Genomic DNA, 57,647 nt, shown 5'->3' on the forward strand with positions numbered 1-57,647 from the left:
CAGTCCCACGACTACTATTTTTCTAATATTAATTTTTAATCTATTTAAATGTTTGGTTAGAATTAATTTAGGGATCACTATAAAATGAACATAATTTTAACAAAATTAAATAAGCATAACATAACATAATGAGTGATTGATATTGCAGTAATTTCTCACTCTTAAGAAAATATATATTCAGCTATATAATGTTAAGACTTTGTTTTATAGGCGCTTATTATATTCTTTGTCCTTTTTCTGGAGGCTGCTTGTCTGTTATTCTTACCAGTAATATTGGAGCAGTGTATTGTGTACAGTAGTTGTAATTCAAATTATCCCCCCCCCCCAATTGATGCAAATAATAGCGATGGCAAGGATATATGCACTAGTATGATGTTATTGACGAAAAGGGGAATTGTAATTTTCTTCTGATTATGAAACCTGTTACATAATCCAGCGAAGCTGTTAGGAATTCATGATTCTTGTCTTTTAATGAAGATTGTTCGTGTTTCGTGTAAAAAAATATCGTGTAACAACGCTCTAAGTGTAATATTACAATGTAATTAGTCTCTAACCTTTATCAATTCTTCTAAGTATTCGGGTTAAGAGGCAGATAACACTTGAGAAAAAATTAGAAGACTGATAAGGGTAGTTCGAGTAACTTGTAAGCACTGCAAATTAATACAGAATTGAGTATTAAGGCTTATTATATTTTAGGAAGTACCTACTGTATTTCAGGGTAAAAAAAACAAAATTAGATTAATATCGTAAGTATACATAGTTTATATAGATATGTATATGCCGATCCTGGCTCATTTTTGGAACCAACATTAAATTAAAGTAAATTACTGTTCAAAAAACGATAAATAATCCAACAACAAATCTGTTAACCACACTTTAAAACAGACTGAAAAATCTATCTAAAATATTGTTTAAAGGACCATAAAAATCAAAACAGTAAATTTGTTAAAACTGAATGAAACATCTGCTTGGAATGTACAATATGCTTGAAAATAGCTGAATAGTGTATCAAATTAAAGATCTGAAAGAATCTATGAAAAATCTGTATAAAATCTGTCATCGCCAAAAATGTACCGATATTGAAAATTCTCGTAAAACCAATGAAATATCTTCTATAGTCAATGAAGAAAAATTTTACTATTAAATCACAAAAATCTACCAATAATCTCGTGTTTATTCTGCAAAGTAGGTTTTTATCTATTGCCTTTTCCAGTGATAATTAAGTGTAAATTATCTATTTTGTTCACCTCTTTGATCTTTCTGGCGTCTAGGACAGTTAAAAATATGTTTGGTAGGTACACTTTGCAGTTTTAACTCCGAAATTATTGTAAGCTCGTATTTGCCTTTTATTTTCTCTAAATTCAAAATGTTTTACTTCTTTTTTATTCTAGTTCGTGATATTTCTTGTATTCTTTATAGTTCATATCTCTTACTTTATCTCTTTTGAAAACTCTATCATTTAGTAGAAAAAGTAGTAAAATTACTTAGAACTAGTGTAATTCGCTCAATGTATCAAAACATTATCCTCTTTCACTATATTTAGGAGGCTGTTTAACTTGCATATACTATCTTTCCATTATCTTTCTAATTGTGTATTTTTTATAAATGAGTATTTTATTGGTTTTACGAGAATTTTCTTTTTTTTTGTTTCTCTTTGTAATAATTTCATCCCGTTCTCGATTTATTTAAGAATATTTTTGAAAGTAAACAAAATATTTATAGATCTATTCAAAATCGTTTTCTTTTATAGAATGAACTGATTCTCAACATTTTTATAAAAGATTTATACGTTGTTTTGTATGTAATTGTATGCGGTTGTGATCAAGATTGTTATTACCTTTTTCATTTATGTCATCAAATTCCTGGTTTTTGTTAATATTTCCATTTTTATAGTATCGACTTAAACGTTTTTATTCATATATTTTTTAAAGATGATCTAAGCTTTTCGAGTTTTTTTTTTTAATTTTTAAATTCTTTAATTTTTTTCTATTTTACAAGTGGGACATTTTTCTTGTGATTTAATCATTTATTAAACTAAAACTTGACAACATAAACGTAAAATTGATAACATAAACGTAAAAATGCGACAAAAAACGTAAGACATGATAACATAAGCTTAAAACATAAAATCATATGTTTTAAAGCAATGCATCAATCTCACGAAGCAGTCTCACGGTCTCACGAAGCAGTCTCACGGTCTCACGAAGCAGTCTCACGGTCTCACGAAGCAGTCTCACGGTCTCACGAAGCAGTCTCACGGTCTCACGAAGTAGTCTCTGGAAGCGGTCTCACGAAGCAGTCTCTGGAATCAGATCTGACATCTCCAATAGATTTGGTAGTGTATCGAAGCAAGCCCATTAGGCGCCATTATGCCCAGTAATCAAAGTTTACATCTAAATAGTAATAAGTTACCCAGTCCGGAATAAAAGTCGAATCTGCTGGGTAGTTTACTACTAGTACAGTAGAAGTTTCAACTTAAGGTCGATACATAAAACACTTTGATTCAATCTAATATCAGACCCAGCGTTCGTACTAAACACATTAAAAATGCGTGTTTTATTTGTCATAGCAAAATTTTGTCATTCCGTTTGTTTTAAGTGAAATCTTATTTAGTTATACTTCACCGTATTTAATAGTTTTTATACCTTCTTTTAGAAAACAAAACAGCTTTTTTAGAGGTTGAAAACATTATTTTTCGAACTTTAGCAGATTTAAAATAGGAAGGAAATAATTTGTCTGCGATAAGCTATAATGTAACTTTTTTCTATTCTAGAGAAATATTTAATTTTCAGTATTTTTGTTCTGAACATAATTTATTAACATCTTTGGATCATAGTTACAAATTTCAAACAATAATAAATAGTATTTCGTAGAGCACAAACACAATTTTTTATAGATTCATGTAAAAAGTATGATTGCTAAACTGAAAGTAATAATACAAATTACGCTTTCCGAAATATATTACTGCTCTATTCACAGAAAAGATAACACAGAGAAATGTTAAAGGTTTAATTTTGCTGGACATATAAAAGTTTCTTTATCGACATCCCCATCTATATAGGTACTTGTATACCAACAGTACCAATCAGTGACAGTAATTTCATAAATATATTATTGTTACATTCACAGGAGTGTCAATGAAAAATATTTCACAACGCAATCAGACACCTCTTCTACAATACTGAGTGTTGTCCAAGGACAGTTATATAACATGGAAAGTAATGATGATTGGGTTAAACCCGGAATTCTTATGTCGAAGGAAAACATCAAATAACTGTGATGTAGTCTACTGCCCGTTGTTTTGCATATTAGAAAATACAAACAAATTTACAAAAAGTTAGTTAAAGCAGCTAACACATACCATTACTGAATAATTCAAAAGAAACAAAAATTCAAAAGTCGCTTGGTACATTATTAACCAAACACAACAATCTTAAAGTACTATTTAAATCGAATTGGAACGTCTGTTACTGAAGTTTAAAGTGGCCAATTTATTTAACACATTTTCTCTCATTTTGTTGTGAGTTAAGAAATCTCCTGCCTGTCCATAATTAAAACGACCCTTCACATCGCCGATGTGGAGGGATCCGTATGGCCGTGGAGGATGTAGCCGGAGTAATATGAAAACTCAATGACAAATTGATGCCAATGGTATGTCTTCCTGTAAAGCTGCTCAATGCCGCTTTTGAAACCACTAATTAAATGAATAAATATCTCTTTTAAAAAGGGGTTCTCTCTCCAATGCTCTACAAAAGAGACCAGCATCTATTCCGCCAGTACTTACCAAGTTTTTGTAACAGGAAAAAAAATATTATTCTATTCAAAAACAGTTCGGGAGCATGTAAGTTACAATTGATGCGGTTATACATTCGGTCGAAGAGACCTTCGAATTTTTGGATAAAGGGAAGAAAGGGCTAGGAGTTGTTCTTGTATTGTCTGTGTAGTTGTGGTGTGGAGGTGTACCGGAGTCGTATCAAGGCAATATCACAGGAAGTTGATATTTCTGAGTTTCTCACGTGTTACTAGAGTGAAGAATCGTGTCTCGATTTTAAAATTAAATATTAAATTTAAGAGTATTAATAGGCTTTAGTTAATATTGGAAGTTGATCTCAATAATGCAACTATGTTAAATAAACAAATATTAGGGGTTTTTTGACAAAGCAGCACAGTCAGCACAACACTAGCACTGTGTAGCACAGCACAAGTGTGAATAATTACCGACTCCCGTTACTGTTCTGGCTGTGCAGTGTGAAAACTCTCATTACACACTCGAGAGCTAATTTTCATTGTGAAAGCACACAGCCCACTTTTTTATGAACATTACAGATGAATTTCTTCTCAGAAAATTTACAATAAATCACACTAATTGATGGCTGATTGAGGTTTGAATGGAATAATATAAACAATGTTAAAAATACCAAACGGTGATTTTTTTTACGCATAATTCACTAGCTAAATACTGAGAGACACGGAAACAATAGCTAAATTAGTGAGAGCCTACGAGACAAAGACTGGCTGGAATATAGCTGAAAATTTTCATTAGTTTCCTAATGGTGATGTAACTGTTATTTTACAATCTGAGTTACATAAATATATATAGTGTATAAATATATGGCGTATGGCAGTTTTATTATTTTTTACATTACAAATTTCTTTAAAACCCATTCATTCTGACCTTTGGGGAAATTCCTCTTTCGATTTATATGTAATATATACTCATGTAATACATACTGGTTCTCGCCTCAAAGCTACTAGCGATACTAGCCCCAGTCTGAGTATTTCGTATCCCCTAAGTAAACTGCACTTCGGCGTGTGCACTTTCATATATCCCGCTATTGTTTTCTCGTTCCGCATTCTTTCCTAATCCCAATTCGCTTCCGCTTCCATCGTTTCGCGTCGCTTTCAACAATTTAACTCAAACTCGATCCTGGCGTAACATAGCCTAGGGAAGATACAAAATAAATAGAAACTAAATTTATGCACCCTATCTTAAGGCAGTAAAATGTTTTCTTTATTTGAATTGGAATGCTGAATTTTATTTTTGTATTTACAAAATGCAAGAACTTAAAATAATGGTCTTAGCAACGAGAAACTCTCGCACAGTTAGTAAAATTCGTGGTCACTTTGTTAACTATACCTATAATTTATTTTTATTGTTATTCTCCCTGTGTACATTCCTCTGTGTTTTTCGATCTCCACTGCCTACTGTAGTACGTCTCAGTGGGCTGAATGTAGGAAGTCGCCGGAGACAAACTCTACCGTTATATGTGTTCTATACACTCTAAGAGTGCAAATGTCGAGTTTATTCAGCAATTTGTACTGGTTGTATAATATTATAGAAACAATGATAAAGAAGATAATCCACGTAAAAAATTTGTATTTGTTATAAAAATATTTATGTCTCTAATAACTATTTAAGCTGAGGAAACCAAATTTAGCGCATAAGTTTGAATAGATAAGATGAATATAAAAATAATAATTGTGTTATTTTCTTTAATATTAATAAAATGGCGTCTGTTGAAAATATTTTAAGTAAAATAACAAAAAAACTCGTATTGTTATAAAACATACAAGGAACCAACTATTTGAACAATTTCATTACAATTCCAACGGTATTTGTTTCAACGAAATCCGTCAATGCATAAGCGAGCTCGACCACTTTAAAGATACTCTTGTAAAAGCCACGAGCAACAAAGAACTGTTACCTCTCAACTACGACATTTTTGTTCCTCCTGGCTTCTACAAGAGTATCTTTAAAGTGGTCGTGCTCGCTTATGCGTTGACGGATTTTGTTGAAATGAGTATCATTGGAATTGTTATAAGAATTGAAAAATAGTTGTTATCTTGTTAAATTTTTCTAACCTAACAGCTGATGCCCACCAAAGAGATAAAGGTTGAAAAGTTTGGTTGAGGGGTTGCACTTTGAAAAGTTAAAGTAACCCCCTTCTTCCCCCGTCCTTGAAACGGAAATGAAAATGTGTTTAACCTCCAAATATACAAAGTATTGCAATAATTGGTGAAGATAGTACATTCATATCTCAATCCGTTAGGAATATATCCTGGCGTATCAGAACTTAATTTACACCTTAAGATGTAAGGGATTATTTACCAATAACTGTTGCTAGGAACGTCGTAGAGTTGTTTTCTTCGTGTCACTGTTTTAATAAAAACATTCTCACGAAACGATCTAACTCTATGGAATTATGAATTGGCTCTTTAACTCATATTCAAAGTGAAACAACAATATGGACTTTGCTAAATCATTGTATTCCAATTAAATCCTTAGATCTTTATCTAGTAAATTTGGCAAAATTTTAAACTGCAATATATTATTTTTATTTGAAAATCTAAATCTTATCAAAATTTGTTGAACGTCAAACGTTATTTACCTTTTGTAATCCTTTTTTGCGTATTGCGCTTTTTTCATTTGTGTGTTTATTTTATGCAGTTTCTTTGTGTACTTGAAAAGTTGTAAATACAACAAAATGTTGTACAAGTAATAATTGTAGTTTTCTTTTATACTAGACTGAATGAATATTAGATCTACTCTATGCTAGAAGCGTGTATACATGCATTTTATCTCGGCTGTTGTCATTTTATCTTGTCATTCGCAAATATGTCTATTTGATAAACGGCCAACTTATATGGTTTATTTTTATTATATGGAAGATATTTTATGAAACGTTCTAAAATGGGCAAGGAATCGTGCAGCCTTGGTAGTTATTAATGTTTTAACAAGGCATATGGGTTAGATTACATTATCAACCCCCCTAACAGTCCTGACAACACATTACACTAGAAATCACGGAAATTGTTATTCTTGTTCTAAAATGGGCAAGGAATCGTGCAGCCTTGGTAGTTATTAATGTTTTAACAAGGCATATGGGTTAGATTAGGTTATCAACCCCCCCCCCCCCCGTAACAGTCCTGACAACACATTACACTAGAAATAACGGAAATTGTTATTCTTGTTCCAAAATGGGCAAGGAATCGTGCAGCCTTGGTAGTTATTAATGTTTTAACAAGGCATATGGGTTAGATTACGTTATCAAGCCACACCCCCCCCCCCCTAACAGTCCTGACAACACATTACCCTAGAAATCACGGATATTAGTTATTCTTGTTCTAAAATGGGCAAGGAATCGTGCAGCCTTGGTAGTTATTAATGTTTTAACAAGGCATATGGGTTAGATTACGTTATCAACCCCCCCCCCCGTAACAGTCCTGACAACACATTACCCTAGAAATCATGGAAATTTGTTATTCTTATTGTAAAATGGCCAAGGAATCGTGCAGCCTTGGTAGTTATTCATGTTTTAACAAGGCATAAAGGTTAGATTACGTTATCAACCACCCTAACAGTCCTGACAACACATTACTCTAGAAATCACGGGAAGTTGTTATTCTTGTTCTAAAATTTGTATATGTTAGGTGATAGATAATATATCGAGGGAGTATTTTCGTTTGTTTCCAATGAGGCATTCCGTAAACTTTTGTGATGGGTTTTGAGGCCCGGTTTGAACTATTATTCGATTATTTAACAGTTCGGAAGCTAGTCCAAAAATTAAAAAGAACTCTTTTAAAAAATTTTTCCATTTATATTTTAGTAGTTAAATGACCTTGAAACAGTTTTGGGAGAGATAACCAAGTTTAACCAGCTTATATAACGGTGTAGGTGAACTGAACAAAAGCTTACTTCAATCACAACGTAATTAGCCGTCGCCACATGGTCTCTTCGATAAGCATTTGACAGTATTGTGACATAGCGAGTTCATTTTCTTGATGTTAATCATTTTCCAACAGTGGCATAATCAACTTCGTGGAAGAGCCCTGTGGCAGTGGTATCATGCAACTAATTACTGATGAAATATTAGTTAACCGGACGTCATGTTACTAGTAAGTTTCTATAACTACTGAGTATAAAGTAGGTTCCTGTTGCTCACATTCTATGATTTATTGTGGTGTGGTTCTAACAAACAGAATTACATTTTGTGAAAAACCAGAATTGGCTGAATATTAAATTTGTTTATTCTAAATAAATTCAAAGAGGATATGTTATTGACAAATTGTTGGACATTATTGAATGACCTTGAAGGCCCGAAATGAATAAACTGTGAATTGTGAAATTGTTCAACGCCAAAGACTTTAAAAATCACGAAGGAAGATAACCTTGATCTTGTATAGCACAATAGGAGGTGGGTATAAATATTTTACTTTCTTGTTGTAGAATTTGGAAAAGCCACATTGGATTGATACCCAGACCAACACTACTACACACATGTGAATAATAACAGGTCTGCTTTAAAAAAAATAAAATAAATAAATAAAAAATGGAGATGCCGACGATCCCCTTTTAAGCCTTATTCTACCCATCTTCGTGGGTCACTGGCCTGTGTGAGGATCGTTTCAAACAAAGGAGGAAAGTCGGTGCAGTACAAGGTCGACGATTCTGATAAAAGGTGCAAGGGTCACATACTGGATTCACTATCTCTAACTCAGATTTAAAGTCCATCATCTTAGTCCGCTCGCCATCGGCACTCCCAATGCTCTCTCTTCTTTAACTTATTTATACTTATTATTTTAGTTTTGTTACGAATGCATTACAAATCATACAAACTGCTCAAAATATCTCAGATTCGATTCATAATAGGAATAAAGTAAATATCTATTATTACCCTGTGCATTGTTGAAAAAATAAAATATATACAAAAATGTTCAAAAAATTGTAACAAGAATAGATAAGTAACTCCAAAATTATAGATATGTGCGCGCGCGCGTGTGTCTATAGAATTATTGTAGTAATTTTGTTACATAACTAATTTAAATTAAATAATTTGATCTTATCTATTTTACATTGCTGATCACCGTATGTGAAGTTCAAATGTGACACTCAGTTACGCAGTTTTAAATGTTAATATATTAAAGTATTTATTTTTAAATATTTCAATAAAAATCAGTTAATAGCAGCATAGTAAATATTGAACCCTTAATTTGATTCACAAGATCAAAAATTACAATAAATGTACCTAGTCTAATTTTAAATGACTAAATTTAATAAATTAATTTTAGTGACAGCTGAGAAACAACTTTTTAGCAAGTCTTGGTGTAAACACTAAGGCCCTTTTACACTAAGCTCTGCACCACACTGAGAGTTTATGCTTTGTAAACATTACAATATTATTAGAAACAAATTGATGCCAACTCTTGGTGTAAACGCTAAGGCTGCTATTCACCAAACTCTCCATCACTCTGTGTGTCTATGCTTTGTAAAGATTTCAATATTATTAGAAACAAATTGTTGCTAACTCTTAGTGTAAACGCTAAGGCTGATATTAACCAAACTCTCCATCACTCTGTGTGTCTATGCTTTGTAAAGATTTCAATATTATTAGAAACAAATTGTTGCTAACTCTTAGTGTAAACGCTAAGGCTGATATTAACCAAACTCTCCATCACTCTGTGTGTCTATGCTTTGTAAAGATTTCAATATTATTAGAAACAAATTGTTGCTAACTCTTAGTGTAAACGCTAAGGCTGATATTAACCAAACTCTCCATCATTCTGTGTGTCTATGCTTTGTAAATATTTCAATATTATTAGAAACAAATTGTTGCCAACTCTTGGTGTAAACGCTAAGGCTGCTTTTTACTAAACTCTGCATCACACTGGTGTCTATGTTTGGTTAAAACTTCAATATTATTAGAAACAACTTGTCGTTCTTGGTGTAAATGGTTTCACCAAACTCTGCCTCACGCTGTGAGTTTATGCTTACACATTAAAATATTATTAGAAACATATTGTTGGCAACTTTAGATGCTGCCATAATATACTGTCAGCAAATGTTTGCGTTAACTCACCTTTTTGGTGCAATGACAGCTTTTTCAAATTGTCAACACTGGAGGAGTTGCAGTAGGATCTGCTTAAATTATTATAGAGAAAACGAGAAGCCTTAGTATAGAAATTACCCTACAGCGGTAACGAGTTTTGATAAATAAAGTGAAAATAAGCTACAATCAGGATAGCTGAAGGACAATGGCAGTTTAAAACATGTTTTTGAAATGTCTAGTAGAGAATTTAAACAATTTCATGGCACCAACCACGGGAGAGATAAGTGAAATACGAAGTGTTACCAACACAGAAAAAAATAATAACACTTTTGACAATATAATATATGTCAAAAACAAATTATCTGTGATATTTTTGACCAGTTACTGACATGTCAATTCAGAATATGTAAACTATGTGTAGCACACACAACATAGAACCTTTTCAGTTTGTATTGCTCCATCTGGGAGCTTGGTATCAAGTATGTTTAACTGTTAACGTACATTCGTTCTGTTGTCAAGTATGACTTGCACGTCTTTATTGCAATGACATTAATGATTTGTTACTTAGTTTGATGCTTGACGTCATTTGTAAGACGTGACGTGATTTGTTGACACTGTAGAGTGAAGACCAACTCAGTTACAAATTTTCGCGTAGCGACTAGTATGTCGCTAGTCGACACTATATTAAACGATGTAGCGATGCGAAATGTTATAAATACTGTAATATTTTCTTAAATCCTGAAATTAACATACATAAATATCACAAATTTGATGTTTTTTTTTTACTCTTTAACTAATACTTGAAGAAAGTGAAATCTGCAACTCTCCAAAGGGTTTATTATAATTTTTTAAATCAATAAATAAATTATACCTTACACTGGTTATGAGCTTCCAAGGATAGCATCAGGATCCAGCGTAGGACCTCAGTGTCTGAAGGACGTCCTTCTCCAATTCTTACATATTAAGGTATAGTGAAAAAAGTGTTAAGTGTAATACTGAAAATATAAACTTTATTGATAAAAATATACTTATAATTTACAACAAAGAATAAAATCGACACTCTAGTAATAATTAACTGGGAAATCATTGGTATATAGTTGCACCACAGGGTCAAGACATGTCTTGGATTTAAAACGAAAATAACCAGCTCTTAAAAATATAAAGAAGAAACAAGTCGGGTCAAGTATTAAAAAGAAGAGCTGATAAAGCACTAGCGTAGCCTAACTTACAATAAAAGTAAAATAACTTAACATGAAATGGATGATATATTGTGACGTGTGGGGATGAGAATATTTTTAGCACCCATTCTTGATGACTTTCAATCTTTTCTTTCGAATTAATTTTCTGAAATGAATTAGATCCATAGATCTGATACGGGGGTGTTTGTACTCTGTTGGTGGAGTCGCTTATTCGACCTTGAACGTAAAGAAGCCATCTACGATGAAGACGATGCCCTGGATGAGAGCCAAAACGGCCTTGGTGAGTCCGAGGTTGGCATGGCTGGTGTTGAACTTCCAGTTAGAGAAGTGGTTGTATGTGAACCAGGCCGAGAGAATGTAGAGGATGGCTCCGGCAACGCAGAAGAACAGGTCCTGCGGAAAAAAAGTTTATTAAGGTCCTGCTTAATAAATTGTTAAAAACTTGGATCATCATAAAATCAGTATTTTGAGTTTAAATTTTGTATTTCACCTTTACTTTGATTTCCATTTGGTTCTTGACCATAATTATTTAAGGTATTGTTTTTGTAAAAGAATTACGAAGTAGAATAATGAAATGAAAGAGGGCAAAAGACTGAAAATTTTATGAGAATAAAATTTGATTGGAAGAAAAATAGAGGTTTAAAAGGGTTCAGATAATGAAATACTGCCTTTGAGAATTGATGGGGGAATGAGAATCATTGAAATCATATGGGGAGAAAGAAGATTATTGTGTTAGTTAAATTGAGAACTTATATAAATAGAGAGAAAATCACGGAAATTGTCCGAGTCCAAAACGTGGATAAAACATTGTGTAAGTAGATTAATTTATATAGATTCAAATAGAGAAGGTTGTGGAAGAGTAAATTTTAAGACCAATAGAAACGAATACTTGAAGGAGAGAAGAGTGTAGAAGAATATTGTGGCTAAAAGGCACGTTTCATAGTAATTGTTGATGGACGTGTAAAGAATCTCATATAATGGAACTTTGATAAATAATGTTGCGTGGCGTAAAGGTAATTTCAAAATCTATCGGAGTTGTTACAAACGCACTTGTACGGATAATATGTAAATGTACTAAAATTAAGAAGTTAGTAGAGGATTAATGTGTAATAGAAAAGGAAAGAATATTTGAAAGACAGCTTAAAAGATGTTAAGATCACAGAGGATTGAAAGAATAAAACAAATCAGAGTATCAGGTATCTAGGTAGTAAAATGTTTTAACTTGAATTTAAGGAGCATTATAACCTTACAAAACGTTCTTAGCTTACCACAGATTTGTTGATGGAGTTGCCGGTCATGAAGCCTAGGAAGGTGCCGACCACGATGACGGCGAAGCCGGCGTACGTTCCAGTAGCTACGAGAGAGCTGAAGGGCACTGGCTCCTCGATGGTCTGGTAATGGATGATGAGAATGGCGATGGCCAGAGCCTGAAAAGAAGAGAATAATCTTACTCAGAATGCCACAAGTTTAATCAAAGCACAAAAAAGATTCCAAACCTTTAGGAAAAACAGTTATAATTCTGCTCATATTTCATCCAGTTCCACTACTACTAGTCGCAATTCTGCCTCAAAAGTATATATTTTCGTAGATAAATCACTTTAAACTCCCAAGTTGCATATTTTGATAGTGAGATAGAACTATGGAACAGTAAAAATCACTTCACTTCTATGACTATAACTTAATTTTGTGATGGAAAATCTTTAAGCCTTGGAGTGGCAATTTGGACTAAGAAAGCGTTAGTACAACAGCAGTCAATCTGGGAAGAGAATTCAAGATGCAAGATTTGTTGGATTCAAGGATTTTACTTTGGTTGTCCTGTATTATATACGATTGAATGTTCTCCAACTTGATGGGGCTAATCACTCATACAAAAGACGAAGAACATTCATATTCACAATTGTACCACACACGCGCCCTGTGCGTGCGGATGTGCGTGTGCTGGAACACATCCGCACGCACTGAGCTCGTATGGAGTGCATGATGTCACCCGTGTGACACCCGGAAATGCAGGTACCAGGTGTGATGGGACTATCGTATTACGTGCTTCCCCTAGTAGGCGTTCTATTTCTGATATCTTAACATTTTAAAAGAAGTTAGTTACCTTTCCAAGAATTAAGTGGATTACACATTTTGAATAGGAAGAGGCAGACCTGTGGCAGTGATGAGAGATCAAATCAAATCGTTTAATTGCAGTCAAACATATGCATGGCATATCAAACGTTAATTATTTAATTTAATTTTTTTATTTATCTCACATCAAATTCAAAGCCACGTTTTTACTTACAGCACTCAAACATTTACACACTATTTATTCCATGGCAATTACACCCAATTTCAGCGCTGGAGTCAGTTTTTTCATCGAATGGTCTCCCATTTAAATGCCAGAAACTCATCAACACTAAAACGCCATGCAGAGTTTGAGACGAGTTTGGGCGTTGAGGCATTTTTAATTGAGTTTGGCAATCCGTTTATAAAATGAACACATGTCTGTGAAGGTAAACCGCCGTTATGGGCATTCCCGAATGGTAGTATCTCTGCCTTTTGTATCATATTCATGAATGTCTCGTCCTCTGGTTAAGGCACATTTAGACACACAAAATAAGGTTGTTCCTACGATGTAGATAGAGACATAGCAAATTCAACAGTTGCAAATTTTTAAACACTGTCCAACAGGACTCTCTAAAGTTCGAATTAGCGATAATGCTGATTGCTTTTTTTTGTAATTTGAAAAGTTTCATAATATTGTTGTTTGCACAGAGTCCCTACAATACGATTCCAAATGGAAGTTAGTGATAAGTTAAGCCGTAGTACTGTAGTATTGCTGGTATTTTGCCCATGATCTTAAGACATAAACTTCTGATTTCCCTAAATAATGTATCTGCGACCATAACAGCAAGACAACTTAGAGCCCAATGAAAAGGTCAAAATATTTTATTTTGACGATTTTATTTGAAAATTGAGGCTATTGAAATGTTTTCTCTAAAGCAGAGTCATGTCATCTGCGTACTGTACAAACTTTCCATGCAGAAGTGACTATTCAATGTCATTGACATACATCTTAAAAATAATTGGACTTAGTATTGATCCCTGGAGGACTCCATAGCTCAGTGCTGTAGATTTTTAAATTTAATTGGCAATTTGGACGACCTGTGGTTTTGAAATGAACTAATCCACAAAGGCCCCGGATACCGTGAGATTCTAATTTATCAAGCATTGTGTTGTGGTTAACAGTCAAATGTTTTAAAAAGGTCAAGGAAACACACATATTATGTGATTATGACCTTAAAAATGCAAGATGTCTAGGACACTAATCCGTTTCATGACATCTACAGGAAAACAAACACTCTATACTGTATCACAATATTTCATGATGAGTATGAAGTAAACATGAATGCATAAGGGAATTTCCATGCACGGCCTTCATGTTCATCATTTAGAATAATATTTTACAATTTACGTCACTGCATATTTTGTCTAGAAGTCTAGAGTCAATAATTTTATCACTTTAAACTTGAATATACAAAATACATACTTCTTTTCAAAGTAAAAATACAAGATATAAAACCCACAGTCTATATTTTGTGAGGAAATGTGTTAGCCTACGTTCACATTATTCAATCTCATTGTACATTTCCAATTAATTCTTAATGGCCAAGAAAATGATTTAGATTATTGACGTTTGAAAATGTACTCTTTGTCTCCGCGATAAATATTTTATAATTTACTGTTGACTGCGTTCAGTTATCGTGGAGGGCAACAAAGTAAAGTTAAACCTAGAATATTTTATGGTTGATTACATTTATACATGAGAAAAGGGAATGTGAAGAAATTATCCCACAGGTAGACCTTATATTACATATTATATCTTATATGAGGCTTAACACAGTGATCCTATTTCTCGGTGGTCCTAATAGTTAAAACTCCCTCTACAGATAAGGAGCGTATCAGAGCGGTATTTCTGAGCGGTTGTTGACAAGTGAAATCGGGGTTAGTGGCTAAAGACTTCAATGGTGTGCTAAATAATCATGTCAAACAATTTTATACTTAAACACATGTAGTAGTTATGTATTTACTGTACAATCAATCAACATATTACAATTCTTTTACTTTAGTCATGACATTTATTTAGTGGTATTGAATTGTATAGACAGACAGAAAGAGAAATGGTCGAAAACCATTTCATAATGTTGTATTGATGTCTCCTATGACCTTCTGATTGTAATGCTGCAGCCATTACTACATTTATCTGAAAGTTCAATCAATATAAATTATAGAAAGTTATCACTGACTATTGCAATCATCCATTAATGACACAAAGAGCCGAATGTAAACAAGATTTTATTATAGTTATTGTGTAACACTTCCGAGAATCGTTATAACTCCTTATCTCCATAGAAGCTTTGAAGCATTCTGAGTTTTAATTGATTTTCTATAACTACGAGTGTATTTCAATTATATGTGGCAGCGCGATATCTCTTTAACAGAAAATTAACACTATATTAGCGTATTACACCATTTTTAATAAGGGAATATAATACGAGTTATAATATTTTGAATAAATTTAATCAACGCTTCGTTGAAAACTTCTAACAATTTAATTGCTAGTGTTTACTCCTTTACGTTAATAATAAAATTATAAAAAATTCTGTATTTATATGTTTTGAGAACAGGTATGTCGAATTATTGATTTTTTTTATTTACTGTAAATACAATATTACTGTTACGATAGACTCATTATCGATAACTAAACACACACCAAACTTGCGTAGTAAATCACTTGGTAAGAAAAGGTAATACAAGTAATTTTATGAATAAAATCGCATCTATGCAGCTTAGATATTACGTTGACTTATTTCATCAATATCCAATTTTTTTTCTTTTCAACGCGCCAGAAATGTTATTTGAGCGTTTTAACTACAAGTCAAAATTTGCGTCACTGACGGCCTTTTGCGGAAATAGCCCAAACGGACAGGTGCGAGAATAGAGTTATTAGATACGGTACACGATTTGCCACCAGAAACGTAACATTCATAATCAAATGTCCCAAACTTTCAGATAGTTTTTGTAAGTGATAGCTACTACCTCTATGACCAGGAAACTAACGTTTTCTATTTGCCGCTACCTAATAAAACAAACTGACTGGTTTTGCTCGTTTTTGTATATAAACATACGAATCAATTATATTTTGTTTGAACATTGTTCTGTGTGTATGCCAGTTATTTCGTTGGTGGTTGAAACTGTACGGGTTAACGTTTGGAGTAACTACAATAAAATGTAGCACCGCTAAACAACGCACATGTTTTTTTGTTACGGCTAAAATACAAGAAGTGTCCGAAGTTCACGGTTTCGATGTCGATTAATTCAAATTTTAACATTCATCACATCATGTTATGCATCATAGTGATGGTGTTTCGACAATTGTTTGAACATTTTGTCGAACATTTGTTTGAACATTTTAAAGATATCTAATGCCTGTCTCCAAAGTTTGAGGACTTAAGAATCTTTATGATTGGTCTTTATTTGGACTTCCATGCAAAGTGCAAAATACCTTTTATGGAAAAGATAGCACAATAACCTTTAATTCCTTTTTTTCAATTCCTTTTCTAGAGTGCTCCAGTTCCTCTTTTGTGCGACAATAGATAGACAAACAACAAATTTTCACGAATTACAATGTCAAGCCAATGTTATTTCCAGAAGTAACTTTACCGATATCTAAAGTACACCCATAATATTTGAACCGTTCGAACTACGTTCACCTCTACGCCCTGCTGGTTGTGAGGTAAGCAGAATTACATAATAAACCCATTGGTGCAGCCAAGACTTCGCTAAGGGTAAGTGAAGGTAAAATTAGGTTTTGTAGAGTTAAATGTCTAATCTATACAGTAAGCACTCATTGGTCCAGTACCAAGCTCTCAGTTGAAGAGAGGTCAAACTCATAATCTTATATTTCTTGGAGAAAACTGGAGGATAAATCTATTTGCATTTTTGGAATATTCTGAATTATGTTAAAGATGCAGGGTGTTTAGGATGGTATGGACCAAAACTTACTACAACTTTTAAGAAACTAAAATGTTGTCGTGTCTCATCTTGTCTCACATCCGTCTGAATTCAAATGTAAACATTTTAGTTGAACCTTTTCAGGTTACATTATTTTTTATCTATGACGGTTTATACATTTACGAAGGAACTTTAGTGGCGAATTCACTCTGAACAACTATGACAGAATTGAAGAATCTTTTCTAACAAAGGACAGTAGCATCATCATCACTAAATATGATAAAATGTATTATTAATTAGTGGTGGTTCTCTACCTGAATTTGATAAATTCTACCAAAATTTTCCAAACTAGACATATTCATGTTATATTAACTAATACGATGTATAAAGAAATTGAAGTTAGCAACGAGTTAGATGTACACCATAAATGTCTCGCGTAAAAGGTTCGCTGTGGTTGCATGCAACATTTCAAATCTGAAGCTCATTTCATCCTCGAAATGTTCTGCAGACAAAAGACAAAAGTATCAGCCTACTGGGTGAAAAGTATTCAATGACACTCAGCTAAATTTTATGGTTCGACATGCACTATAATTGAACTCATTCTTGTATATGTTAAAAATAAAGTTTCATGCGAATTTAAAGTATACATATGCAATCTTTCTCGAGATACCTTGCCACATGAGTCATTCATATTTTTGTTGGTAGAGTCAGGTTTCATATTACGTGCATATAATACAATTTGCGGTGACGTATGGAGGGACTTTCCCATCCATATTTTTCTTTTTTTCTGGATGATCATAATATCATTGCAAAAATATTCGCTAACGCTAAGCTAAATCCCCAAGTGCTTGCCACTAATGCACCTTTATCGATCTTAGTGTTTCTTACATAAAAAAAATCTTAATGCAAAGTTTCAAGCCTGGTCAGTTATTTTTCAAGATATCGTGCGGATAGAAAGACAAAAATGAAAAGTTCCCAGCCCCTAATGTAATAGGCTTTTCGAACGCTCTACAAATAATTTATATTATTTTCGAATGTGTTTATAATAAACAGTAAAGGAGACCGACACAATAACTAAAATTATGACTACCCAGATACCGCACTCTACAGTCACCGCCGACCAAATCATAACTATCTGGATGATTTTTGTTCTGGTCATAGGGGTGAGTGGACGTAAGAAATGTCAGCTGTCATGTTTAAAACGTCGTGATTTTTTTTTTATTTAAGTTTTAAAACTTATTACGCAATGTTCGTTTTTATTTAGATTTTGTTATTTTTATTGTGTATTTTTGTCAAGAGTTTCTCCTCAATATCTTACTTTCCGCAAGGCTTTTAGAAAAGGATGGCTCCCCTTCAGGTTCCTGGTACTTCACTTGCTGTGATGTAGGAGCGGTGTTGCCAAATAGTGCAATGCTCTAAGGTAAAGTCAGTTCGACTCGAGTATAGTCAGGCTATCTCTGGGGCGTGTCCCTGACCAGTCGTGATGCTCCGCCTCATCGGCGGTTGACCTTCACCCCCTTCCATTACTGACGAGTAAGTCTGGTTTCGAGGTCGGTAGGCTTGAAGAAACGCGGTTTAATTGAAAATGTTTGTTTTCAATACCACAAGAGTCAGTCAGTGGCGTGCATTTGTCACTCAATTAGGCTACAATTTGTTGTTGAAAGTACAAGTCAGAACTGGGCTGTAATTTAGTGTATTTTACATGAAACTTCATTTCTATTTAATCAACAAAAAATTCAATAATGGTGCATTTCACTCCATTGGATTTGGCTGAGCGCTAGCGAACATTTTCATATTGGTTTTATAAGTAACTATGATCGCAACGAGCAAATCGCAGAATAAATAAATGTATAACTGTCACTACAATTATTTAACATTTTTACAAGTGACATAGCATACATAAAACATAAAATAAACACAAGTAAACATAAATTACATAAAATAACACAAACATCAATAACCATACTATTTTTACAAATGGAGGGGTTTTTCAAATGGAAAGTCCAAAAACAAATATTATATTCTAATACAGATAAAAAATTATTTAACTTCATGTTTACAATCACTACTTTTAAACTGTCCACCATACTGAAAAAAAAAAACACTATTTAGAATAAGGGCGTATAATTTAACATTTCCAAAAATACAAAGATCCCTATTTCTTAAACAATGTTTCTTTCTCTCAAATTTACAAAATGTAAATGGTGAGGTTATTAAAAGTAACACCTTGTTTATATACTTACTCTTTATATTTACAATTTTACATTCCTTCAATCGCCTTAAATCTTATTCTGCATATTCATACACTTTAATAAACCAATTATTCCCCCCCCCCCCACAACAGGTTAGGAGCCACTGCCGATCACTGTACATGACCGTACGTTTTGAAAACAGTCAAATTGTTCAAAATCTTCAGTGTTATCATTCAGTGTTATGTTAAGTTATATTCGTTAGGTTTTTTAACAAAAATAGAATTCACTCTGAAAGTTCCAATAACAACTCAGAGTACGATAAGACGTTTAAATAATTTAATGAATTGTGGTAAATCATTTAAAGCATTTCTTCTACTGATCAAAAGTGACCGAACGTAATATACTCGTATATATTTCCATTGTCATAGTGTTTCTACTGTAAAATAGATAAGTAGTTTCTGGTCTTTAGAGCGTATATTTTGAAAGCGAGAAAATGTTTAGTTGACCAGGGCCGCAACTTTTAGATACGGACATGGTCAGTCGAGAACGTGTAGAAAACATATAGTGTAGTTTATTGTCAGAAAAATACCTAAGAAATACTGTCCTAATTTATTTCTTAAAACTACTTTCTTACATTGTTACCAGGTTAGGGCTATTTAATATTATTCGGAGGGAAATATTATGATTTGATCATGGTCTTTCCTTGTAAGTACCCTATGGGGTTTTTTATGTAGAACAGGTCAATGGATCTTAATTTTCTTGTTGTAAAGAAAACAAGCTAGGATTTATTTAGCTGTTTCACTTCCTTCACTAGGTGCAAATTCGACTGATTATTTTCCATTATAACTTATGACGATAGTTTCTCATGATGTGAAGTTTTAGCCCAAAAACCAATTAATTATCACATTACTTTCAGGTCAGACTCAGTGAGTGAAAATTCCATGCTCAAACAGAGGATGGCTGACATGATAATAGAAGTAACGAAAGGAGTTGAACTACAAATTAAATGGCTACACTCGTATGTCATATTAGATTTCGTAAGTATGTTGTTTTACATTTAGTTTTTTTTTTTTTTACTCTCCACAACCTCAGGGCCCCAATTGCACCCTTCTCATGAGTTAATCTTGTGAAGAGGAAAATGGAAGAGGGGGTATTTATAGTCCGGAGTGATGACCATAGTACCTCATGGAAGTTTGTTATAAATATCCTTCACATCTGAAACATTCCAGTCTATTTCTAGCTGGAGGATTGAGTTTAGATCGAGTCTTCGTGACACCCAAGCATAAAGACAACTCAGTTGTCTTGCTTGGGGAAGAGCGCATTTCCATTTCTATACGTAGTTACCGAAAACATTATTTACTAATGAACAATTAATAATTTATTTAAAACCTCTATCTTTAAGAACAAGAAAACTTGCAAAAATTACTAACTGTACGTTTCGTTGAACGTTAAGTTTTCATTATTCACAATTCGGATATCTTATTAAAAAAATAGATGTATCCAAGTAAGCAAAAACTGTATGTAAATGTTAGATTTCACTTTGTATTTATGTTCACCCTAGCCTGAAGGTTTATAACCTCGAAAATATTTTCAAAATGGGACCTACTTGTTCATTCAACACGGAATCATTACTTCTTAACAGTAAAAACCCACGCGCCTGAAATATTGCCCACGTGCAGACAAATTTAAGAATATCAACTATGTCCACATAATATGGACATATATTATATGAGTTTCAAAGTTGATTTCATCCAAGATTATCTCATACTTGCTAACCGACTGGAAAACAATGGGTTCTCACTGTTGTTTCCAAAACTGCCAACGACAAATCCAAATTACTACGTGTTCCTGTTCCCAGCCTTCAAACTTCCGCTTCCACGATTCTTTGTTGTTATTACGCAAGTCAATGCTCAGCATCCTTCGGACACTACTGCCGCTGCTTTCACTGAGCGGCCTTCACCCAGAGACCTCGTGAACTTTTCCGTGACTTGGAGCATGCCAGTGGCCAGATCGAGAGGTTCATCCAAGCCACTTACTGCTCACTACTTGATAATGAGCTAGAGATATCAAGATGAGGATAAAGACACTTGGTTGTGACAGCCATCTTCACAGGGGATGCAGCCAATGGCGTGATCATTAGTGACGATCTTCATTTGCAGGCGACCAAATGTTATCTATGTAAGTCGTTAGGCCAATTTTAAATATAAATTAAATCTGCTGTTCATCAGTTGCGCTTTGAAATTACTGCACCTAATAGACCTTATTCAATAAACGAAACTTGTGTAGGATTCACTATCCAATGGCTTGTACTAAGACAATGCATTAGACCAATTAGGGCAGAATACACTCAAATAATATTCTTTATAAGCTGAACATAGCAACGACTAAATATATCAAAGTTAAACAGGTTGAACAAAAAGCCAATCTTAATATACACACCTCACTGAGGACAAGGCAATATTCCCTAATGTGTACTATGTCATGTCAGTGTCGTTATCGCGTGTGTGAGACACATGTGTTTCATCTTTTCTGCGATTAGTAGCATAAACACAAGTGTTTCCGAAAGTCATGAAACCGGCTGACTTGATGTGTCATTCACTCGAATTCTCAAAGGCTATCTATCATCCATCCAAGATTAATATTTTGCCTAATATCTATGAGTTACCCGAACAAACATAAATTTGTGATCTTTTGAATACTTCGATTAGATTCGATGAAACATCATACAAACTAGCCCCTTTTTGTGTTCCAGAACCTGATTTTGTTTTGGATGGTTAAACTTGCGATCTGAAAATCTACAATAGACCACGGTCTAATTACGCGACCGATCGAGGAGGTCTAAAAATAGACCTGATCCAATCCGAGAGTTACTCACAGGTGCGGTCTACCGTAACCGGTTCTGGTGGGATGTGATGAGGTCAGCGTGACGTCATGGATGACCTGTTTACCCCCACCTTCACCTACACCTTTCGTAGTACACATAACATTGTAACCATCTGTGACGAATTTCTAGGAACTTAGTTTACCAGGATTTCTCCAAAGTATATTTCACAGAAAAAGAAAAAACCAAAACAACGCAATATCAAAGGACCTAACAAACAGATCGCAACGAATGTCTTGCCACTCAATCCAAAATAGCATATGATTGTACTCAGCTTGTTTACATACTTCTTTGTTCTGGGTTCTTTCTCGTTGTCATTATAGTTACCTGTCAGATCCATATAAAAGTGTTAGACTTTTTGCTGCTCTTGAACCCTTCGACACAAAAATCAATTGAGTTCTCCCTTAGACCTAGAGGAACGTATATATTATTTCGAGCAACTGCAGATTGTTTGAGTCAAAAAACACAAATATTACATCCAAATTCTTTTACAACTGCATTAACACATTTAAGCGAGCGTGGGTGTACCTAATGAAGTAACTTGAATTATAACTAATTGCCAGTTACAGTTGTTTTAAAATTGTGTCCGATTTGAAATATCCATATTTTACATTGACCAAAGAGTAAAGAATCTGGTTTTCATGTGGAAAATTATATACCATTCGATCAGTAACTATATACAAGAGATGAGGTGGTAAGGTTCACAAACGCTTTAAAATCTTATCATCGTAATATATTTAATATAAATGCATTTTATTCAATAATAGCCTGCTCATCAACATTTTATTTTTAACATTATACTTTTGTTATACGAGAAACGTTTATTACAACACCAACACATAACAGAAAGATTTGTATTAATTATCCAAAATGAGTAACAATTAAAGTATATAAATTTAACTTATTTGATAGCTGATATTTTTATGATATTGCTAACATTGTATAATTGACAATATTATATTTCTGCGTGTGTGTAATATTCGTATGCTACACCTTGAGTTCCTTTTCAGCACGCTACTAATGCAGCATATTAAACTGTCCTTATTGTGTACAAATATTCAACAAAGATAGTTTAATGCAGGGGTGTATTCAGGATGCGTATATTGAGGGAGGGGGTGAAGGTCCCAACCCATGAAAATGGTCTGGTGACGAGGGTGGTAGATTAATTGTATTGTTTTTAATATTCTGTATTTCAAATAGAGACTTATAAACATGTGGACTATAAGTTTGAAATATAGTTAAATGAATTTAATAAACAAATATATTGTACCATTGTACGTCCTCCTCGTCATTTATAGATAGTAACTATCTATATTTGTAATTTAATGTGCAAGTCTTTCAATGGCACGAATTACAAAATTAGGAATACTCGTATAGCATTCGTAAGTACAAGGACGGTGGATCGTAAACAGATCGGAGGTTGTTCCGCCCTGCCCGGGCATGGGGGGACGTAAATTAAAACCACTTCGATATAAAAGTAAAAGTTTCATTTACATACTTAAACTCATTTAAGTATACAACGAGTCTGCATACTTAAAGGACATTTCATTTCCAACCACTCGCCCCATACCGGACCACCGCGCGACTTCTTTATCTTGACATAGTACAGTATACGAGTATTATGGTTGTCGGTTACGTCATTGTCAGTGCCCTAATATTCACGGGTTTATACGAGATTAATGTTGTGTAGAATGAATGTAGGTGTATGTGTAGTAGATACTACACAGTGCACCTACACTCAATCTACTCGCTATTTATCTCATGTACAGCCGTGACTTTAATGTCCTAGTTTTAAGAAAGAAAATACTCTTGTAATCTATAAGCAACGTGGTCTCGTCCAAACGACATACAAAAGAGTATAATTCACAAGTTGATGTCATATAAATCAAAATATGTATTGGTATTTTTTATTTCGTATATGAATTAAAAACAAACAACTGTTGGTAAATCTCACATTGCCATATAATGTAATATTTCTGAAGAGGAAGAATCCATATAAGAAAATTGTATAGTCTAAGATCTTTCCGGAGGGTAAGAGAAGTGTGGTATACACATTTTCTCACCGTTTCTCCAGGAATCATTCCACGGGCTTTAGAACTGAGAACATGAAACGTAATGTTTAGTTAGGCCTACAATAGGTACGAATTAGGGACAACCGAAGGAGAGATATGCACCTGAACCATCTTAGAAACTCGGATCTTACATAAGTAGAAATGAAGTTTCATACAACATTTCAAGACTGTAGCTCAGTTAGCTCAATTAGTATTAGAGCGATAGACTTGGCTAATGGAATTTCACGTCCCATGGAGGAACAGGCACCGTAATGGAACTCTAACCTTGCTATGTAGAAATGAAGTGTCTTTAAGAACTGGTTTTGAAAACGTCTATAACAATATACTGTACCAAACACTGAAATTCCCATGGCTTCGATCAAAATAAGACTGAGAAACTCATTTAGTTGTAATTGAGTCATCAATTCATTATCTGTACTTGTCTAGAAACTGTGGTACATATTCACTGGATTTCTTTAGACGGAAAACTAAAGGTTTTAGGTCATACCTTCATATGAACTATTTTTGCTCATTTTTATGTGTAGAACAAAATCCCAAAATATTGGAACACTTTTACTGAACACCATGTAGAACAACTACAATAAACGCAATAATAAGTTTACTGTAGAAAGTGTCTATAAATATACATTCAACTCAGTATAACTATGAAATATGTTTACTATTTCTAATTCTTTTGAGGCTGTGTAATAACGTCATCCGATGTCATTTTTGTGACTGTTTATATTACGTCCCCTTGTGCCTAAAACGGGCGTTTGTGGTAACTCAACAACATATCATAAATGAGGTTTATCTATCAACGGTCGTCTCATAATATTAAAGTTATTATTTATACAAAATCAAGAGAATACAAACACTCTTTTAATCACCATATCGTAAACTAGATTAATTCGGTTACAGAGAATGAGCATAGAAAAGGAATCAAAGGAATTTGGAAGAACCTATCGTAACCCATCTCATGTAAAAGGTATTAATACAATTAAAATAACAACACTAACACACATGCCAGCCATCAGATTTGTATCATTATTTAAGGTCAATAAAATTTATCATAATAAGTTTTTTTTTTTTAAGGTAAACGTGGTACGTATTCTTGTAATTGCAGTAAATAACAGTCCATATTTCATGAAAATCGGCCTTACCATTTAAGTAACTATTTTTACATTATGTTTTTAAAGTTTTTGCCGTAAATTGATACCCTAAAGTAATTGGTTAAACTTTGGGAATTGTTATGATGTAACTCTAATACGTGTGCCCTGATCGTGAATAAGGTAAACATACAATCTTTCTTATTATCAACCTAACCTGTCTCAGCTATTATATCTCCATTAACCAATTAGGTAGAGTACTAACAGGCACACGTCTCATTGGGCTGTTCCGTAAATACAAACATCAATTACTGATGTTACAACAGCAGGTCCGGAGATAAGATAAACAGTTCCAGGTACAAAACGTTCTTAATAGAAAATAGTAGTTCCTGGCATACAAACATCAGTTACAAACATAAAAACAGCAAATCAAATACAGTCGACTCTCGATAACTCGAATTTCAAGGGAACGGCTGTTTTCTTCGAGTTACGTATAGTTCGACTTAAGAATAGTTCGAGTTATAAAGGTAATATTTCACTAAATTCGACTTACAGAGGTTAAAAAAAATAAAATTCGAGTTATAGAGGTACAAATAAACTATGTTTTTATTCCCTACATCCTTTACAAAACTAATGTATGTACTGTAACTACATACAGCATTTGTACTTACTCTCACACTGCAATGTATGCCCACAATTCATACGTACATACAATACAAAATTTCGAGTTGTAGAGGTAATGTATTTAAAGACTTCGACTTATCTACTGAACTTCGAGTTATAGAGGTAATTTTTCTATCACTTCGAGTTATTGAGGTAAAATTCGGGTGCAAAATTAATTCGAGTTACGCTTGGTTATTTTTCGACTTAGGCAGGTTTTCTCAAGGGAACGGAAAAAAATTCGAGTTATCAAAGAATTCGACTTATTGAGGTTCGAGTTATCGAGAGTCGACTGTATATAAAAAAGCAGCTCCGGATATAAAAATAGCAGTATCAGACATAAATTTAAAAATATCAATTTTGGAACAGTTATTTTATATATGAAATCAACAGTTCCAGATATAAAAACAACAGTTCAGCATACAAACAAAAGTTCCAATTAAAAAATCCTTATGTATATGCAAATAGTTTATTTATTAAGTCAATTTCGTTAAACTTGTAGTAGTAACATTAGTAAAATCCTTAAAAACAAGTATATTTTAATTACATTTGGTCTCATTCAAATACATTTTCACAACATAGTGTACCGTTTGGTATGCAGATGATAACAGGTTATGGAACTTTACTGTCTCGCTATGCCATCCATAACTGACAAGGTTGACGAGAATTACGGCACTAGTGTAGGTTACAGCGAGTCGCGTTAAAACAACGCCAAAATCAGGTTAAAAACATCTATAGGCAGTTAGACAGCTGATTGATGCCGGTGTGTTTAAACTACCTTCAATTTTGCCTTTTAACGAGAAAAGGACTGTTGTGCACATAGAGTTTAAGTTTGTCATAAAACATTAGTATATAAATACGAAATGAATAAAATCATCTCAACATTGAGCTTACGTAATTTTACTGTGCCCGCCAATGGTCGTCTAAATCAACGTATCCATAAACCTATCAAACATGACACTTAGTGAACTACTCTGGAGTTACGTGACTTATAAAGTTCATATATTATTTTTATGCTTATTAACGATATATAGTGAATTGTCATCCATCATTTACATACCCTTTGAACATTTCACTTTATAAGTTGCAGAATAAAATGTTTACTGACAGTTTATATACAAATTTTTAATTAATACTATATATAACTTGTTAATTATTTTGCAAAAAAAAAAAAAACAAATTAATGTACCGTAGTTTTTGGAATAGATTGCATGTTACTTCCATTCTTGTATTCATTGCTGTAATTACGAATAATTCTTATAATGCTCGACCTATTGTAAATATACAATTAGCAATTCAATTCAACGCACAGCATAGGCGTTTCAAAATGCGGTTGTATAATGTGTTCATCAAGCCAAACACATACAATTATTTTCGTGGTACAGAAATATAGTTTGAAATTTGTGTATAAAAAAATAAAAAGGAGTCATTATTGGGAAAACAAGTCAGACATTTCTGATCAGTATGGGGAAAACCAGTATGTTGCAAGAATTTGATCTTAAAAGTATGACTTTTACGTAAATGTGTATAATATTCTGCAGAAAGTAAGGAAAAGCGTACAAAACTGTTAGACAGTGGAAGTGGAGAATAAGTAGAAAAAATAGGTTCCGTTTTACAAGTTTGATGATTTTTCAATACGCTATCCTATCCGTTACAACAGCTACCACTCAGTTCCCCATGAGTCAGATCTAACAGGCTCAAGCAGCGACACGTGATGTGTTAACTCCCCCGGTAACATTATACCCCCCCAGGCAATTTCCTGGCATGACCTCACGTCCGAATTTTACCAATTTACCAAATCTCTTCACCCCCCTTGGGAAGTTCCTGTTATGACCAGATCACCCTTGATGCCTTAAACCCCCGGTAACGTTACAACCTCCCCCTGGGAATTTCCTGGTATGACATAATGTCCGAATTTTACCTATTACCAAATCATTCTTAACCCCGAATTTGGCTAATACCCGAAAGGGGGCCTCAGATAACCTCCTGAGTAAATTAAACGCCCTGATGTGTTAACCCCCCTGGTAACTTTAAACCCCCCCACGGAATTTCCTGGCATGATCTCATGTCCGAATTTTACCACTCACCAAATCTCTTAACCCCCCTTGGGAAGTTTCTAGTATGACCAGATAACCCCCTGATGTCTTAACCCCAGTTAACATTAAAACCCCCCCTCAGGGAATTTCCTAGCATTGCCTCATGTCCGAATATTATCAATCAACAAATCTCTCTTATCCCCGAATTTACAAGCGTAAATTTAACCGCTCATCCCCGAATTTGCAAGCGTACATCATGGGGGCCTGGGGCCGAAGGCGAGTAACCACTATAAGGTTATATGTTGTATTGGTGCAGTTTTATGATATCAGTTCTGCGGTTTTTGCGATATTAAAAACCTTTTACTCACAAATATTTATATTCATACTTTTGAAATTAGTAGTGTACAATTTTTACCTGTTCCGTTTGGTTTAGTGGCTTTCGGTTCGTCTGCTCCAAGCAAAATAGACAAAGATTTGCCTAAATTTGAATTGAAACCTCTGTTTCTTAATCGAATACAGTTCACGAGCTTGTGCAAACAATAAAAAAGGAAGATATGTGCCAATTTAGAACAAAATGGTTTCAGAGGGCAACCCTCCGAAATCATATAAATACAATCAAAACCATCTTTAAAATGTGTTCACATGTTAAGATCGTTTTACATTTCTACTTTCGGAGAATGTTGATTAGAAGAGTTCGCAATAGCTCATGTCTCCATTGGAAATTCCCCAACAAACAAATTGAGTTTATTTATTGCAGTCAAGTATCAACTACAAAGTCACATGAACTTCCAAGTAGAAAGAATTGAGCAAAAACTACTTTAAGTGTCTTCAATCAACTGGCTTATAATTAAAATAATTACAAAACTGGCCTTCTATGGAAAACCCGAGTCAATTTGAATGGTGATGGAATGTTTGCAGTGATAAATATTTGCAGTATTTTTTTCTTTTATTCTTTATGGTAGTGATCTTGTATATTAGTGACAAGATTATTTGAAATGCCATACATGAGCTTGAATGTGGGCTTGGCCGGTGACAATGCGATAAACATAATTGTAAGAAGGAATTTTATCTTACCAGTTCGACGAATTTGACGATTGTCAATCTACTGATGGCCATTTTGAATGTTTATCTGCAACAAAACATTTAAATTAGTTCAAATTCCTTGAGTTTAGAAAATATTTACGATATAATGTATTAATTTAAAAATAAAATATCCTTATAGAAATGAAAGTGTTTCTTAAAAGAAAATAGTGCACCTTTGTAAGAAATTTATTGAAAAACACACAACGGTCTAGATTTTAAAAGTAATCAACTCATTTCAATTAAAAAAATAATAATAATTTGTAAAGAGCTCATTTCCGATCTGTTGATATAAGTTTCAAAACTATAAAACAAAATGTTCCAGGAAAATATGGCATGTAAATTAAATAATGATATGTTGAGTTATATTACCTAAATCTCTTAGCAATTATCAAATGAACGCGTGCATACAATTTGGAACTGTTCATATATTATCTATTATTTAGCTGTTTTTGAATGCACTGGAACATGTTCAAAGTTCCAGAGAGTATCGGAGGATGTTAATAGGACCCGGAGGACGTCATGATTCCAGAGCTTCCAAGATAGAGGGTTATTACCAACATGCTACAAGCATTACGTAATCACTGGTTGGCCGTGGCTTACGTCATCCATGACATCACTGTCCTGGACCGAGGGCATGTCTTTGAAGATCAATGCGCCAAATGATGTGACCTTTGCTTTTGTCATCGTCTCGGAAGAATTTCGCTTAGATTAATTCAGGCTACAACGGTGTTACTGGTATATTTGATAGATACACTTACTTAAAATTGCAATCAATTAATTTCATACCAACCCCTTCTCTAATATATCCCCTTGGTCAAATCTTTATTACAAACCTATCCTTTAAACATATTCGCGGTTCTTTTCATTTTTAAACCACAAAATTCTTCGTTTTGTATAGGAATTTTGCAGACTTCAGCATCAACAGTTTTATATCAGTCCCTAAACACAACTTGACTGGACATCAAAGATAACAAAAGAGAATAAGTTAAATAATAAGTTTGATCATGACAAAATGTTTACATGGAAGTTCTGTGCCTGACTGAGCTAATGCCATCTTGAAACGAAGATTATGAAAGTTTATGTAAAATGTGACAATTACTTTCTGAAATTTGTCTTAGAATATGTATCCTTCTGGTGATAGTCAAAGAGTTTAACAGATAACATAGATTGTCATCTTTGGCGCTTCTTCAATTTTCAGGATAACCTTTTATCCGTTCACAAGATGTGTTCATTGGATCAATCATTTTCCCTTGGATAAGTTTTCAGCAGATAGCCTTGGACCTTCATCGGGTGGAGTTCGCTTGACCATTAATAAAAACTGCTACATTTCTTCGCTCACCCAGATGGATATTAAATCATTCATGTCAAAGGATGTACAGAGTTAAGTGGAGAGAAGGGGACGGAGAGAGATATTCATCATCTTATTCTACAATATGAAATATTCACTTAACAACGTAAGTAGGCTGATATTTGAAAATAAAGAAATGTTAGTAATTTACTCGAAGCCTTTGAATATTTCTTTCTTTTTTGAAAGTTCTGAATTGGATTGAAATGTTCAAACATAAATAAATATTATAACGTATAAATATATACTAAAGCAGGTGTTCGCGCCATCGGTTTCCCGACAGAATATGGACCTGTCGTCCTCTCTTTCAAAATTCAGTAGGTCAGCTAACATAGCATCAACAATCCCCCACTACTTTAACACTCTCTCCGACCTACCTAACCACTCGTCCAAGGTTACAGCATGACAGACTTCCAGTCATGTCTTAACATAAAGATTTCACAGCGTTCAGTGTTGTGTCTCATGGAAATATGAACCACTCTTTGTTTATCAGCGGCCCAAACAAAGACCAACAAATGTGGAGCACAATATATTGAAAATTACAAAATTATATTGTACTCTGCAATAGCGAAGAGTGCAGAATTTTCTTACAGAAGCACGTACAGCAAGTAGACAATGAACAGAGTCGTGGTTCATTTGTTGCTCGCGAGTTGATAAGACTGATAAGAAGCTAGTTTATGGCCTGAAATTCACGACTTTCATGGAGGTACTTTTCAGACGACATAAATGAGTTATCCACTTAGACTTCAGGTAGTAACAAGCAAAAATGTTACAATTACTAGTCTAAATGACTACTGTCGATAGAATTATAAAACGTAGATACGTACACGTACGGTACACAGTAACCATACTTAAAAAAATAAACTCTACGATAATCAAACATGCACACGCCAGCCAAATCTATAGTTAAAAAGACGAACACGGAGTTAGAAAAATACGAGTAAACAAAAATGATGTAACAACTAAAACATCAGATTTCTGTATAACAAGAAAAATATACTACAAAATAAAATACTTTTTAAAACCCAAACAGTAAGTAAAATTAAGTTGTTTGGTTTTCATTATATATATATATATATATATATATATATATATATATATATATATGTATTCAAAACTAACTGTAAACATTTTATAAACAGTTAAAAGTTTAGAAAGTTTATTAAAATTTTGATCAACTGAGTATTATTAAGGATGGATCCAACGGCCAACATATCAGAATACGTTTGGCTTCTAACACTGGCAAACATTTGTATCTTACAAAAAATGGAGCAATAAACAGCAACCTATTTTTGAAAATTTGAAATTAAAAATTAAATTAAATATAAAAATTTGAATTCGTTTAAAGCGTCTGTGCACAAAAATAAACCTGTCAATGGTTTGTGAAAAATCATTACTGTCTGTAGAGACCTTTGTTCTCCATTTATTCGGAGTCCTTCAAGGACACATTCTTGGAACCGTAATGTTCTCCATGTCCTTCTGTGACGAATAGACGTAATTTTCGTGCAACCTCCAACCCGGTATTCTGGCAGGCAACATGTGTCCTTGCTCTTGGTGCCCATTAAAACCTCATTGTAGGAAATAATCGCCTTTGAATTGGTAGACGGGTGGAATATATTCCTTTATAACAAAATATTATTTTCCTTTGCAGTTAATAGTCAATTTTAATAAACATCTTTTTTAGAAACAAACATAAATAGGTATAATTAACAACTTGGAATTCAACATTGAATTTGATGTATGGGGATGAAAATATGTTTAGCATTATATACAACTCAACTCCACTCACTCCTATCAGTATATTCTAGCCTATCTTTATAGCTTATTATTGCTTGGTGGAACCTATAAGTTGAGCTATTTTGACATCTAGATTTTGAACATGAGTGGACCTGTTACTATTAACTGGTGTATTACTCTTATTCAACCACAAACACAACGGTTTAGCAAAGGTCATTCTAATGTAAAACAAGTCCGTGGTTACTGGCACGTTTAGATTCCGACAAGAAAGTTCTTTGACAACCCCAGCCATTGATGTATGTATCGTGACTCGTGACATGAAAACTTCTTTACCAAATTACCAGTTTTACCAAATCCTTCTGATTACGCCGGTAGCATTCATTGTGGATCTGCCGACTGACTAATAATTAAACATTTTCCCACAATTATCTTTCCAGACAGGCAACAATCTACTTTAAGCAATTTTTTCATTGATCAGAAGGTTAAAATTTTTAAGTTCCTCGACATAAGCTTTCCATTAATATCTTCATCCATTTATCTTGTATTCTTATTAATATCTTTAGATTGGTTTTGTATTTAAATTCAGATTTAAATTCGTTATTTGCGAGATAAAGCAGTATTTATATTGGAATAACCATATTTAAAATGTTAATTACTTCTATAATTATTATAAATTTACTTCGTCCAAAGCCAAAGTTTAATTTTGTATATATAAATTCATTTTTTATGTCTCATTCATCGAATAAAAATATGTTTCTAATTGAAATTACTTTAATTTCTATTCTTATATATTTTACTTCGTTGATAATTTATTGTATATTGCTCCCTCAAATAAACTTTGTTTGATATATGTCTCTCGATTTCGATGTTATCTCTAATCGAACATTATAATTATTTGTATCTGCTAAACAGAGACATAGAAAAAGAATGAGACCATGCAAGTACTAGGAAATTTCAGAGTGTTATTACCTTTGAAAATACTTTTCTCGGTAGGTAATTTAAACATGGATGTTACATGGATCTTTAGTATGATGTTAGAAGTTCATAGAAAGATGTCTATGAGTGTGGAACTTGCTATTCCCTTTACAGACTGCACATATCATATGTGGTACTAATAAATAACCATATAATGATATTAATACTTATTCCATAAATATTATGCCATTCCTGGATCTATGTGAAGATTCTAATCAGTGACATTCTAATCAATTTTCAACCAGGCCGGTAAGTTTTATACTGAGGTTTTCAAATAACTCTCCGGAGAATCCGAGAACAGTTATTGCAGAGGCAAAGAATTAAGGCTCAACACGCTCTATAAACCAACCTAATTGGTTTTGTCCCGGCAATGATATTCCTTCAACAAAATCCAAACATGTATTGTAGTCATTCTTCTTGGTGTTTAGCTTTCGAACGCAACTGTAGAAGAGTCGCGCAGAAGAGGATAAATTTCCATCTGTCCTTGAGGTTACCTTGAATCATACAGCGTTGGCGAATAAGACCACTTATTAACGCGTGTGGCGTTTCACAGCTGTAGCTTTTGTGGATAAGAAAGAAAATGAACTAGAAATACCGTAGTTTATTACAACTTGCAGAAGCATGTGCCTGGTCAAAATTCTTTTAATTATAATAAAGTTTAGTATTTTCTATGATAAATGATTTTTATATTTTTGCCTGTGTGTTTAAAATGAATAGCGTGCGAAGCGAACAAGGGTCCTTCTTCCTACTAAAATTATAGCTGTTTACCTAAATTCAGGGAACAATTAATAGTAATATTTTTATTTAGATATTATAAAATTACGAACCTCCTCTAAACCATAATGATAAATATTATTTGGGTTGTTTAGTTTGAATTCTTGTCAGCGTTCATGTTTTACGGAGAAAATAAGAATGAAACTATGTGATGAATTTTGAATTTTGACGGAGAGTTTTACGTTTAAAACATTTACTATTTTAGTGAGCCTTCAGAAGGCGTTAAAGCATAAAGAGCACTGGACTGCCTCGTCCAGGAAATTCACTTAAACAACTGGCCAGTCGCCTCTCGCCTACAACATGCTCTATTAGAATAATTGACCCATAGTTCACTTGTATTCCACTACAATTTCTGTACTTGTTTTTGGTCTGTACTTGTTGATCTTACCATAATTGTTGGGCGACAAATTCGTAACATATTAATAAAAAATATGTTTTTATTTCCACTGCATTATTCAAATCCACGTTATCAACATCATATATGGTTAACATGAATATAAAATACATTCTTTACATGCTCGTTGTTAATTGAACAAGAAGCTTCGTATTATTCCAATAATTTAAATAATCTATTTCCCTAATACACTTTTACAACATAACTAGCCATCCTCACAGTTTCCCACTTATGAGATGCTCATTAATTTCCCTAATTCTCCAACCAACCACCATTACTCATTTAAAGCTTAGCTATTCATCCTCATCACATTTCAATGTTGTATCATGTTTCTCATAGTTCCCCCTCCCTATCATAATTTTATTCATCATTATGATTCCCTTTTCAAAATAAGCTCTGCCTACACAAATCCACAAATGTATTATTTAAACCCAATGCATAGCTTCCGCAGCTATAATTTTGTTAATTTTCTTTCGAGTGGCGCAGCTAAAGATAAAAGTGTATTACTACGTGTGCTGCAAACATAAAGCAATACATGTTGGAGGAAACTAAGGTAAGTGGGTGGAGAGGCGACAGCTATACAGAACATTTCATTAGCAATCGTCTACAATATGATAATTGGCTGTAAACAGAGATGGTAGTTGGAAACTCGATAGACTGATGATACATTGGTCACGTACTTCTCCATAACATATGACGGCTACATATCAGAAATGAGCTGATCTACACGTGCCTGAATATTGCATATTATATTAGCTCACTTAAACTAAAATGTTAAATAAAACCTTTAATCAGCAACATTGTGAAAAATGAAAGTTATTTCCTAACACACATGAATACGGCAAAATCTTTTGTATCTGTGACTACCTAAATTAAGTATTTTATTCTAAATAGTTTATTCTACAATAATTTCTTTTCAGTTACAAAATGTTAAGAGCTGCCTTTCCGTAAAGAAACGTGAAAGTGTACATTATGGAACGGCTGGGGATCCACTATCTTTATGTAATCAAACAACTGTCTCATTTGCATTTGTAACTTTGATAAAACGTTCAAAACTGAACAAGAATATTCAAGTAGTGTTTTTACCTTCTGTAAACGAACATAAGGTTGGAAATATGTCTTAGTAAATTTATATCGCGTGGTTTTACAACTTTTAAAAAACTATGAAAGAGATTGTCACTGTAGATAGTAGTTACTCGATTTTTAGTGTTTCTCGCTTATATTCTTATAAATGAAAGATGCCTGAAAGAAGGTGATACACGATAAACATGTAATTTTCTGATATAAAATGTAATACAAACTACTTCACTTGAGTCATAAATCACCAAAAATATGTCTTTCTTTGAATTGATAACTCATCGCTGCAAAAATCGTACTTTTAAAGCTATTATTTATTTGGCGTGATTAGAAAAAACAACTTCACATGCCTGATTGTTCCTATAGTGGTAAAAAATTTAAAAAAAAATATTTGTGTCAGGCTCCAGAAAAGTTGTCATTAAATTAAATGACTGTGAAATTGAAAAATAACCCAACCAGAAACCGATTTGACTACCTTAAGTACGGGTTAAATATTTATGATTGTTTGTGATGTCATGAGGAATGTATGAGGAAAGAAGGAATATCTCCTGGCCAGTCGAGAAGGTCAACGCACCCACTGTCGCTATCGAAGGAAATATTACCTAATATTTCCCTTTTACTTTCTCATAGCCTTGTCCATACCGGGCACTCGCCATCCATTCCGAGGTTAGTTGGTCTTAACAAACATATCTTACTGAATATTGTGAGCAAAATAAACCCGAGAGTAGATCTACCTTTATTTTGACTTACCCTCATTCGGTTTTCTCTTCGTGGCACTGTCTTTCCTGATCTGAGATTATAAATTACTTTCAGTCTCTAAGCCCAATTTCAAAATGCATTTTTTCTTGACCCATAATGATGAAAATGTAATCTCCAAAAACAATTGGAATAAACTACCTCAAACTTCCTTATCTTTTACCGAACAATAGCAATGTTCCAAACATTTTTCACATCTGTTTTTAATTTTTGCTCTGTTCCTATACATGCATCAAATTATTAGCTGAGCGTTAGCTAAGCATATTACTCGAGAGTCTGGAAAAATTTCATTTCTGTATGACTGCCTGTCCACACTATATATAAAAAAACTTACCTCTAAATTTGAAATTTTACATGAATATTCATGAGATTCTATGTGCATGTTACTCCATAAGATTTGGCTGATCGTTATAAAATATTTTGCCATTGGTAATAATGTTGACGATTTAGGTATTTTACTGTCTATTGTTTCCTAACTTTGTCCGTTTAGCTTATGATCTAATCTAGTATTCATCTATCTTGCTATAAATTGTTGTATTCGTATTTCTTTAATGTATGCATTTCAATCTTTTTTCTCTCCAACTTTAAAATAGGTGTAATTATTAAATAATTATTTTTTTCTTTTCCCTCACATACTTATTTTATTATTATTAGTTAGTATGCGCTAGATAAGAAGAAAAATTAAAATGTTAATTTTTTGCTGAAGACTACTTTAAGTTGTAATTATATTATAATTAAATTACCAAAATAACCACCGAATACTGGTAAATGATGGTTACTTTTTTATTTTTTACAAGTTGTCATCTTGTTATGTAATGTAAATACAAAAGATGGACATAAATATATTCTATTCTATTCTATTTAAAAATTATAAGAAACCCAACTCAAAGAATAATAAAAATATGAATAGATCATGTGGTAAGATATCTCGAGAAAGTTTTCAACTGTACATTTTAAATTTTGCATGGAAATTCATTTCTATATAGACAAGAATGAGCTCTATAATGGAGCATATCCAAGGATGGAATTAGGCTGAGCGTCGTTGGAGCCTATTACACGTTTTCTCTTCTGTTTCTCTTTTGTTTGCTGGGAGCATGTAAAGTGTGTTATCTATGTCACTGTATTTCTGTCTATCTATCTCGAGAATGCAGTGAGGTATAGACCTGACATTTTGCCTACAATCTCTGGGAAGCCTTTTATGCGACACATGGTGTGGTGTACTCCCACACTCTGTTAGAATACGATTTTTAAGCAACTTTTGTCTTTGATTTAACTCATTTAATTTAAATTTACTGTTGCTCTAATTTATCTTTTATTGATACAGGTTCAAAATTACTTTTAATACAGTGAACATCACTTTCAAATTGCACTGAAAAGATTTAGCTTGTGGAAATAACATGATGGATACATATTTTGGCCTGAACGTTTAAACTTGTGGATCGCTTTACAAGGATTGTCATTATCCTGTACTTCTTCTGATGCATAACGTTGAGAAGAAGCATGCTTGGGTATTTAGGAAAAAATAAATCGAATTTCACATTAGGATTTGTGCTCGAACATGGGTGATCTTTAAATGTCAACAGACAGCTGTAATGCTAACCCTTACACTGCTAACCACCCTATGGTAACGATGAGTAACATGCGTGATTTATATTATTATTATCAACACAACCTGTGTGAGTTTATACAGCCTATATCCGACATCAAAGTGACCGCCCAGCTGACTGTCTTGTGTTTATTTAAACACACAACTCCGAATCGGTCTTGTGGAAGTGACGATTCCAACATGACACGCGTGTTCAGTTTGAAGGTCAATGGGGGCACGCGGCACATTACTGCACATCTGCCAACCAACATGGCGGCTTCGACCATAACAACCAACATTTGTATTGTTGACAGGATGGGAATCTAGAATTAGTTCTCCTGTTTGGACGGTTGGTTTACAAAAATAAGACCTAAACTTTAATTTTGAGTTTCAAGATAAATGTATAATTTTTACTTAAAATTATCACAACGAAATTCTTCCGATTTTTTTACTCAAAAGGGCTGATATGCTCATAAAAGCATTGCTACCAACTTTCTAAACAAATTTTTTGTTTTGAAAATCTCTTAATAACAGTATTTTATTTGATTATACTAATTTATTGAAGGCATATTACATATATCTGTCTGTATCGAAATATCCGTGCTCTAATCATATACAGAAGTTCGTTGTTTTCTATGTTTATAATTAGGTTGATAGTTAGTATACGGGTGGCAATTATCAGTAGCAGCACCAAGAGGGATTTTAAAATAATTTTAGCTGTTATTCTTGTTTTTCATGGAGGCTACATGTATTGAAAAGGCTTACTTCTGTAACTTCCAGGCACTGTCGCAGATTCAGCTTCTTTTCAGCTGTGCCTTCCAAGCATATTTTAAATGCCCAGAGAGTGAAAATTGTTTCCAAATATAAAAAAATTAATACTTACTAAATTAATATATTGCCAGCTAATAACATGAATGGAATACCTCTAGTTTTTTGTGCATCATTAATAATTTAGAAATTAAATATCTTAAAATGTTCTTAACAAAGATGCCATTTTAAATATTTGTTGTTTTTATTGATTTCAATGGTAATGTTCTTAATTTATATACTGGTTTAATTTGCCAATGCAGCGGTTAAAAAAAGGAATTAAATTAATAATTATTGTTTTGCAATCCTCTTTGCGAGCAATATGCAACTTAGCTTTAAATAGAGTTATTATTGTAGTAATCTAATAAGTATATTAGTATATGTTTTATTTTCCCATAATGTACATTTATTTTTACAATATATATTTATATTTGACCAGGAAAGTGTAACATATTTATATGTACTGAATTAATGTACGAATATCAATGAAGGAATTTTTATATTATCTCCGATGAATGTAATAATAAATCCTTCTTTCAATGGACCACGATAAATCCCAAGACACCACCGGAAGGTGTTTATTCAGACACAACCACAAACTCCACACCGGCTTCCTTTTCTTTGTACAAGACTGTAATATAGTGGTCAATAGGTATTGTTATCAATATAAGTTGTGGTAACCGAGTCACGACTACATGCAAGAAATGTGAAACTCGTACGAAATAAATCTATAAGAATACTAAATCTTGTAATACAATTATGTCAAATACAGTTCCATATATCTGTATAGCAGTTTACAGCATTCCACTTAATAACCAGAAAATTAAACTTAGCCTATTTTGTACACAATAACAAGTAATCTGATATAAAGTATTGTTTTTATTCTTTTTAGTTTTATATTCAAACATGTAGTTTCCAAACAAAACTGTGGAACATCACACAATTTCATTTGCTGTGGGTCTCTTAAGAAAAAGTCCTTCTTCTGCTTTATAAATTGTATCGGTAGCTTAAGTTTCTTCTCTTTCTCAATTCTAAATATTCAATACATTTTTTGTAATGTTGTTTTAGACATATTAGAGACCCAAAGTACCTAACGGAATCGTATACATAGAATTTTCATGATCCCATTCACTTGTTCGGGAAGAAACAAGAAGAGTGCGCCAGACAATTGTATTCTGCCTACCAGTAGGTTCCTTCACGTCTGGAGATGTCATAGATGAAGCAATCGCCGAGGATACGCCTCTTGTAGGCGGTTTCCGCTGGCTTTGTGTACGCATCAGCTAAACTACCACTTCCCGCCGTTAGAGCAGATGATACCCACTCCGGGTCGATGTCATGATCTGGGTCTTGACATACAGGGTGTCCCTGAATTGAATTGTGCCGACCGATTTGACAAGTGTTCCTAACATCAAAGTAGAGCTACCTCGTTTTGTTTGGCGCCTGTTAGTGTTACATACAAGGTGTTCACAAAAGATGTCACAAATTTCTGTGGGTGATACTTATGATCCCAAACAAGTTTTGTTCCTTAAACATAGGTTGATAAATGTGTCGTTTAGCCGCTAGCCGCCATTTTGTATTGTTTATAAAAATTATTATCTTTAGAACTAGTAAAGCTATAAATACCAAACTTTGCACATATATTATGAGAAATAAGAGGAAAGTCCAAAATAATTATTGTATTATTTTCTACAAAATGGCACTTTTTGAAAATTTGTATATTTATTTCTTATAATTTATTTTTATTTTATAATGAAAATCAAACAACAAATACTTAGTGTTATAAAAAAAATACAAGATAACAACAGCTTTTGTAATTTTATAGCAAATACAACGGTACTTTTCTCAACGAAATCTATCAACGCATAAGCGAGCACGACCACTTTAAAGATACTCTTGTAGAAGCCAGGAGCAACAAAAATGTCATAGTTGAGAGGTAACAGTTCTTTGTTGCTCCTGGCTTTTACAAGAGTATCTTTAAAGCGGTCGAGCTCGCTTATGATCGTGCTAGATCAGTTTAAAGACATGCTTGCACAAGTCGAGAGCCACTAACATTTTGTCACTTGAAAGGCTTCACTTGATTTACATCGGTTATAAAATATTTACAAGATGTCAAAACTTTTGCAATTTTGATCATAATTCCAACGGTTTTAACGAACTTTTTTTAACGAAATCCGTCAAAGCGTGAGCGAGCACGACCACTTAAAAGGTACGCTGGCACACGCCGGGAACAACAAATATATCACAGTTCAGAGGTATCGTCTTGAAGTTAATATAATGAAAAATGTATCTGAGAGTATTAACACACAGATACATTTTTCATTGTTTGGATTGAGTTATGATCAAAGAGGATTTTGTGGAGATGCCATGACTTTGTGCGTGACGGGACCGGTGATTTGTCATAACTCCCGGCGGCCATGAGATGTGCAGGAAGGACAATGGTACAGTACGAGTATAATGACACGACTGTGCGGAAATTGTAACACGGATGGTCATTATCAATTTCACATGGACTTTTTGCAGGTTTGTTGTTTTTCCCATTAGATCACGACAATTTTGTGGTAAAGTTAAACTACTCTTTTCTTTCGCTTCACTGATAAGCACGACTTTCAAGAGAGCGGTTATTATGTTGCAAATTAGTTTCAGTTACGTAAGCCCTGTTTAAATCTGTTCGTCCGACAATTCGCTAGCAAACGTTTTTTGAAATCTCTTAATTTCATGGAAATTTCTGTTACGCAACAATATTAAACTAAATTTAATACAGATATTTCAATAAAAGGATATGACACTAATTTACATATACTTTCTCAAAATTATACATTTTTCTCAATGATAAATGTCTATATTATTTATAAAATAAACATTTTCAACTTTTTAAAGATCAAGCAAAAAAATCTTTTGCTAGATTTTTTTCAGAAATATTTTGCTACTATTTTGTTTTCCCAGAAAAATGACGTCTGTATATTTTAAAAAAGTACTTTTTAAGCCGAGTCACATGTTTTAATGAAAAGGGGTTAAATTTGGTTGCAATTCTATCTAAAGTCGGAGAATCACTAGACTGATACACTCTACCTGCCTTAATGCTCCCAGAAAGAGCGAAGGCCCTAGAGCGAATCCTTGTGGTACCCCTGACCTACTCTCCGTTCGACCTACGGGTCATTTGAATAGAATCGGTCGCTGTCACTTGGTCGCCATTGTTGTGAATTTGAGGAGCGGCTTCCCAGAGCCTTGCCTAATCGTCGCAAAGTCCAATATTCGACAACTCTTCGTCACAGAGTTCGATTGCGTAATCATTACTGTCAGTGGCGTTACAATATTTCATTATATAAAACTTGTTATCATATTTAAAGTAAAGGAAGTGTCCTCTATTTAATTAATGAACTTAAGAAGTTACTTTGTGTTATTTGTATTGTGAGAACTAGGCTCTGTGTATATACATGTAAGAATGTACGAGGTCCAATCAAAAAGTATCCTACCTTTTGGTGCAACGTAAAACTGAAGTTACCTGAAAAAAGCTGGCGTTAATTTTCTTCAAAATAAGCACCCTGAGAAGCAACACAACGATTCCAGCGACGTTTCCACTTCTGGAAGCAGTCTTGAAAATCACTTTTCGGCATCGCCATGAGATCAACCGTCGTTTTTTTTCATAATTGCTTCTCGACTTTCAAATCTGGTGCCTTTCAATGGTTTTTTGAGGTGGGGGAAGAGCCAAAAATCGCATGGAGCCATATCTGGAGAGTACGGAGGCTGAGGAACTTGCGGAGTGCCGTGTTTCGCCAAAAAAGTTTGAATGAGCTGGGAAGAATGAGCTGGTGTAGCCGCCAATTTTGAGACGCCCACAAGTCAGGTCTTTTGCGGCTAATCGCATCTCGGAGACGACGTTGGACACTTAAATAGTACTGTGCATTCACAGTTTGACCCTCAGGGGCATATTCATGGTGCACAACTCCACGGTGGTCGAAAAAAAACAGTAAGCATCACTTTGACATTGCTTCGAACTTGCCTTGCTTTATTTGGCCGAGGATCCTGGGGAGACTGCCATTGTGATGACTGAAATTTGGTCTCAGGGTCATATTCATAGACCCAACTTTCGTCTCCAGTTATTATCGATGTCAAAAAGTCCGCATCATCCTCACAACATTGCAGCATGTCCTCGGCAACATCCAATCGCCGTTGCCTCTGCTCGCCTGTCAGCAATTTTGGCACAAATTTTGCGACTACCCGGCGCAATCCCAAGTCATCCGTTAAAATTGCTTCAGCTGATCCGAAACTGACATCTAACTCAGTACTTACTTCCTCCACAGTCATTCGACGATTTTCACAGATCAAAACTTTTGCTTTCTCGATGATTTCCGGAGTTCGACTTGTTTTTGGTCGGCCCGAACGCGCGTCACTTTCTGCCGAGGTTCGACCACTTTTGAAACGGTTATACCACTCTTTAATCTGCGTAACACTCATTGCCTCATTTTCGAATGCTAGCTGAATTTTCCGAATGGTCTCACTTTGTTTTTCTCCGAGTTTCACGCAAAATTTAATGCAATAACGTTGTTCCACTTTTTCCGTCATCTTCACAGTTAGACAAAACCGATACGCGCACTTGAGTTATCAGTACATACTGACCCGTCTCCGGCGAACCAGTCGGGGGATCAAGATAAGACTTTGTACCTTTTCTTATCATAGTAGGAACTATTGTCGCAACAAATCGTATCTCATTATTGGCAGCAGAAGCCGCGATACACGACGAGGTCGGATACTTTTTGATTGGACCTCGTATACTAATACATGTAATAATAAAAGTATATGTAAACATTTTGTAATGATCTTATGTCATACATATATTGTATAAATTTTAACCGTGTTTTCCGTTTACACAATGACTATATAGTCTCTGTATGCAGCTATTAAACATTTAACAGTACAAAGTGAACAGTATATACAACACTGACCTTTAAAGAGCTTATATAAAATGCTTATACGAGACGTTTCAACAAGGTATCTACTGGTAAGCTTCCTCAAAATATTGTTAAACATTGCTACTGGCTAATATGAATCTATGTGATATTTATGTATTATACTCATTTCTTTTTATGTTGAAATTGTATATTTTAACAGCGATTAAACTGCTGTTCAAAAATAAACGGATGTCAGTACTTTTATTTTATGAAGGCGTTCTTACATGACTTTCTATGTAACTTATATATGGTATAAATGTGTGTATAGAAATTCGTTTTATCAAATTTTCTAAATAATTCCATATTCCATAATGATTGTATTATACCACAAACACAACGATTGGACAAAAAAACATGTACTCGTATAGTTAAGTTACGTATGAACAAGATATCCGGAAATTACTGGACGTTTGAACACACAACCTGGTTCTTGAAATTGATAGAGTTTTCCCTAAGGAGAAATCATTCCTCAGCCATGCTAGTTTTAGTAGAAACCAATATGGGAGGGCACCAAAAAGGGTTAAAAAATGAAATTATTTTTCTCAAATCATATTTTTCACATTTCTATGTACTTATTACAACTATCCAACACGCAAATAAATGTTAATTAAGGGTCAAATAACCACACACAAACCCTTAAAGTGGTGACTTCTAGTCTCTTTATCTATTAGTCTGGAGGTAATATAACTATTATTTAATTATGTGTCCGACGAACGGTTGTATCTAGCTAGGACATACATATATCTAACAATACATTTTTATAAATTAAATTACCGTTTCCTATTTTTAACCCTTTCAATACCTCTCATTTCGAACTCCACTAAAAGTGGCACAGCTGATGATCGGTTCCTTCTCAAGAAGAGGTCTCTTTCGATTTCAAGAAAACCCAAGTTGTGTGCTCTATACAGTACAAATTGGCACGGATTTCAGACTATAATCGTTACAATTTCTACGATTGCCTAAAAACAAACGACTAAAAGTAGGTTAGCCGATAAAAATGTTGCAATACTACTTGATATCGATAGTTTACAATGGTTGGTCAGCATTGGTATCGGTGCCTGCACAATGTACCGAAACAGCCAGTTATGTACGGATAAATTGTTCAGATGTCTATACATATTTTACTGTCCAGACTCGTGGACCATATTTGTAGCATTCTCGGAGGTGCTCAAATAAAGGGTTAGGAATAAATTACCTTTTAAGGAAGTGCAATCGGCTTTCGGTGATATTTTTTAGTTTTTAAAATGTTGGTCACAGTTCTTGTAAGAGAAGTCTTTTCGAAGATAGAAAAATATTCTATTGTTTTATGGATTGTTAAAGGCACTCAATCACAACTTAAGGGCATATTATATAATTAAGCCCGAAAACTATAAAAGATAAGTATATACATTTTTTAATTTTGTTTATGTATGTGAATGATGACTGAAGAAAATGACATATTTTTTATTTATGGAAATAATTTACTAATGCAGTATTTTATATAAAAATTTTCATTTTATTAAGTTATATTTCATTGGAAAAAATTTTTATTTCCTTGAGTCATACATCAATAGAATATATTTCACTATTTGAAGCTATAACTCATGCTCATACTATAACAAATTGGTTAACATGTCCATAGTGTAAAACATGTTTATCTTCTTGCTTGTTGGGCAAAACAGTATACTTTAAACGCCTGTAATGTCTCGAGCCCATTCAAAACAATTTCCCAATTTACCTGTCTTTAAAAAATAGTGCTTTGCAATGGAGCAATAGCAATTTTCGTAATGCTATTACAAATAACAACTTTTTCAAAATTCTAAATGATACAAGAACTGTCGTGCTATAGCAAAATATTTAATTGTGGTCATTAAGATTTTATATTATGATCACTATAGTATATGTAATATGTACAATGTTTAATTATGATTCCAATACCATAAAAATTATTTCCTATTTAATATGTTTTTCATTTTAATGTAATCTTTTTAACATTAGTTTTGTTTTAATGGGGTTGGAAATCTAAGTCACAAAAGTGATTCGTGCGTATAGCAAAATCTGTTTTAATGCTTGGTTTCATTCTAGTGTCAACTGTGCAAACATTTTCAGTTTAATCACAATATGTTATTGAGTACTTTTATAATTATTGAAATTTAAAAAAAAAATGTAAAATTTTGTCTGTTATACTGTTTAAATAGTTCTTGCACGAACATCTTTTCTTTGTCTAAATATTTTTGTGAGTATTTTCTGTTATACATTTAAATATTTAGACATGTTGTAAGCACTAAACAAATTTATATATTCCCTGGACACTCCAAACCTTCTGAGCATGTGCCAGTTATTTCATAACCCTTCAAAGAACGCTGGCCTTGAAGTTTCCGAGTGGTGGCGTAATGGTGACAGTACGGACAGTATAATGAGGCTTCCTTTCTGGGAGAACTCGGCTTCAACAGGCCTTCGACAGGAATGCGGGAACAGGTGAAATATGAAAGGGTCATAACAGAAACTTATATCCGGATTGAACAGATTTTATGATAAAAATATTGTTACCATGAGGATCAAAAATGTCTGTTAAATTAAGGAATTCACCACAAACTCTTCCTTTGATTACTCAAAATAATTCTTTTGGAACCTCAAAACACTTCAGCACGAGTTGACTAAATATAGGGTCCTACATTTTACAAGGGAAGCTTTAATTCTATAATAATTCAAATTTAGAAACAAAATGTGTAATTATCAATTTAACTTTTATCCCTGTAATTGTACAAATATTTTCTTCTATCTATCAATTGACTGTATTTAAACAAATTTTCAAAAGTAAATTCGTTAGGGGATGACTGTTTATTTTAAAAACTTGAATTTTGTATATTTTATTAAATCGATCAAACACGCGACCAGATGACATGTTATATTACAAAACTAATATCGTTAATTACGCTTCTCCGTGACATACACAACACAGTTACAACGACACAGTCTATTTTTTAGTTCAGTTGTTTAGGCTGAAACCTTCTTATCATGTCACGGATTAGAGCTCGGGGCACAAAAGAGTTTGTTAAATTTCAGTTCGAAAACAAACATCGAGAATTATTATAATTAACCATGAAACCAATCGGCCTTACACAGATTTAAAAAGTTTAATCTAATAAGAAATTGTACTTCCCCGATCCAAAGTTCAAATTTACCCAGTTTTTCATAAAACATTTTTTGTAGAAATGACTGTTTCGATATTTTGTCACCTTCATCATCTTCTCTTGTTTCTCCTCATTTATTATTAAGTCTTTTAGGCCATTTTGTCATTGTTACATTCTTTATTCAATTTTCTTTAATTTACATTAATTACTCTTTATGTCATCCTCTTCTTGAAGTAATATATTATATTTCTACAACCCGTTTCCTTCTGAATAAGGTCATCTATCCTATAAAAAATAATCAAAACCGTTACTTCAGTCCCAGTTGGTTGACTGCATGTGTGTAGGGAACAGTACTCGTAAAACGACGATATCACTTCAGGGAATTTATGGCACTTCAGTTATCAGGAAGTTTCCGCACTATAGCCCAACAGCGCAGCGAAGTGAATAGGCTGTAAAACTGATAATTGGAAACTCAAATAGTAAATGGATCGCGATTGTACCGTAATTTATCCTTGGGAACGAAATAAACTATTCCTCTCCACTTGCCTCTAACTCAAGGCATTCTTAATTGTATAAAAGTCTGCAAAATTATAAGTTTTTTGTGTATAAATATTACAAAACGTGTTGTCATTCCGAAATACAATTTATATATTTACACTCTATTATAGTAGATCAAACTTTTTTCGTTAACTTGATCAACAACCCATTTTTATTACGTCCGCTTTTTATATCGACTGCTTATCACATTTCTCGACCAATCAGCTGATGCGCGTTCCAATTCCGGCGTTCCGAGGGAAAGTACCGCGCTTTCAGTCGTGAAGGCGGCAGGCCAGCTTTCACGGCTGTGCAGCGCGGCTTGAATCGTAATCGAGACCCCTTTAGGTTAGATTCGTGGGCGCCCGGGCGTGACTTTCTGTCGGGAGCGGGGGAGTTGAAAAATTACCGACCCGAAGTTACCGGCTGTTATTTCGTCGGTTCGTTTTACCTGTGAATACAATAATTTTAACTCATAGATAACGATCAATACTCACGTAATTCGCTTTACAGCTCACCGACAAACAACCTTTTCTATCGTTCGAAATGGTCATCGACTGTGAACGAAGTAATGGGAGGGTTTCCAACTTTCAAGGTAGACCAGTTTTAGTACCCTCCTTTCAGTTTTCTCAACGATTTCGCTTTTAATTTGTGAAGGGGCTATAAATTATGGTACCTTATCTACTTTCAAGAACATTATAATTTGTTGAAAACATTAAACTATGTATTTACTACTCATATAACAGTACATTGTTCGCTACACATTTTAAATCCCTGCTTTACTTACTAAATGGAAGTTTGTAATTACAAACAAAATCTGTTTTATTGTATTATCAGTTAAGGAGTGTTAACAGAGGTTGACTTAGCCTTGGGGACCTACGAGTATGTACTCATCACGTTGTATTATACTCGTAATTATGTTTACGTTCAAAACCACAGAAAACACATTAACAAACACGTTAAACAAATAAATAACCGGTGCTTGTCATCCATACTGTTATATAAACATCTAATGGTGTCTGTCTGTGTGTTCTTGTGTGTATGTTACTCAATCACGGAAACACTACCGGACTAATTGTCCATGGATATTCTTAGGGTCGCTGATTAACATATACGACTATTCTTATATCGAAAATCCCTCCGGGCCACGCCCCACTGGTCTCTAAAGTTGCGTAAATCCTAGCTTGGTATCTAAACGTGTACTACAGAAATTAAATATTATTAACTAGCAGTTACCCGCGGTTTCGTACGTAATGTCGTAGGCTTTGCACGTGTGTTAGCACTTTTGGTTCGAGTAAATTATATTTCCGATGTCAAAATTGAGTTTCTCTTGTCACGATCAAGAATATATGTCAAAAAGAGTATATTTATGGCCATTGTGATTTACTCCGGTCTTAGTATTTTTGTGCCATAATTGATTTCACCTTATTTCCCCCATCAAGAAAATATATATATATATACAAACACAGGTATAAGAAGCCCACTTCTGCCAGAAGACAACTAAGATGGGTTTTATAACAGTCGTTAAATGTACAGTACATATTAACTTTGTCTTTGATATCTGCATTACAGTACTGACCAAGCCTGCATACTTAATAAGTTATAAAATGTACAGTTAACGGTATATTTGTACTAAAATGTTTAATTTCCTTATCTGCATTTTTTACTCTGTGCTCTGCATCGGTTGCGGAAAAGGTTTAAATGAGTGTTCTAAAAGCTTACTCTTTACTTTTAAGACAGCAAATTGAAAATATTTGTTGAATTAATTAAACATATGGTTGTGCTGTCATAAAAAAATGTTTACTCAAAACAGTTCACATTTAACAGGCTCTTTCAATCCATACTAAATCTAATTGTAGAACTTTTTCTGGAAACTACATAGAGGTCTTAAATTTGTATTTATTTAGTAAAACTTTGTACATTTAAAATTATTCTTGATTAATCTGTACGTACATCATTTTACAATAAACGCAAAATTTGATAGTTTTCTTTGGTATGTAATGAATCAACGAACCAAAGTGACACGAAACGGCCATTTTCTTTTAAAGCTTCGGCCTCATTTTATAATCTTGTTGTTACTAAACCAACAAGACACTAATCCAGCAGAAAATAAAATGTACCAATCCTATAAATTTAATTAAAAACCCCTAAATTTTCGAGGTCAATTCTTCTTTGAATCGTGGTGTAAAACAGCAGTAGGCATTGGCCGCCAGAGTTATTAATTATATTTATAGAAACATATTGAAATCAATCCGATAATACTTAGTTTAGTGTGCTGTTCGAACGAAATATGAGCGATAACTTAGAAGGCGTGATAGAACAGAAATATTTATCGGAATAGCCAGGGTTATCTTTAGCGGAAACCAGTGATCTTATTTATAACGCCTGTTTATAGAATTATTCACTAATTACTGATTTCACTGTAAATCTACCGAAACCTATGTTACGACCTTAGTTAATATACTTTTTCCATATATTTTTTCCGATCACAACAGAACTTGTCCCTGGTACAAAGTACATGCATTGCTCAAGTTTAAGGTGTTGCAAAACAAAATAATCCGATATGCTTAATGTAGGGTATTTAATTCAACTATCATATGTAAAAATCGATCTATGCTAGATCCATTTTGCCCTTTCTTGTCTTTTAATTAAAGCCCACTTTTCCAGTTCTCTTCCACAAGTAGTTGTAACACTTATTTGGTGGAGATAATTAAAAAAAAAAGAAAATAAGGAATTCTCTAAACATTATTAACAATTTTAATCTGCTTATGATACTGCAAAAGATTTTTGCCCTAAATTGATTTTTTTCAGGTTTAGTATTTTATAGTTTTAAATATTTACAATACGGGTAACAAATTTATTAAACTCTTTAGAGAAAGAAGATTAAAAGCATTTTTCTATGAGATTATTTCAAAATTCAGTTATAATGCGATTAAATTAAGCGAAAATATCACAAATATGATTGATTATTTTGAAAACAGTTAATATATTAGGGCTCAATTTTTGTGTGTAATATAACTTTTTTGCAATAATAGTAGACATAACATTGTTTCAGAAATCTCAGGCATCTGAATACTTATATTTATAACAATTTCTGTGTTGTGCACACAACACAAATATATCAAAATAGTTGCTTGAGTACCAGCTCCCCGACTATTAAAACAGAATTGATGTATACTTATAACATGAACTGAAGATACTTTCATAGCGTATCATCAAGACAAAATACACAACAGGGCTGATTATTAAACATTTTTGCGAACAATTTTAATATAAAATCAACCACAACAGAATATTCATGAAATTTAAAATAATTGTAAATTATACATTTATATTTAAAAAGAGTACTTTAACATATACTCATGGCACTTTATATGATTCAATAATTTTACTTATTATGTACTTACATATTTATGAGCACAGAGAAATAAACCGAGGTACTGAATCACAAAATGTTTCACTACGGAATGAGTGGCAGAGCTTCGGACTGCTTTCAAACCGAGGCGGGATCGAGGCGCATGCGCAGAGTGACCAAGTGTTGCCAGCTCCGGGGGATTGAAATATGGTGCGGGTTCACCTGAGTATCAGCAAAAATGACGTCATTGTTAGTCATGCTGATGCAGAATCATCGAGAGAATAAGCAGCTGACATCTGATACGGATATGTTAAACGTTCGTTTTGAATCTAATGTTTGTTCTTTTTATATTGCCCGGTCGAGGTAAAAGAAGAGTAATAGGGTAGTAATAATAATAACAATAATAATGAGTGTTGGTCATGCAGTCATGCAATGCTGCCGGATTGCAGCTAACATGACTACCGCACGCAGAATAGTTGTACAAGCTCTCATCTCGCTAGCCTCTGAAGTACTGGATGTCATCTCGTACTATACATGTATTTACCCTTGCATTCTCTCCCGTATGCACATAATCGTAAAATGTACGCGAAGATAAACTTGCTGAAAACTTCCAAATTACTAAATTAATCGCATAATCTCAACAATACAATCATATCGCATGACATTCTACATTCTACATCACATTCTACGTCACTGCTGAATGATTTATTTCACTGAGTCAACCTTTCGGCTAAGTTGCAGCTGTCGTCATCAACTGAACAGATCGCGGCCATCACTCTCTCTGTTGGAATCCAGACCGTCCTTGTTTGGACGAATTAACCAGATTGGCATGGCGGTAACCTCTCCTGAAGAAGGAAGGAATAAGACGCCTTAGTTGTTCTACAGTACGTGAGAATTTACAAAATTAATATAAAGAATAACATATTATTCTAAAAAGTAACAGAGCGGAAGTTTCGCAAATGGTCCAACTAATCGTTTATCGAAATAATGGAACACAAAATATCACAGAAACTTCAAAATAATTAAGTGGGAAATTAGTATTTATCAATATCATGGGCACACCGATTGCAATGTTATTAGATAATGAATATTTGTACCCAAATATTCGAAATTTTTACCAGTTGAGCGTAAAAAACTCTGAGAAGTCCGAAATTAATTCGCATCCTACATCTTGGCTTACAATGATAATACGTGTTACGTTTCAGAAGTTAAAACATATAATACGTGGCTTGTGTTTCCACCACAACACGCGATAAGCAACAGTTTTCTTGAACTACTATATCTTATATCCTCACACACTTGTATTTCTAGTTCAGCTTGTGTATTCGAGAATGAGATGACACATATCCATCCCAAGATGTTATGCTATAACAAACGTATCATTAAAGCTGATAATGTAGCATCCTATTAGGCAACTCAATAACACATAAAAGGAAACGTTCACGTCCTAAGATGTAGCCCTGAGGAACCATTCTCAAATCAGCCTCCTAGATACTTATCAATGACAAACAACCCACTACGTGATGAAAAGAGAATAAATGTAGCCTATTATTGTCGTCCGTCCTTTGAGGCAATAACTTACGAGTATTAAGTAAAATGCTACTTCCTCTAATCAATAAATATGTGTGGGGCTATTATCAACCATGTTGAATGCCGTTAAATTAGAGAATAACTCCACATGACATGGACTATATACACTGCATGACATAGACTAGTATAAACTGCATGACATGGGCAAGCATAACCTGAATGACATGAACTGGTATAAACTGATTTGAGGAGATGACATTAAATTACTTTTACAATGGCTAGGCGATCGCGTGCTTCCAGTCTGTATTGGACTCGATGAGTGTGCTGCGTCCGGGTTGGTTATGGGTATCACAGTGTGGTAGCACATCAATGCGTAACTGAAATGATAGTACGATTTCCCTTTCACCACTGGGGGTATCCACCTGAAGAAGAGATTAGATTTCAATCCTCGAAACGTAGTGTACTTTTTTGTAACATATAATGATGGTTAATGATGTCCTACTATCCTTTCAAACCTTCCATCGCCAATAACAAACTAAATAAGAATTCTTAACGAAACTATTTCGAAACCCTAATTAAACCATATTAAGCTCCTATATTTTTCATGTCCATAAATTAACTTCTCTTTCTAAAACTGTAACTAATAGTCATTAACTGTAGTACTTTATTAATAACGAACATAGTTTCATAACAGTACAACCGTATGTTTAATTAATTTAATCACAATTGTCAAATTGTTTACATTTGAGGAGGTTAGAATCAAAGTGCACATGATCCAAAATATTCAATTTTGGTAAATTGAGAAAAACCTAATCAATATATTTCTAGCAGCAAACTGTTAACAAAGAAAATTGGGTTTAATGGAAAACAATAGCAAGATTTTATTAAACCAGTAAAAAATATCAAAATTTCATGTTAACATGTTAAAAAACTGTTAATAAGTTTGGAACATGTGAGTTTTGAAAATCACTGATTTGGAAAAGTGAGTTTTGAAAATCATTGATTAGAACATGTGAGTTATGGAATCGCAGATATTTTAAGAGTAATATCAGTAAGTACGAGAAAATGTACCACTTGGCCAGTAAATGTAAACCAATCCTCTGATTCAATTTCAATGAAGTTTCAGATCCGGCTTATGCTCTCAAAACTGAACTTAGAAACCATTTCAATAGGTCAGGAAATAAAAAAATATGACGAATAATATAGTATAAACAAACTTTATTTACAATGTCAAGAGTGGATTACAATTTTCAAACTTGTCTAAATTAATAATATTGGAATTTCTTCACGCGGTTCACACATGGTTAATTGATTTCCGTTGAACGACGGTTCACCTTCTATGATTTTTTTTATAAAAATGGAGATTGTCATTATTTTTCCAGGTCTCTCCAAAGTGCTTACGTAGAAGTTTGTCAACTTCTTCTTTCTTTTCTGAAAAGATAGCCTAGTCCTATTATATATATATATATATATATATATATATATATATATATATATATATATATATATATTATCGGGAAACGTAGCAAAATCAACTATGGAACAAAACATAGACTAGACAGTGTCCGTTTGCAGCTAGGATTTAGAAAATCCATGTTTCCATTATATGTTCCTTGCTCACGTGTTGGAAAACCATGTAATTTATATTATTTAAAGATAGATAAACTACAAATACTGTGCACCAAATTGCGCTTTATTGAGTTTTAGGTAATAATTATAATTATTCAGACTAGCAAAATTATAACAGTCTAGGATGGCCATGTCAGCTAGTAATCTCGTAAAAATGAGAGACGAAAGAATAACTTATTTCTAATAAACCGAGATCGAATATAACAGTCACTATCATTTCAGTAGACAGTGTTTTAAATTATCTCCGAATATCATAAAGTTTAAATTATGCTAGTTTATTGTTCATAAATCACATTCTTTATCGCTTATAAACAAATCTTCATTACCGTAAAAGTGACTATAACTATTAAACATAATAAACTATCAATCATTTAACGGTGCAATGCGGAAGATTTGTGTACACATTTCATACATATCTAGGATTACATGTGTGTTATTTCAGCCGCGCTTATTATTTAAATTGTACTCACAAGTATTATTAGTGGCGTAGCCGAAAACATTTATACCAAAAAGTAGTATTCACATAATGCCAATCTATGAATCGGCACGCTATGTTTTAGAGCTTTTTCAATTTCTTAGTAATCACCCGTGTTCGACGATCTAGAGCCAACGTTTTAACTGTCCATATGATATTCAGCTCCACATTTTTAAAGTTGAAAACAGTGGATCAATAAACATTATAAAAAATATTTAATTTTAAACTAAATTTACCGTTGATGTCATGCAAAGGTAAATTTTGCACTTTGGACAGCCTTATTATTAATTTACTGCCTAATGGGGTTTTAGTACACCATTGCTTTTGGTTTGAAAAAATGGTATTGAATTAGACCACGTATCTTAAAACGATCTTCCGAAATTAAAATTCCTGGACTTTGGATCTCATGAAATCTACTCCATCTCAACAAATAACGGATGCAAAGATAAGAGAGCTTCTCGGACACTTCTCACCGTCAATGATACAAAAAATTAGTAACACTACGTGTCAAGATCTGCAATGTGATCTTTTCTCCATGTGGAACTAACTAACCTAACTCATAAGTACAATCTAGGTTTAAAAAAAAAAACCAAAGCGTTGTAACACACCTAAGCAAGGAATGACAACAAATGTGCCGTGTGCCGTCTCAATGCTCCTATATCTATGCACTTACAAAGGGAAACACTAATTACTGTCAACTGAATTGAAGAACAAAGGTGACAATAGGTGTCCACGCCATAACTAACAACTGACAACTGAGTTTGCCCCCTTCGAATTAAAATCGTTTAAGTTTAGATCTTAAACCTCGAATTTTATAATATTTTCAAATTTATTGTAGATTTGTATTTATTTTTAGCATGTTAATCGTACATAATATGCCGTAGAACAAATTAGAGATGGTACAGACTAAAGTTCTCCCTACACGTGAATTAAATGGCCATCTGCAATGATGGTTTCAGTATAAATAAAAAAAATTTCCCCTGGATTTTATCCATGAGGCTTCGAAGTTCACTTTTTCTGTTTATTTTGGAAGGTAAGGTATTGATACATCTTCTCTGCCAGGGGCCGACCAGACAATGTCCTAACCCGAAAAGGAAAGGCCACGGATGGAAGAACCCAAGACTGGATAAACATTCATGTATCTAAGGTAATGTGTAATTTTCTACTGTCTATCACAAATAACGAAATGTTAACGACTGGTTTTCCTAACATATGTTATTGACAATATTGGGAAGATTCCAGACAAATCTGACGCCAGTATTTACAGGGAGGCCAAATGCCAGAGCGGAATGATGGGTTTGTCGCAGATTCTCACTAATCGAGAAGGCAATAGTCACGTCACTCAATCGTTGTAAAGCTTATGGACATATCTTACTAAATGGTCCTGTACAAACTGGCAATGGGCAGGAGATAACTCGTGTAACTCATTATTGTACAAGTTGTACAGGCACCTAGATTTTCGAACGAGGTGTTCACAAAGAAATTCGAAAATGTTATCTAGTTTTATAATATACAGTTTTAGCGCTCGGGTAAATCAGTTTTTCACTCATGTATACTAGTTTTAGCATTCTTGTACACCATATTTAACATTCTTGTCAATCTTGTCTACCAGTTTTAGCACTGCATATTCAAGGGAGTTCTGTGTATAACAATGGCATTTTATTGAGTGCACTAAACGTGTTTGTACGGGAAAACAGTTGAAAACTACTTGCAAAGATTTATTGACCTTCTGGAGAATCGAACCCGTGACCTTACGGTTAGCCATAGCCTACGTACGCTACAGTGAAGGTACGGTATTGGATTCTATTTTATTTATACCAGTACGGTGGGCTAAAAACTTATGATACAAATAAAATTCAATCTAAACCTAGTTGATAGCCTTGCTAAATAATAGCTTTACGAGTATGTATTTTAACGATTTCATCTAATTGGTAGTGTGGAACATTAGCAAACTGGTGTCTCGTGTGAAAGGCAGGAACACTCTACGAAGTGCTAATGTGGACCCAGATCGCGTTCACTCCTTCTGAAAGGAATCTCGTTTTAGCGTTGTTAAACAAAATCGCAACGTTTTCATCCTTATCAGTTTCATGATTCAATGCCGCCCTTATCAGTTGACTCAACCTCCACTGACTGACCCAGTGCGTCACTGACCCGTGACTGCATCTCGCCGAACAGTTACTCACCGATTCGAATAGTCCGTGATAACAGAATAATACGTATTTCTTTATTTTTTTAATATCAGCTCTCAAATTTGTTTTATCATTACGTCTAGTCAGGACTGGTCTTATCCAGTGAGTGACAAGTGGGACAATCCACACCACAGCGGTACACAAGTATAAAAATATACTACAAAACAATTACAGTAAAAGCAAATTTATCGTTTTGATACATACATTTTTACCTTTCAATGTTCTTTAGAGATGGTTTGTTTTACTTTTTGAACCTAATTTTTTAATGTATAGTTGAAAACACAATAGTTAAACAAATAAAAGATAGAATTTAAAACAAATAATAAATTGAATAAAATTGAATAACTGCATAATATTTCACTTTACTCAAAGGAATACTCTCTTGATTAACTCGAAATCTCAATACTTTATAAACATAAATATTCGTTGATTTTTACTACTTTGGCAGTTCTGCTTATGTTCCTTATCTCACATTGTTGGCTACACTTAGAAAAATGGGGACAGGTAAGGGTAAAACCAACGAACTATACTACAATTCGTTGGGTAAAACGAGCCAGAGACTACTACAACAGTTGGTCAACGTTTTGTAAATGCCATGTCATCGTAACAAGTTTTTATGTACGTTTACAACAAGCTTGAAGAAAGTTAACAGAATTATTAACTTTGATGACACTGCTTGCAAAGAGAAAGACCACCTTTCGTCATTTCTATTTAATTCGTATTTTGTGAGTTTATTAACTTTCATAAATATTTATAATTAGTCATGTGCAGCGTTTGTAGGTTTCAGGAAAATTTGTTTAAAAACAAATCTTTAGCATTTAGTGTAAAAATTTAAATCTTTGATCTAAAGTTACAACATAAATTGTTGAACTAGTGCAATATAAAATGATTCTATTTGAATTCAGAAGGTTACTGTGAGTCAATCATGCACGTACAAAATAGACATTGTATTAAATATTTTGCCACTGACCCAATTTCTATCACGGGAAATGTGACTTGTCAGTAAGACATAAATTACCACAACCTTCTTGGTAAACCTAAATTCGACATCGTTGAGATTACATTCCCAAGGCGAAGTCCCAGTCCGCGTGGCCCTTTCCTGCAATTAAATTTGATATGAGTGGCTGTTTGTTTACAAACCTACGTAATTAAATACATCGCGGCGTTCCGCGTAATCTACTGCCCAATGGCCTACATCTGACGCCACCACGCGCAGCGTAGCTTTTCCAAACCGGTTCAGTCAGTCGTTGCTGGATACTACCAACAAAACAAGACAAAATATATAATCTCTTTGGTTCAACAGAGATCGCTTTGGAAATAAACAATATTGTTTCCAAAATCTACTAAGAAAGTTGGTGTACCAACCCGCACTGATTTTCTTAATCAGTGCA

General features: G+C 33.7%; 1 protein-coding gene across 1 annotated transcript; it reads right to left on the minus strand.

The window, feature by feature from the left end:
• Nucleotides 1-10,820: 10,820 nt before the first annotated feature.
• LOC124354040 lies at nt 10,821-50,631 on the minus strand. The gene is made up of 4 exons (XM_046804195.1): nt 50,486-50,631; nt 29,024-29,078; nt 12,295-12,453; nt 10,821-11,419 (listed from the first exon to the last, which is right to left on the minus strand). The coding sequence occupies exons 2-4, from the start codon at nt 29,063-29,065 to the stop codon at nt 11,234-11,236; spliced, it is 387 nt and encodes a 128-aa protein (XP_046660151.1). The 5' UTR covers nt 29,066-29,078; nt 50,486-50,631; the 3' UTR covers nt 10,821-11,233.
• Nucleotides 50,632-57,647: the final 7,016 nt, after the last annotated feature.

The sequence above is a fragment of the Homalodisca vitripennis genome, chromosome 2 (assembly GCF_021130785.1).
Source record: "Homalodisca vitripennis isolate AUS2020 chromosome 2, UT_GWSS_2.1, whole genome shotgun sequence".
NCBI lineage: Eukaryota > Metazoa > Arthropoda > Insecta > Hemiptera > Cicadellidae > Homalodisca > Homalodisca vitripennis.

Excerpts from the sequence above, each read along its gene's own strand:
- LOC124354040 (XM_046804195.1), bottom strand. The coding sequence starts at position 29,065 with ATGGCCATCAGTAGATTGACAATCGTCAAATTCGTCGAACTG. Across the intron at positions 12,454-29,023 it reads TCGTCAAATTCGTCGAACTG|GCTCTGGCCATCGCCATTCT; the intron begins GTAAGATAAAAT and ends TCTTCTTTTCAG. Across the intron at positions 11,420-12,294 it reads ACTCCATCAACAAATCTGTG|GACCTGTTCTTCTGCGTTGC; the intron begins GTAAGCTAAGAA and ends TTTTTTCCGCAG.